The sequence below is a fragment of the Dipodomys spectabilis genome, unplaced genomic scaffold (assembly GCF_019054845.1).
Source record: "Dipodomys spectabilis isolate Male_0828 unplaced genomic scaffold, ASM1905484v1 ptg000234l, whole genome shotgun sequence".
In the NCBI taxonomy this organism is placed as follows: domain Eukaryota; kingdom Metazoa; phylum Chordata; class Mammalia; order Rodentia; family Heteromyidae; genus Dipodomys; species Dipodomys spectabilis.
In genome coordinates, this window is record NW_024870911.1 from 8,657,679 (window position 1) to 8,729,767 (window position 72,089).

General features: G+C 38.1%; 1 protein-coding gene across 4 annotated transcripts; it reads right to left on the reverse strand.

Annotated features, from left to right (window-relative positions):
• Positions 1 to 22,267: 22,267 nt before the first annotated feature.
• Positions 22,268 to 50,191, reverse strand: Cpsf6 (cleavage and polyadenylation specific factor 6). Of its 4 annotated transcripts, none has more exons than XM_042699146.1 (11): positions 50,047 to 50,182; positions 39,246 to 39,455; positions 37,700 to 37,803; positions 34,409 to 34,554; positions 33,372 to 33,545; positions 33,123 to 33,233; positions 32,186 to 32,690; positions 31,736 to 31,851; positions 31,119 to 31,272; positions 30,241 to 30,430; positions 22,268 to 22,885 (listed from the first exon to the last, which is right to left on the reverse strand). In XM_042699146.1, the coding sequence occupies exons 1-10, from the start codon at positions 50,104 to 50,106 to the stop codon at positions 30,244 to 30,246; spliced, it is 1,767 nt and encodes a 588-aa protein (XP_042555080.1). In that variant the 5' UTR covers positions 50,107 to 50,182; the 3' UTR covers positions 22,268 to 22,885; positions 30,241 to 30,243. The 4 variants fall into 4 exon arrangements, with proteins under 4 accessions (XP_042555080.1, XP_042555079.1, XP_042555082.1 ...); XM_042699145.1 differs by having other exon boundaries at positions 30,241 to 30,433; XM_042699148.1 differs by lacking the exon at positions 33,123 to 33,233 and having other exon boundaries at positions 50,047 to 50,191.
• Between the last annotated feature and the right edge of the window lie 21,898 nt (positions 50,192 to 72,089).

Consider the following 72,089-nt stretch of genomic DNA (forward strand, 5'->3'; position numbering starts at 1 on the left):
GGATGGAAATATTTCCCAGAGGAGAGGATGAAGCAGAGATTCTGGGCTTTATATTCAAGGCACAGATAAAAGGGTGAGGAGAGGATGTAGGGCAGTGGGAGAGTTTTGGCTAAAATCCACAAGGCACTGGGAGAGTTTTGGCTAAAATCCACAAGGCACTGGGATCTCTCTCAATACCAGCTAAAGGCAAACAAGCAGATGAAGTAAAAAGCTGTCTTCTCAGGCCCAAGCCAGCCTCCTAGCTTTCAGTTTGCCCCTTTCTGAGCAACTCCATGTCTGGCTGTCCCAGTGACCTTCTAGGCAAGGCCCAGGAGAATATGTAGATGTGGTCATTATCTGAGCCAGGAGAAAAGACATACATACCAGTACTTGGGCCCTCCAATAACATAGCCACTTTTGCCCAGTAGCCTGTAGTGGGACCCACCCAAGCTCACGGATTTTTGCATTCAGCTATTTAGTGCTTAAGTCCTACATGTAGTTAACCAAATAACAAAGCCACTCAAGTGAAAGACAGATTGACACATTCAGAGGACAGGAACACAGAGGAAACGGAAGCAACTGAAAATAAAATGTAAGCCCTAGTGAGAAAGAGAGATTAGAGAATGAGAGATTAGAGAAATATTATGTCCATGCAACAAGCAAAGGGTGCTATAATAAAAAAAATCAGAGTAGTGTTTTTTTTTTAAAAGGAACTACTGGTATTTATAAATAAGAACACATTAACAACATAATAAGTAGAAGAGGTAAAAGATGCCAGTATCTCTCTCCTAATGTTTTCTGGGCAATGGTACGAGTCCTCTCAGTTGCCATGTAGCTGCTGGGGAGACAGCCCTCATTGCCCTCCCTTGGGAGTGTACAAGCTCAGTAAAGAAGCCTCTTGCTTTTGAATGACCAGGTCAGTCTGAACAATGAACACTATTTGAACTTCTTATGGGTGACCATAACAGCTTGGGGTGCTGAGGTATCCCCAATTTACTGACTGTATAGTTTTTAATTTTTTTTTTTTGCCGGTCATGGGTCCTGAACTCTGGGCCTGGTGGCTGTTCCTCAGCTCTTCAGCTCAAGGCTAGCTCTCTACCACTGGAGCCACAGCACCACTTCTGGCGTTTTCTGTTTATGTGGTGCTGAGGAATCGAACCCAGGGCTTCATGCATGCTAAGCAATCACTCTACCACTAAGCCACCTTCCCAGCCCAGTTTTAAAAATTTTTGATTGTTATTATAAAAGTAATGTGCAGAGGGATTACAGTTCCGTAAGTCATGTAATGAGTTCATCTCTTTTTGGACAATGTCACCAGTTTTTCCCTTCATTCCTACCCACATGTTGTATAGTTCATTTTCCACATAATGTCTAGTGAGTACCACTGCTGCATTTGGTCACTTTTTGTCCCTCCATTTCTGTGTCCCACTTTACCCTTCCAGTGACACATAAATGAACAAACAAGACACAAAAGAAAACAACAACAACAAGGAAAAAATGTTTCTATTTTCTGCAGCTCATTTTGATAAATATTATTTATATGATCAGAGACACATAGACATTATCATTTTGTGTTTCTCCCCTAATTGTATTCTCCTTTGGTCTCACTGTATGTGGATGCCAAGAGTCTTATATAATGCACAGTATTTTTGAGACTCTTGGAATGTCCAGAATAGGGAATCCCATTTTAAAAGTTTAAATAAATAAAATATCACCACCAACAACAACAAAATCCAAAACATCATTACCTCTGCAGTCAAAGGAAAATAGAGCTGAGAGACTTTTTAGAGCTTAGGGTTTTTGATGTAGAAAAACAAAAGCAATGTGATATTTCTTGCATCCATTCATGGTTTGACACATTTGTACCTACTACATTGTTTAATCTAAACATATTAGATTGGAAAAAGACTGTCAATAGGGAAGCAAGATGATACCTGGGAATCTTTGTGATTCAACTATTTTCCTAAAAGCCGCCTTTGATTTCATGATTCAGATTCTCATACACTTAAAGGCATTCCAGGTACTTTGGTTTCCAGTGATTCAGACTATTATGGGACAGATCTGTCATTTTTTTGTTGCTGTTGCCAGTCCTGGGCTTTGAACTCAAGACCTGGGCACTGCCCCTGAGCTTCTTTTGCTCCAGGCTAGTGCTCTACCACTTGAGTCACAGCACCACTTCCTGCCTTTTCTGTGTATGTGGTACTGAGAAATCAAACCCAGGGCTTCATGCACGCTAGGCATGCACTCTACCACTAAGCCACATTCCCAATCCCAGATCGCTGTCTTTAAAATCTTGTTCGATTATAATTCTGCCACCAATGTTTTATGTTTTATTTCATTTTGTTATGTTTTTGAAATCTTGTTTTCTGTTACTATTAAACAGTTAAACTCTACTTGAGACAGTAAATGAGGAACATGAAAAACTGCATTTATATATATATATATATATATATATATGTGTGTGTGTATATATAAAAGACAACCCAACCTAAGAAATCTGTCAATGCAGGGAAAACAGAATGTGTTATTGGAAGCAGCTTTGGCATGCATGCAGTGGAAGGGTGCCAAGAGTCAATTGCCAGGGAAGCACGGCGGCTTCCCTGTAGCCCTTGAGGCCACGGTTCAAAACTGCACAGAAAGCTGCACCTGTGGGGTTTGGCCTAGGACTGCAGGAGACCCAGTCTTTTCTCCAGCAACACGGCAGCTGGAGAAGCAGCAGCAGGTAGGGGTGTTGGTGGGACAGCTCCTCCTGGCTCTCCAGGGATGACCCACTGCTGAGGGCTAAGGTAAAAGCATTCCTTCCTGCACCGGTGGAGCTGCCCTCAATACATGGGGCACCAGCGCAGTGGCTTCCTGCCCAGGTCAGAGTGGCCTCCAGAAGGGCACACCCTTCCTCAGTAGGGTGCAGGACCACAATCACAGAGCCAATTTGATGGTCCCTGAGGTGAATTGATTGCCAGCAAATGGCACATATGTGAGTTTGCCAAATCCAGACCAGAGAAGTTTTTTGTCCTTCCTTCAGGAGTCATGTTCTTTCTTCCTCCCTTCCTTTTTTCTTTCTCTCTCTCTTTCTCACCCTCTTCCTCCTCCTCTCCTCCCTTCCACTCCTCCTCGTGAAACTGGTAACACTGAGAAGAAAATGTTACTCAACAGACCAGAGCAGTAGGTAAAGAAATCATTTCTACCGGAGTTCCAGTTCTACATTGTAAGGTGGTCTCTGGCGAGAATCACAGGTTAGTGTGTTAGAATCACACTGTTTGATCACTCAGCCTGAGACACAAATATCTAAGAAAGAGCCTGCTATGTGTTTTCCCTGCAGCTACACAGGCTGTCCCTCGCTGTCCCTCAGCCCTCACTGCTTCTTTCCTTGTCTTGTGCCCTGCCCCATCCACTCTACCCACGGATCCAACTAATTCTCTAATTCTCACTCAGTGCCACTAGAATGAAATATTCTTTCTTATCTACTCTAATAGCATTTTCAAGTCAATGCTCCATTGTTTTTGTTATACTGGAATTTGATCAGTGAGCTACAGAGAAGCCGTATAGCAAAGCATGTTTACAGAAGCAAAACATTATGAGTTATGAGTTAACTAAAAGGGGCAGTTAGGGTTTGTTAGAATTAGTGGGGACAATCAGAGGTAGAGATTTACCAGAATCCAACAATCAGGGGTATAGGATAGGGATTTCTTGAAGTCTAACAATCCATGGCATATCTGCAGTTCTCAGAATGACCTATAACACATTTGTGAAATGTCTATGTTACCTATTAAGGTGTTGGGGCACGATGTCATTGCTTAGGCCCAGTATCCATGTTTCACTTTCACTTGGGACTAGGCTAGTCTCCTTCTCCCCAGTTTTGGCATATGGTAGTACATCTGCAAAGTAGTGAGGCCCATTTAAGCTATTAGAGAGGCTACCATGGCTGGATTGTAAATACGAGGAGAACAAAGCTTTGTAGAGGACGCCATCACATCTATAAACATGTGTCTTGCTTTAATCATCAACCTGCCAATTCCTGAATGGGAAAGTCAATGTTTAATCAACCCTGAATTCATTTATTTACCAAGCAAAACTAACCCCCCACTTTTCCCTCTATGGAAGCTGCAAGAAATTTAGAAAAACAGAGCAAGCATGTTGTAGAAGAAAGGCCCAGGGAGGAAGAAGAGAGAGATCTAAAGTTTTAAAATGTATCAGCCAGGCAGAAAGAAAGTAGAGGGGTGAAGGGCAGGTGGGCCATGTTGGAGCTAGAGGAAGCAATGTGAGTTGGAGTAGTGGGAGGGGCTATACCTGGAGAAATCACCAAAACGAGTCTTGAAGACGAGAACATTTCTGTACAGTTGGCGTTTTAAGGGGTATTTTTGAAAATTAAAGACATTTCTGTGGAAGACATATGGATTTTAAGCTCCTAAATTCCTCCTGGCACTCATGTTGAAGTATTTGTCTTTGCTATGTGCCATACTGCCATGCTCTTGGTGGTAAGTATTGGTCTGTAGAGTTTTTCTTAAAGCTGCTCTGCTAGGCCCATCACTGTGTTAGGACTACAGCTTGTGTAGGAATTAGGCATATCTAATTCTTGAAAGGCATATCTAATTCTTAGAGTTTATAGAAGTTTATAGAAGTTAAGCCTTGGTTACAGAAAATGGCCTTAATGTGGTGAGTTTTCTAGAAAGGGGAACAATGTTTGTGGAACTCTCAACACAAGTGATCTCAACACAAGTGAGAAAATTGCTGAAGATTCCAACTGAGAATGATGTATTGTACTTAGACAAAAAGGAGAGCTGGGTTAATGGGACAGACAAATGAGAGAGGTGGGTTAATGGGACAGCATTAGGGGAAAAGAGTATTTGCTGAGCCCAAGGCCAGAAACAAGAGGAGATGGTTAGAGCTAGGTGTGAAGGCTCACATCCATATCTACTTAAAAGTTACACATCCTTCATCCCATCTATGTCAGAAGCAGAAATTGGAGGATCATGATCCAGTTCACTGGTCTGTTTTTCAGTTTCCAGCATTCTAACAAAGACTCCCAATTAGACCTCCAAGTGTCTCAATAAAAGCTTCTGAATAAAAGCAGCCAGGAACTGGTAGCTCACAACTGTAATCCTAGCTATGGAGGAGGCTGAGATCTAGAGTACCAAGGTTGAAGCCAGTCTAGGCAGACAAGTCTTCAAGACTCCATATGGAATTAACCAGCAAAATGCTAGAGTGGAAGTGTAGCAATCTTAAATGGATGGGATTGCCAGTCATGATCAAGAAAGGCATGTGTGAGCACAAGACCCTGAATTCTGCCCTAAAACAACAACAACAAAGAACAGGATAAAGACATTGAAAGTAGTGCAGGGATGTTGGGTGAAAATAGCAGAGAAAATGAGTTTGGAGGCTGCAAGGTTAGACCTAGGTGCTTAATCCTAAAGACAATTGGCCTTGGAATGCAATCTTGAAAACAGTGGGGAACTATTCATGAACTACATAGTAACAGAATCAACATCTTTAAAGAACCACTTCAGATCAGATTCAGGGAGAGCATAGAGCATGTTGGCAAATAATTTAGGTGGCAAGAGACACCCAGGTATGGAGAACTGAGAGGGACTGGGAAATATGGAGGAGGTGGAATGATCCAGATCTGATTATTATCCAGACTATTTTGGAAATAAAGGAAAAGGCAAAATGATATATTATTAGCTTTGTTTATCAAATGCTTACAAAGTGCTACTCAAGAAGTATCATAATTCTTACAAAGATCTAATAGGTGAGTTTTTGTATTGTGAATGAATACTATACAGTCCATATGGGTAACAACTTGCAAAGAGAAATACACTAAGTAAGTGGTTAGCTGGGATTTAGAATCAGGTCAGTTCAGACCTCTTTTAAATCAACCAGATTAGTTTATAAAAGGGAAATAAGTTCTAATGAACTCAAGTCAAATCCCTTGACACACTACAATCTCCCTCCCCCCCAACTTTTCTGATCTTAATTTCTGATATATTTTGCAAACTCATTGCTATTTATTTTAAAGGCATGAGTTTTCTCCTAGAGCCTGATTTAATATCAGGAAATGCCGTTGAAAAAGAAAAAACCATGAAGGGTGTTATTAAGCAACTGTGGTTAGATAACTGATAAAGAAATCTGGAGGGCTTTTGATTTCTTTGTGAATGTTTTCTCAATGCCCTATTATTTCTGTTATCTTTAGGCTTTCACAACCCACACAGCTAGAACTTTGGCTGAATTTCACTTCCTCTTTGTACCTTATGATTAGATGCTTTTCTTCTCACTTGGTAAATTTACAAATGTCCCTTCTGAATTTACATAACAACTGTACAATTCAACAATTGAGAAACTATAATGAAATTGTTAAGTAATTTTTCTACTGTGGCGAAATTCAGCTTTGTTTGCAAAGAAATGGAAAGGTTCCCACTTTTATTTCCTGTTTTCAGAATTTCATTTCTGTATTAAGTATATCGTTGGGTCTAAGATACCATATACTCTTTTCATTTGTATTTATGTAACTTTGCTTTCACTAAGTTCTTTCATTGAACTAGAATCAGTAATTTCAACTTGTAAATGAGTTCTAACATCACAAAAATATTGGAGAAGAGGGAAGAAATTGTCCTAAAGGGCTGGGAAGGTGGCTCAGTGGTAGAGTGCTTCCCTTGCATGCATGAGGCCCTGGGTTTGATTCTTCAGCACCACATAAGCAGAAAAAGCCAGAAGTGGTGCTTTGGCTCAAGTGGTAGAGCGCTAGCCTTGAGCTGAAGAGCTGAGGGACAGCACCCAGGCTCAGAGTTTAGGCACCATGACTGACCCAAAAAGAAAACAAACAAACTTCCAGTGCTATTGATTAAGATGCCTTGCACTCATAAACTGACATGTTGAATTATAACCCCTTTGAACAACTACTTAAAGAAAATAAAATATAATAAAAAAAAGAAATTGTCCTAAATAGAACAGTGGGGTTATAGTTTTCAGCACCTTTTGGCAAACATTTTGTTTCAATTCTTAGCAAGCAACATGGCATGTTTTAACTTTGTTTTGTTGCTGCTACTATGTTTTATGGTACTAAGGATAGAACCCAGGGCCTCGGCATGCTAGACAACTTAAAGATTTAAGTTATTTTGTATAACTACATACTATCTTATTCTTCCTCCCTTTGTCTTCCCCAAATCTGGTTAATAGAAGACCTCTGTGAAGTGTCTCACAAAGTTGCTAACTTTGACTTTTCTAAGTTAGTAAAAGCAAAACAATCCATATGCCAACCAACATTTCTACAAAGGGAGTCACTATATTTTTAATCTGTTTTCATTCAATTTCCTGTTCTGAACTTCATAAAAGTGAGATCTTGAAGATCTTGAATATGTTTTCTTCATAATTAGCTCATCTTACTCAATATCATGTCTTTGGCATTCATCTATATTTTGCCCTCTGTAGCAACAGTCTACGTGTAACATTACTTTTTAGGCTGGATCACAATTTATCATTTGCTTTTGTTGGATTTTCTTTTAACAAGTATATATAATGTTGCTATGAATTTTTTGATAGACATATGCCCTTCTTGCAGGAAGAAGAGTTGGTCACAAAATAGGTTTCGTTCAGCAACAGTGAAATCTTCCAAAGTAGTTTTCACCAGCAATGACACCAGCTTCTGTGCCTCACACCTTGGCATTGCCAGCACTTTTATCCTCTTTGTAGGAAGTAGTATCTATTTGGTTTTTTGAGGAAAATATGATCGAGGTACAAATCAAATGCCATATAGTAAAAGCATGGTAAGTTTTGACATGTGTATTTTATATACCCATGAAATATTCACCAGTGTGACAAGCAACATGTCATCGTCTCTAAGCCATCTGTGCCCTGTAGTGCCTCCCATTTTCAATAAACTTATCTGACATCAGTATAAGACTATAAGTCAATATGCATTTTGGTCACATACCATATACTTTGTTGTCTAGCAGCCTCCTCCCCCTCCCCCCTCCACCTTCCTCCTCCTCTCCCCTCCTCCCCCCACCTCCTCCTCCTCTTTTCTTCTCTCATGGGACTTGAAATCAGGGCTTGTGCACTGTCTCTCAGCTTTTGTGCTTAAAGCTAGCACTCTATCACTTTGAGCCACAGTTTTTGGGGTGGGTAATTAGAGATTACAGTCTCACAGACTTTTCTGCCTGGGCTGGCTTTGAACTGTGATCCTCTATCTCAGTTTCCTGAGTACCTAGGATTACAGGAGTAAGCTACCAGCACCTAGCTTGTCTAGCTTTACCAAAGCATAATTAATTTGAAATTCATCCATTCACAGCATACAATAGCTCACTAGTTTTATTGCCATATAGCTGGGAAGATAAGTACACGTTGCTGCTCCCAGAAATTTTTATTGGTTAAGATGGAGTCTTGCCACCTTTTATACTCAGGTTGGCCTTGAACCTTAATCCTCCTGATAGTCACCTATGGAAGAGCTAGGCTTACAGGGATAGCCATCACATTCAGCTCTTTCTAGAAGTTGTTGAGGTTTAGGTTCCATGTTTAAGTCTGGAGCCCATGTTGAGTTTACTTTATATATATATATATATATATATATATATATATATACACACATACATACATACATACACATATATACATACATATATACATATGGTAATCTAGTACCATTCATAGATTCAAATTCATTTTTTGCAAATGGATAAACATATATACATTTATACGCATACACAATTTAAGCTCAAGCTCACTGAATAACCAGACAGAAAATGTCAGTCTAAATCAATAATAGTGCCAGTCACGGTGGCTCAAACCTGTAAGCTTAGTTACTCAGGAGGCAAAGATCAGGAGGATCATAATTCAAGGATCTTCTGTGTAAAAGCTGGTGATGCCCTATTTGAACCAACAAGTTGGATGTGGTGGTGTATTCCTGTAAACCCAGCTACTGGGAGGTATTGGTAGGAGGATCATAGTCAAAGTCTGGCCACAGGTAGAAGGCATCAGGCTCTATCTAAAAAAAATTACTAAATAACAAAAAGGGCTGGGACATGGCTCAAAGGGCTGGCAGCACTTATCTATCAAGACTGCACTCAGTAATCTGTATCTATATATATGCATATATCATACATGCATCATACATGCACACACATACAATTGAAGCTTACTAAAAATAGCAAAAAAATTAAACTATAATCTCAAAGCAAATAATAAATTTAATTTTTGGTAGTGACTGACACTTAGGACCAATTCCAGCTATATCTCTTCTTCTCTGTCAGATTACTGACATGGAACTAATTTAGTTTGATGTGAAATGAACAACACTTGCCTGTGCTGTGGTTTTAGCTACATTTGACTCACCACTGGCTTCAGTGTTAGGAGTGGGAAGAGGGCTTTCCTTTAGCAGATCATAGGATCTGAGAATGAACAAGATTCTAGAGATCGATCTCTACTTCAAGGTCCTTTCTCCTGTTTTCAGAAGTAGAGGAGAATCCAATGTTTAGGGCAATGAAATTGCAATATTTGAATTAAGAACCATTACTGAGAAAATATGGGCATATCATCTATGCTTTTAAAAACAAATACTTTGAAATAAATAATGCAAATGACAAAAAAAAAAAGTAGAGGAGAATCTATTCCTACTTTAGGGAGAAGCTGCAAGGCCAGTGGATTATTCTAGTTTTGCTTTCTGCTTGCCAGTGGAAGTCCCTTGCTGCCTGGCTGCCCATCTGCTGGCCTTTGGAGGGCAGCTCTTCAACTCTCCACAAAGGTTCAGAATGTCTTCAGAGATGTCTCAGCTCTCCTACTGAGAGTTTAAACTGTAGGTACTGTGAAGCGTGTTAGTTCATCTGTAACAGTAAAGCAAAAAGGGCCGGGGGCTGTTTTTGGACACTGGTGTGCTTCTGATGAAAATCTTTGTCCTCCCAGCTGGGTTTCCCACTTTAGTAAATACTTTGAACTCACCACAAGCTCCATATACCTAATAAGGGTATCTCTCTCAGCTTTTCTTTTCTCCTCCCAATTTTTTTCTTTTGGTCTATTACCACCAAGTAAACATCCTGCAGTCATGTGAAGATGTCTGCCCTCCTCCATTATCTGGGACTTTCCAGTGTCCAGAAATTGAAATATATGTTACTTATATTTTAAATGAGATATGCACAAATCCCCATTTTCCTGACCAGTTGTTTATATTCCATGAAGCTCAGTTTCCTCCTATATGAGGGTACTGAGGTCCCATCTGTGGACCACAAGGACTGTAGCACATTAATATTTTTGAGCAAGAGTGAATGAGCAGATGAAACATTCTCTGCTATTAAATAATCACTAGGTATCAGTGAAAATGGCGTCTTTCTTCCTCTCTCTCTCTAGGATGGATCCATCTTCTGTGGTTGCTACTGCAACCACAGAGATGGGTGGGGCCTCTTTCCTGCAAAGGGCTTCTTAATTTCTAATCTGGGGTGCTTTTCTTTCTAGGTTACCTGTGTCTTCAGCTCTCTTTATGATGGTGGTAACTTCCACCATCCCATCCTTGTCAACCTCATCTCAGTTCTTGGAAGTTTTCTCTCCGTACTTCTGAGTAATTCCCCACAGTACTCTTGAGCCACAGCTCCGCTTCTGACTTTTTGCTGGTTAACTGGAGAAAAGTCTCAGGAAAGTTTTGTCCGGGCTGGTCCCAAAGCATAATCCTCAGATCTCAACCTCCTAAGTATCTAGAATTTGAGGCATGAGCTACCAGTGCTTATCATTGTTGCACAACAATGTGTGTGTGTGTGTGTGTGTGTGAGAGAGAGAGAGAGAGAGCGCACAAGAGAGCGAGCGAGTGCACGTGCACACTGGTCCTGGGGTTGAAGTCAGGTCTGAGTGTCGTCTTTGAGCAGTTTTTGCTCAAGGCCAGTGCTCTACCACTTGAGCCATAGCTCCACTTCTGGTTTTTTGGTAATTAACTGGAGATAAGAATCTCATGGACTTTCCTGCCTAGGCAGGCTTCAAATCATGATCCTCAGATCTTAGTCTCCTGAGAATCTAGGTTTATGTGTGAGCCACCGTTGCCCAGTCATGTGGTCCTTTGTTAACAGGCCATAAACCACAGATGCTTTTCCTCTTTCCACCTCCAGTTCATGTTTCTCTCTAAACAATAAAAACAAGGTATTACAAAGTAACTAGAATTATTGCAGATCAATCCCTTACTTGGTGCTGAAAACTATTTAAGTATTTACATATAGGCTGTCCTTATTCTATGAATTTAACAGACATTTGAGAAAAATTTTCAGTATATAACATGCCATAGTATTTACATGTATTATCTGAATAAACAAATGATGTGTTTATTTAAGATGAATGAGATTTTAAAAAATTTAAACATTAAAAAAAATCTCATTTGACTTAATCTGGTCCAAGAACACAAAAATAAGAAAAAAAAACCTGGAAGATTTGACATCATAATTTACTATTTGTCATTTATTTTTGAAAGTTTTGAAGCAAAAAAAAAAAAAAAAAAACCCACCAAAAACAAAACAATATTGGAGCAGGGTACTCACCAGGGACTCATACTAGTAAACCAGGCTACTTGGGAGGCTAATAATGTGAGGACTGAGGTTCAAGACCAGCTAAGGAAGAAATTCACAAGATCTCTGCTAAGCACAGAGCTGGGCAGTGACATGTGCCTGTCAAACTAAGCTGCATGGGAGACTGAGATTGGGAGGATCACTGTCTCAGGCCAGTCACTGGGGTAGAAATCTACAGGACTTAGTCTCCATGAAAGGAAGCTGGATCTTGTGGTAGAGGCCTATAATCCCAGCAATAACGGGAAGGCTAAAGTAGGCAAGTCCTGGTTTGGGTGTGTGATGTGAATGAAACCCTATCCTAATCAACGAAAAATGAGTGCACCCCTCAGTACTGCCAAACAAAGGGGGGGGGGAATGCTATCATCTGTTGAGAGTGAAACTTAATGGTATAATTCATACTTGTGTAAGACACTGAGTCCAATGTCACCCCCCCCCCACCCCCCAATCTGCACAGTCTTAAAGAAGGGAGAGACAATGCAAAAATTAGAAAATTGAAAAACTGATCCACAAAATATGCGGGGTTTTTTGTGTGTGTTTTTTGCTCATGGGGCTTGAACTTTGGACCTGGGCACTGTCCCTCAGCTCTTCAGCTCAAGGCTAGCGGTCTACCACTAATCTACAGCGCCACTTCTGGTTTTCTGGTGGTTTATTGAAGATAAGTGTCTCACAGACTTTCCTGCCTACCTGGGCTGGCTTTGAACCTCCATCCTCAGATCTGAGCCTCCTTAGTAGCTAGGATTACAGGTGTGAGCCACTGGTGCCCGGCTGCCCAGTTAAATTTTGATAAAGAAAAATAAGTTGAGAAGCATATTCTTTCAAATATATGAGGTTGGAACAATTGGTTCTTCATGGGGGAACAAATCTCAACACACATACCTCATGTAACAATTATTCCTAAATGCATTTATATTTAAAGATAACACTATCTTTAAATCTAGAGTGAAAAGCTATAAACTTCTGCAAAAGTAGCCCAGAGTTCTTGTGTGTGTGTGTGTGTGTGTGTGTGTGTGTGTGTGCTGGTCCTGGGACTTAGAACTCAGCCTAGGCATTATCTCTGAGCCTCTTTGTGCTCAAGGCTAGCTCTCTATAACTTAAGCCACAGAACCACTTCTGGCCTTTTCTGAGTAGTTTATTGAAGATAAGAGTCTCATGGACTTTGTTGCTCAGGCAGGCTTTGGACCTTGATCCTCAGATCTTAGCTTCCTGAGGAACTAGGATTACAGGCATGTACCACTAGCACCTGGCTTTCAAGTTCTTATATTCAACATCAAAGCTCTATTTTATAAGAAACTAGACCTCATCAAAGTAAGTTATGCTCTGCTCCAACCCTCCAAAAGAAATACAGGATGAAAGGCAAACTACAGACTAAAAGAAATTATTTGCAAATCATTTCAGATATTTAAACATATCTAAAATATGCTACCTTTGCCCTGAATCAAACTTGATTCTCCCATCTTTGCTTACTGAATAGTTGGACTTACAAGCATGAACTACCATGCTTGGTTCACTTTTCTTTCTTTTTTTAAACTTTCCCTAACACCAGCCATTTCTCTAAAGAGTTCTAATTCCTTTTAGTGACTAAGACATCAAAATGCCATGATCTGGATACTAGGTATCATTTCCATCCAGTGGATAGAACTAGGAAATCAATCAATCCATCAATCAATGTCTATCTGCCAAAACCAGCCCATTCTAACCTTCTGCACCTTTAACTCTGAGAAACCTATCTTCTACTCTTCCTTTTCCTATTCAGTCTTTCCTCATATGTAAACCTGCCTCCCATCTATACTGATAATCACACAGGCATCTTCTCTTCCTGCTCAAGCTATGGCAGCCTACACCACAACAGTTTGCTGCACTCTCTCCTTATCCTTTAGCTCTGAAAGCTGGATTCCTCCCATGCATATGGGTGGTCTTCCTTTCCCAGGTGGCTTTGGCCATTCTTCCCTTCTTCTGACTTCACCACTAAGACGAATCCAACCACCTTCTTCATTCCACCTAGGCTGTAATTAACTCACAAGGCTATTCCCTTCAGAAATGACTGAGTGGATTCCGACCTTAACCCAACACCAATTTAACCCCTTCCACATGTACCGGTGAAGTTGTTTGGGCAACTTATGTATGGCTGCCCCCCTGTGGACAGTCCCAGCTCTCAGCTGTCTCCAGCACCACACTCCAGCCCATTTTCTGGACGGACCCTGACTCACTGTTAAACCTTTTCTCAGGAATTGAACCCAGGCATGCATGCAAGGAAAGCACTTTACCACTGAGCCACCTTCCCAGCCCAAGATCGCTATATTTTCTATTACTCTTCCAGAAATATTTGAAATAATTCATTTAACATTTTCCCTGTGGGAATTATGTGATCCCTTCAATAAGCAAAGGTCAACTCTTTTATTTGAGGTCCTTTAAAAATCCATATGGAGCTGGGTGCCAGTGGCTCATTGCTTGTAGTACTAGCTACTCAGGAGGCTCAGATCTGAGGACTGAGGTTCAAAGCCAGCACAGGCAGAAGTCTGTGAGACTCTACCTCCAATAAATCAGAAAGCCAGAAAGGCCTAGAGTTGAAGCCCCACAACCGACAAAAGATAAAAATAATAAATAAATCCATGGGTTTTTCTTCCCATTTCATGCAAAAAAAGCATGATTTTGATAGTGCCTTACATCTGTAGATCACATTCAATGATGTGAATGGCTTAATATGAAATCTTCTGAGCCATGAGCATCACTGTTTTTTCCTTATATCTGGTGTCCTACTACTGGAGCCACACCTCTTCTGGCTTTTTGTCTGTCCTGATTTTGAATTGTGATCCTTAGATCTCAGCCTCCCAAGTAGCAAGGACTATAGGGCATGAGCCACTGGAACCTGGTTAGCCAACGTTAAGATTCATTTATGTGGATGCATTTTCCACTCACATGCTGCTATATGGGTGATAAACCAAAATACTGTTTCATAAATGTTCTTAGAACTCTGTTCAGCAGTGTTCTCCATCGTACCCTATCCTGGCCATTATTTAGAATTAGTTAAACATTTGGCCCTCCATCTTGTAAATATAAAAATAGTATATAATTTTTCTCCCTCTCGTTACTGGGAATTGAGCCCAAGGCCTCATACTTGGTAGGCAAGGGATCTTTTTCTTTTTGATCTATCTTAAATTATGCCCTTAGCCCTTATTACGTTACCAATCTTCTACCAAGTTCCCACAGACCTAGTTATTTAATCTTGTTATTAATACCTGTTGGATATGTGTTTCAAGTACCTTCACCCAGTTTGGGGTTCTTTTATGAAAATTAGTTCTAATGTATTCAAACTTATCTTTACCTTTATAATTTTACTCTTATCTTTTAAGAAATATTTTTCCAATCTAGCCAGAAAGTTATCACTTACCTTTGAAGTTATCACTTTAAGTTATCACTTAAATTCATATTTAACCCAAATTGAACTGGTATTTATGCTGTAACATGTAATACATTCTATAGAATGAAGTACTTTTCTATCCCAATCCATAGCAATTCCCAATCACAAATGTGATTGTCTTATATAGTAGTTTCTAGTTTTTCTGGCTGTCTATTCTGGCACCAAATCTCAACTATGACTTATAGGTTATGGAATCTGGTGGGATGCCTTACATTTAGCATTTAGCTACACTGATTTTGTACTCGACATTGGGAAACTTTTAATTCTAATCTGTAGATTCTTTCACATCTCATCTGCACATAATGGCTAAGAATCAGTCTATCATCATATTGTCTAAACTGGGTCTTCTGACTCCAAGATATAGCAGATCATTGCTTTGTTACTAGAAATTTCTAAATGTTTCCTCACTGGTAAAGGGAGGAACACATTATTGATTATCCTGACTTGATTGTACTGCTGTTTTATAATGGAGTCTTAATTAGAAAAGAACATCTCAGATCTCTCTTGGTTCTTCTAGTTCTTGCTCTTTTATTGGTTAACTTGTGTCCTGAATAATTGTACTGAATGTTCTTAATCATAAACTGACTTACCTTTTGTTCTTTGCAAAGCCAACACTAGATGGCAGCACATCACTTTTTAAAAAAGGTGGGCTGGGAGAATAGCGCAGTGGTTACAGAATTTGTAATGCCCCAACATTTGCGAAAAGAACAAAAAACAAAACCACTATTTAAAAAAGATCAAAGCACGGCTAGCACTCTACCTCTTGAGCCATAGCTCCATTTCCAACTTTTTGGTGGTTAAAGTATTACGGTCTTTCTGCCCAGGCTGGCTTTGAACACAAATCCTCAGGTCTTAGCTTCCTGAGTAGTTAGGAATATAGGCATGAACCATTGGCACCTGACTTTTCTGTAACAAGTTTTAAGACTACTGTAAAAAACGCTGATTTTCTAAAAGCCAAATCTCCCAGAAAACCTATCTATACTAGTGTTTTGTTTTGTTTTTTTTTTTTTGGGGGGGGGGGTCTGGTCGTGGGGTCTGAACTCTGGGCCTGGGCGCTGTCCCTCAGCTCTTCAGCTCAAGGCTAGTGCTCTACCACTTGAACCATAGCACCACTTCCAGCTTTTTTTTTCTGCTTATGTGGTGCTGAGGAATCAAACCCAGGGCCTCAATGCATGCAAGGCAAGCGCTCTACCATTGAGCCACCTTCTCAGCCCCCTACCTATCTATAACAGGTAACTCTCCTCCAGCCACAAACAAGCTACCCAGTGCCCTACCATTTAGGTCATACCCCTAATCCTTGATAAACTGTTAATTGTGGAAAGCCAGTTACCACTTAATTTATATACTTACAGTTCAGATGAATAAAGCTAAAAACACTATGGCAGTAACCAAAAAGCTGGAATACGTTCTACTTACTATTCTGAGAAGACTTTGTGGAAATATAGTACTATATAATGTGCATTGTTTATGGTGATCAAGAAACTATTGAGGCATAAAAAATTCTTAAAGACGGGGCTGGGAAGGTGGCTCAGTGGTAGAGCACTTGCCTTGCATGCTCGAGGCCCTGGGTTCGATTCCTCAGCACCACATAAGAAAAAAGAAAAAAGCCGGAAGTGGCGCTGTGGCTCAAGTGGTAGAGCGCTAGCTTTGAGCTGAAGGACAGCGCCCAGGCCCAGAGTTCAGGCCCCACGACCAGACCCAAAAAAAAAAAAAAAAAAAAAACCAAAAATTCTTAAAGATTGTAACAGCAATCTCTTAAGTTTTCCTCATTCTACAGCTCAATCCATCTATCCTCTCTTGGGAGATAGGTGTTCACTCTCACACACAAAATGAACTCTAGCCTAAAGTTACCAAGCCTTGACCATCCTATATACCAGTTTTACTACTACTTCCAAACAGAAGCCACATCCATGCCATGTTCTGAATTTGAATTTAGTCACTTCAAAGAATATCTTGAAATTTCTCTAAGCCTACAATATTCCATATTTTTATTTATCATGAGAAGGGGCCTTTTTCTTTCCACTCAAAACTCAGTATCCGGGGCTGGGAAGGTGGCTCAGTGGTAGAGTGCTTGCCTTGCATGCCTGAGGCCCTGGGTTTGATTCCTCAGCACCACATAAGCAAAAAATAAAAAGCCGGAAGAGGCGTTGTGGTTCAAGTGGTAGAGTGTTAGCCTTGAGCTGAAGAGCTGAGGGACAGCGCCCAGGCCCAGAGTTCAGGCCCCACGACCGGACCCCCCCTCCCAAAAAAAAAAAAAAAAAAACCAAAACAAAACTCAGTATCCATCTCAGTTACCACTTTTTGCTTCCCAAACCAGGCTATAGAAGACTCAATCCAACAAATGGGGGAGGGGGGGAACTAATGAATGCAATCTTCTTTTAACAGGGAATTGGGAAGTGGCGCTATGGCTCAAGCAAGTAGAGCGCTCGCCTTGGGCTGAAGAGCTGAGCGATAGTGCCCAAGCCCAGAGTTCAAGCCCCACGACCAAAAAAAAAAGTCCCTTAACAGGGAATTGAATTAAACCCGAACTACAATAGTAACGGAAGCACTAAAAGGGACTCCAGTGATGGTAACTTATTCTCATATGGTCATTTGTAATAATTTAGACTTGTTACCATACACATACTCCAAAACTTATAGATGAGAAATCAAGGTCCTGAAATATCTAACGCACAATATTTATCAAGAACAAATCTACTATTATTTAAAGAGTACCCTAAATGTTTCCAAACTAACTACTAACTGGTAAAGTATTGTCACCTAGAAATATTTTTCTTTATTAGAAGTCTAATACTAGACAAATGTTTTCTTAATCTTAGATGTAAAGACAATCAGCCTATAAAGCATAAGTTTCATCTCCAATGAGGGCACTAAAACATCAATACAAAAGAAAATAACCTCTCTAGGAGACTGGCTTATGGACAGTACTATTTGTTATGATGTAGATTGTTATAACAGACTTATTTCAAAACCATATACAATACTTAATAAGAAACTAAACCAGACAAAAAGGACAAACTACAAAGTATTATCAAAACTTGTTTTATTTTCAATACAAGATAAATATCATGCTTGTTACTAGTGCAGTTTAAGGCCGACAATAGCCATATAGCAAACTGCTGAACAGTCACCTAAAATGCTAAAGGAAGAAAGGACAAAGTAAACATTAAACACAAAATTGCAATTACAAACATTTTCAATAAAATAGGAATAAGCTTTTCAAAAAAAAAGCTAATATGGAAGTCTGGTTCTGATGGACATCAAAAAGTTTTACCTATTTGAGCAAATATCCTCTTACCTTTTGCACAGAACTTATTATGAAGTCATCATAGTCAATAGCTAGAATTCTGACTTTCTTTGGTCTTTTGATATTAGACAAATTATTTACAAAGTGATTGGCAATTCATGGATATTTGTAGTATGACACATTTTGTTGTTGCTGTTAAGGGCTTTCCATTAAAAATTGTAAAACAACTCTATAAGGCTGTACTGGGTTGTAAACTACTTTGCTAATATACCACGGGATGCAGAATAAGAAGGAATAGACCTTTCTTAAGGCTAAAGTCATCAATGTTATAGATGTTTTCCTTAAAATATATTATGATTCACTCCAAAGGATTTTTTTTCCCATTAAATACCACCTGAGTACTACTTTTTTCAAAGTAAAAAAATAAGATGAATTTACCATCACATTTAAAAATAATTTAGCTTATAGAATGCTTAGAAGTGTCATGGAATAACAGTGCAACAAAGAATACACCTTCAAATTGAAATGCTTTGACTAAACGTAGGGTCTGCTCACCTATGGTGAAGTTTTAGGATACTCCCACTTGAAAAACTGTCCACAGATACCGTGCTTCAAGATTTGTGTGACTTCAATTAAATTCTACCTATATTTGAAAAGCTTCCCATTACAATGTTAATTAATGTTGCAAAAAGTGTTTAAAACTTTTGAAATCTGTCTGTCTGTAGCCAAGTGTTTACACATCCCATACAAAAACATAGCAGCTATATTCAGAGAATGTGAAAAACCTGAAAATTTAAATTGTTGGTTAAGACAAACCTAAATCAATCTAAACTGATTGAATATTTGAATATCCATAAAAATCCATATTGCTACTTTCTAATGCCAAGAAAATATAAGAACTTCCTCCCAGAAGCCTAGACATTTAACACATTTTTTCTATTTTGACTTAAGAGGAAACTTTAATCTTGAATCTTCATTTCTCTAAGTGAAAAATTATACATTAACACTAAGAATGCCATATATAAGGCCACATCTTGATAAATATGTAATTTTTGGTTGTTTTATTTAAAACATTAGTCTAAGGCTTCTAAGAGTCAAGTTGCTAAAAATACAGCAGTGTTTCCAACTGAAGGTTAATGTTGGAAAAACAAAACAACAACAACAAAAACCATAGTGTAAGACAGGAAAATAGAACACCCCACTACAAAAATCCCTCAATTAATTAGCACAAAAACAACAGATAAATGTGCATTTAAATACATACAACTGGGGGAAACATTTACAGAGGACTATGATGCAAATGAAGTAAATGAGTAAAATTTAAAAAGCAGTTATCAATAAAGCAGAATCTCAACACTATATTCCCAAGTAAGAAATAAAAACAAACTTCCTCTTAAAATAACTTAAGATGAAGCTTAAAACACAAAATTGAAACCACCTTATAAAATACAGAAAGGTAAATGACCATTCAGATAAGAAAACCAAAATGTTGAGAGCACTCCCAACAGAAAAGTCTGGTAGCATCTCATGTAAAACAGTATATATTTAGGTTATTGGCACATTTCAACATGTAAGAGAAAGAATCTTTACCCTTTCAACATTTTTTCCCTTTCACTATAAAACATTGTACAACAGTCATTAAAACCTGTTTTAGAACTGATTTTAAACTAGTAAAAACTAAAGCAACATTCTCCATAGGAGAACCAAATGAAAGTAATACTTAAGCTAGAAGTTATTCATGAACTCTAAATTGTAGTGAACTGCTTAAGAATATTCTAGGTAAATGAGCCATTATATGATATGGTCTAAGCTATGGTTAATAGTCACAAGTTTTCCAAATCTTTTTTATGAAAAAACTGACAAACACTACTGAATTTATGCTGAGATATTCATGCCATAACATATTTCCTTTAACCAAAAGCAGCATATTCAATTCAAAGTGCTGCTTCAGAAACAATCATTTGGGTGCTGAACCATCATTTATAATTTTACTAGTAGCTGAAAGGAATGTAGCTGCATCACATTAGTAAATGATATGATTGAAAATCAACTTATCCACTAGTTATTGTGAATTAGAAAGTAAAAAGGTATCTCTTTTTTGGTGTTTGTAAAAGTTTCTCTTTGGATTGTTTTTACACATAAAAGAAAAGTTTTCAAATAACATTAGCTCATAAACAGAAGGATTGCAACAAATAAAACAAGGTTTGCAATTTTTACCTTTTCTGCTATACATTCATATGTTATCAGGCAGAGGATTTCAAGAAATTACTCAGTTAATCCAAAAAGTTATCTTCTGACAATATTTAAAATAATGCACTAGCAGCAACCAATTCTAAGACACTCACACTGTCTGCAACCAAAGCCACGTAATGAAATTAGCCACACAGAATAGTGATATAAAAAAGGAGCAATCGTAAAGGGTCCTACTGATTAAAAAATAAAAAGGAAAAATGAAGGATTAAATTAGTACAAAATTCCCAGTTTCACTTCAAGTATAGTTAAGAATTTTTTAACTTCATTTTTAAATTGTTCAGAGATAATTTTATTCTCATGGACATTTTACTTACCTTTTAATCTTACTATTAACTAATTTCCCTTGTAATATATGTACGTCCAAACTTCTTCACATTAGGGCATTGTAATTAAAAACTATAAAAAAGCTAAGAAATGACAAAAAACTTACACCTATACAGAAAACAAGAAAATATATGTTGATACAACTTATATGTTATAAAAGCAATGTCATTTTCAACAAGATAAAATATTTTTTAAAAATTTCTAAGAGCAAACAGTTCTGGTAAACACCAATGATCTCATGCACAAATACTCCAATCATAAAATGTTTTCAAATAAAACTGGCGGTAGTACAGGTATTTGAAACATCTAATTTTATGGTTAGCTTGATAGCAGACAAGACAAAACTGAAGAATGGTAGGCAAATCTCTAGAGGGGTTCTATAGTTGCATATTACATTTATCTAGGGCTCCTAAGTACTTTAAGCACTGTCCTAAATTTTAGCCATCTTTAAAAAACCAATGTGTACAATCAGAATACCTCTAAGATAATCAAATCTTTACAAATGTACTGAAATAAAAGCCAGGCTTTGGGGACTTGTAGTACTAGCTACTCAGGAGGCTGAAATATGAGGATTGCATTTCAAAGCCAACCCAGGCAGAAGAGTCCATGAAACTCTCATTTCCAATTAACTAGTAAAAAGCTAAAGTGGAGCTGGGCCTCAAGTGGTAAAGCATCAGCCTTGAGCAGAAAAAGCTATGGGAAAGCACCCTGGCCTGAGTTCAAGCATCAGTACTGGAAAATCAAAACAAAAGTTAAAAGATTTATGTAGCCACTTCAGAATTACCTTTTTATAAAAATAGCTAATCAAATTTACATTCTACTTCTGCAAATTAACCCATGCTAACCAAGTGCTTTAAATGTAGTCCTTTTTGTAAGTCAGATTGGGGAGTAGGGGGGGGGGGGGGGAGGGGGGAGAGGACAAAAAACAAAACAAAAAACCCTTACTCTCACACAAATCAATAGGCTGCATGAATACAAACAGAGATCTTTGACTGTGGAGATGGTACTACTAAACCTCCCACTACTCACACTCCAGGAATAAACCCAATGAAAACATCGTATCTTTTGGAAATCTATACCAACTGAAAATAAAACTAAGGTTCTTTTCACTCACATTTATCTGCTGCATGGCTGTATTTACATGGCCTATGGGCTCAAATCTAAACCATAAGCATTATCAATAAAAAACAGCAAATCACTGAGCATCTAATCAGAATCACCAAAATCTCTCATTAATACTAGTAGTTCACAATTAAGTGTCTCAGTACATCTGTGTTGTGGTTACGCTGCACTACTGAAGCAAATACATGACCTTTTACTAAAGTGTTATAACTTCAAATTTGGGAACTCTAACAACACATTAACTGGGTTGCTATGTCTGTCAAATTGTAGTTTTTACAAGTTTACATACCATTCAGCAAAGTCACAAGCTAACTAGGTAAAAACAGCTAGAAAAGCAGAATATAGAAATATTAAATACCCATGTAATTACCTATTCTAATATCAAAATCAAGGGCTAGAGACACTTAATTAGTTATGTTTAATTCACTGAACGCAAGATTAGATCGATGCATATCCAAAAAATGCTATTGCAATGCTTTTTTAAAGGACAGTAAAAATGTTGTCATAGTAACATTATCTTTAGATATTGCTGAACACAAGACTTTCCCTGAGGTGTAAACATCAAATAACTTGAACAGCTTTACACATCAGCCCCATTAAACAGTTTATTACAACACTACATCTATTGTAATCAAAGTGGTGCTGTTTACAGACATTATCATATGAACATTTTTAACAACAAACAACTACTATAAAAACAAGCATATACTTGACTTTTTCCAATTGCTTGCACATTATAATGGCCAAATGTATATAACCAGTAATAAAGTTGCAAAAGCTATTAACTTTTTAAATCACACAGGTTTCCTTCAAATAAAACAGTTAAGCAACATAAAAAATAAAGTAGAGCTACTGGTTACCATTTATGCAGATTTGCTTTATTCAGATCTATTCCTGTTCAGTTTATCCATGAATCCTTACAGGTTCAGTTCAATCACAAGAAGCAAACTGCTGGACAAGCGTCACTTTTCTCCCATGAAGACTGTTTTGTCTTGGAAGGTGTTCCTCTTCCTTCAGCTGTAATGTGTTAAAATTTGTGATGTAGATTTTGCTATTCCCCATAATACACAGAAAAAAGCTGGCTTTACTATACATACACAAATCGTGCACCCACTTCACTGTTAATGTATTCTAACACAAAATAAGAATTAAATGAAACAGTAGCTGCCTATGTGGTGGAGAAATGCTCCCAATTTATATGACTCAAAATGAGACATTTTGATTTCATTCTTAAAGTTTGCCTTTGAAATTTAGTTAGGCTATCATAATGACATTCATTATTTTGCAGAATATATTTTAAAAAAGAAATTTAGTGACAAGCAGAAACACAAACTTGGCAGCTACTGTTTCTGTGATGATGGAGACAGCCATAAGTCATTTTCTAAATTATGCATACTGCAAAAATAAATTTTAAAATGCCCGGATGACTTTTAATGTAGATATTTTTCATTCACCTTAACTCAATTAACAATTAAATGTTGAACTGAACATAAAGTGCATTAAGATTTACAAATTAACTGTATTTATTTAACAGTATACAGAACTTCTGCAATTGTTTATTGATCAAATGATGCTCTTCAAGTTACAGAAGTTATAAATAACTCAGTATGGACATGTAAATAAATGACATCAACGTACAAATCTTTAGACATAATACAAATTTGAGACATTTACTTTACTTTTACTACTCCACCTATATCAAAATACTTAATGCAGCATAAAAACTAACCCAAACCAAGCTAAATGGAAATCTACACGATGAGTTTTATTGAAAACTCACATAAACAAAAGGGGAAAAACACAAACAAACAATAAAGTTGGTAAACTAAAATCTTCAAAATACACATATACACAAACTTCAGGTAGAGGTTAATAAATGTTTGATTTGGATTAGAGGACTGAAATACCAGATATTTAAAATATAAACTTGCAGAAAGCATTTTAATAGTAATTTCAGAGCTAATAATACTTTTTGCTCTTCAATTAAGAATAATTTTTTGCTACAGCTACAAATTTCCTTTTATATCTTTTTCCTTTAAGATAGGTGGGAAGCATTAGTACCCATTGCCTAGGAATAAAAATGTATATCTTAGACTACAATGGGAAAACCACATTTTAATCATGGTCTTTCTCTTGTAAAGAGTTTTTGTTTTGTGTGGTTTTTTTTTGGTCGATCATGGGGCTTGAACTCTAGGCCTGGGTGCTTTCCCTGAGCTCTTCAGCTCAAGGCTGGAACTCTACCATTTAAGCCACAGTGCCACTTCCGGTATTCTGGTAGTTAATTGGAGATAAGAGTCTCACAGACTTTCGTGCCCCAGCTGGCTTTGAAACCACGATCCTCAAATTTCAGCCTTCTTAAGTAGCTAGGATCATAGGCATGAGCCATCTGAGCCTGGCTTGTAAAGAGTTTCTATGTGCAACTATTTATTAAACATTTATGTTATGATTAATGTTTAGTGGAATTATTTAAGAGAAAAAATTGAAATGTCACCTTTTCAACTATTATGTTTCTGTTACTTGGGATGTGCTTTTGTCTGGTTTTGGTGCTGGTGCAGAAGACTGAATCCAGGACCTAATGCCATGGAAACCAAGCACACAAACCAAGCACACTACCAACGATCTACACTTTATAAACATTACCTGCAATGCAGGTAAAACATTAGACAAAATTAAAGCATTGTATTCCAATATGAAAACAGGATTAGTAAGAAATTCACAAATCGTATCTGCAAAAGAATGCTATTTTACTAAATTTTTTGTTTTGCTGAAAGGGATGCACAAAGAGTAGGTTATTAAGAGGGAAAACTTGAAATTATACTACACAAAAAAATTCATGGTAGCTGGGCGCTGGTGGCTCAGGCCTATAATCCTAGCTAAACCGTTGGAAGCCAGCCTGGGCAGGAAAGTCTGTGAGACGCTTATCTCCAATAAACTACTCAGAAAAAAGCCATAAGTGGCCCTGTGGCTTAAGGGGTAGAGCGCTTGCTTGCCTTGAGCACAAAGAGGCTCAGAAACAGTGCCCAAGCCCCAAATTCAAGCCCCAGGGCTGAGCAAAAAAGAAAAAAAAGAGCACATAATGCAAATATTATTACTCAATAGAAAATTTTGCTTTTTATATAGAAAACCCTGTTCATGAAGTTTCAATACATATCTACATGCAATTGATGCACTCTCCCATCTTTGGTTTGATTATATTTTATAAATAGGTCTTGACTATAAAATGATCTTAATTTTTACCATACAGGCTTAGGAGGGTTTATTTCTACATCTAAACAATTTACAATTGATCCACTTGGAAATACAAATTTTACAAAGCAAACTCTGAAGGCAATACAACCCATTTCCAATTACTGAATTCCATAATAGTCTCAAATGTCTAAGCAGATATCTACACAAATATATAAAAAGTTTAAAATGACAAATACATTCAGTGCTCGTTTTCAGAATAGCAAATCTGTAATGTCAAAGCCACATATATACTTGTTTGAGGAACCCATATAAATACTTGCTAAATTAAGATGACAAATGAAATCTACAGCTCTTAAAGCCTTAAAATGATCACTAAAGCAAAATTTCAATATTCAGAAAAATGTGCGCATTTTGCAATATGTGATCAAACATTAAAAACTCAAATCTAAGGAAGTTTGTTATCATTTGTCTTGAGTAAAAATGTAGATATATATATTTAAATATGTATCTGATAGGGCTTTCATAGTTTTGTAATATACATAGAATTAAAAGGATTTTTAGAGCTGTACTGATTTTAACTCAATGGAAGAAAATGTTCTTTCAGATGTGAAAATTTCTCCTCTTCCTACAAGAATGGCAATGAAGTGGGCCAGAGAAATGTCTACATGTTAAATTCTTAAAATTAAAATTTTCTTCTATCTAGAACATTATTATACAAAAATACTCATTTATTATTGATGTTTACAAAAAGTTACTTGTTACTTTACATTTCGTATTTTCATCTTTCTACCTCTGGACATCATATACTTACCTCATTTCAACTAAAACATTTAATTGCTCAATAAAACAATCACAATCCTTGCTATAGGCAATTAAATAAATAGAAATAAGCTCATTACAAAGAAAAATCAGCATTGCCCAAAAAAGCTTTACAAAAATGGCCATTTCAAAATAAGCTGTTCATTATTCAGAATTCACTGCCAGTTAAAACACTCTACTACTGGAGGGCAAATTCATAAATGTGGATAGCATAAATGGAACCCTTAATCCCTTACTGAGTAGGCTTTAAAAAAAGATAAAAAAAAAAAAAACGCTGAGTATTTGTTAGAACATTATTCAAAACAATCTAATTTACAACCTAAAACAATGGTAGTAAATTTCACACTGAGATGAAACTTAAGAGCAAGATGACTCACATTGGCATTAAGCTTTTTCAAAAAATAGGGACCATTAAGTCATTTATGAACAAAATTTATTCTTAAACCACAGTGAGCAAAACACACTATACATCCATTCAAGGGATCACCTCCAACTTTCTCTTGTCACTTTAAGAGACTTGTCAATCCCTCAAAAAATAAAGCTGTACTGTGAGACCAATTTTGCAAATACTACTAAAATCAAGAAAAAAGAGAACTGAAGATACGAAAAAGCTAGAATATTCAGATAACGCAGCATATGTAAGAAAACAAAGCAACACAGGGTTGGGAATATTAAGCAAATCTCAGATGATCTAAAAGTGGCAAAATAATTTTTAAATCTTATTACAGCCAATTATTCTTCCAGGCAGTCAAGAAAATTTAATTTTCACAAAAAAACCCTCAATCTAACACTAATTCCTAGGGATATGAACTATCTTAACATACAAGAACAAATTTTTTATTCTTTGGCTTTCTCTAAATTAACAGAACAGCTGAATAAGCAACACAAAACATCCCCTGTTTACTAATAACAAAGTCAGATCATGGTACTTATGATAATCATGTAGTCAAAGAAAAGTATAGTTATTAATCCAATTCCCCATACAATATTCACTTAAAAAAATAAGAAACACATAAAACCTCATAAATTAGGGCAAGAGAAAAAAACCTGAACAAAGAGCATTTAAGACAAGTAACTTGCTTTCATTACTCTTCAGTACACAAAAACTGAGGGGTTTTTTTTTTTTTTGGTCAGTCATGGGGCTTGAACTCTGGGCTTGGGCACTGTCCCCGAGCTCTTCAGCTCAAAGCAAGAGCTCTACCACTTGAGCCACAGCACCACTTCCAGTTTTCTGGTAGTTAATTGGAGATAAGAGTCTCAGGGACTCTCCTGCCCGGGCTGGCTTTGAACTGCGATCCTAGGATCTCAGCCTCCTGAGTAGCTAGGATTACAGGTGTGAGCCACCAGCACATGGGTAAAAACAGTTTTTAATAGACATCCAAACAAGTAGTACCACTTGTTCCAAGAGGGAAAGTAAAAGAAAATTAAACTCTGACAGTAAAATTATTTCTGTACTACGAAATAAACAATCTTAAATCACGTTTATTTTGCTCAGAGTGGTCTGAGAATAGAGGCCAAAATTACAGAATATAAAGCACAATGTATTTACATATCAAAATTTACAATCCTGAAATTTTTGCATTGGAATTGTCTTTTGGAGTTCAAATATTGAATACTTTTAGAAAAAACTAATACATTTTTAAAATGAGAATGTAATTAGCATCACCCAACATTTCAAATACAAAAAATTTAAATGGGACATTAACAGCTTATCAACATCAAGTTTCCAGTTAAGAAGTTGCCCTTTTACCCATTCATCATCACTTTAAAAATGTATTACATTATTAATTTGCATACAAACTTACTACTTATTGGCATTCACTACAGCTTTTAAGTCACCCTTATGCCACTTAAGATTTACATGAAAGCTCAAAAGGACTCATTTTTTAAAAAGGACTCATGCTTTAAAACTTCTAAAGAGGTCAACAACAAACCTCATGATGGTAATGAAATTTGCAATTTACTTTGTTTAAAGAAAGTTTTTTACTCGAATATATTCAATCCCAATCCCCATTCTCTTTTTCATGTCTACTTCCACAACAAACACTATTTCATATAGAGCAAAGGCACAATAGTCCAGTGTAACAGAATTTTTTGCACTGGAAAGTCTTAGGGAAAATTTTGCGTAGATGAAGGCACATAACAATATTACAATTCAATTTTGATTAATGTACAAACAAAAACATGGAAATTTTGGTGTAGTACATTGGTGGTTAAGAAGAATAAAAACAATAGTTTGCATGTTAGGAGTTTAGTTAATGTCTGAGTGTAATGAAACTCAAGTCATTAGGTATTTAGGTGTACTCATTACTGGGTAAATTCCAAGCATTTAAAATTAACAATGGATTTTTCAGAAGGAATGTACTTAGTTGACTGGGCTAGTTTACTAAAACTATAGTAAACAAAACAAAATAACTGTCATTAACTTTGGGTATAAGTTGATCTAGAAAACCCCTTATAAATACATGTGATTTTGGAGATCATGCCTTCAGTAAGAGGCTTGTTGATAATAAATTACAAAGTCTGAAAAATGTATATAACTTGTAAAACCAGTATCTTTCTATAAATGAACTAACAAACATTTTAAGTAATAACTTGGCCACAATCTACCTTAAACAATTGATGGACATGAATCTTTTCATAAGACAGGATCAGCTGAATTTGGAGTTAAAAGGCTACATTTTTAAATGTTTAAATTTACATAATACCACATCAACTTTTATATTCAAATGCTAACAATAATTTCAGTTATCTTGGTTCTTAAAAATGGAAGGTGTTTTGTCTCAGGAATGTTTTGAGAATCATTTAAATTTTGTAATAAAACACATGAACTCTTTCAACACTTTTGACAAATATTCAGAATACTGAATGTATCAAGATGCTGTGTATCCCAAAAGCAAGTAAAAGTAGTAAAACAGGCTTTCTTCCTTTAAAATGGTCTTAAATTATAACTAGCATAATAAATATAGATTCCATAAAAATAGGACTTAGATACTTGTTTACTGAAGCTTTAAAAAAATTATCTGATTTGCTCTGTGTCTGGTTAAAGTTAAAGGAATTGCTATTGTCACAAAATTGCATATACTTACACTTGAAAGTCAACAGCATGTTACTCAAGACAAGAGTAATTATTATAGTAGCATTTTCTAAAATATGGTTGGAGATTTATGTATGTTTGGAAATAGTACTGACTAAATTACTTAAGAAAATGGTTTCAGCCAAGCACCTGTGACTCTCGCTTACAATCCTAGCAATTCAGGGGTCTGAGACCCACATTCAAAGCCAGTAGAGTCCCAGAGACTCATCTTCAATTACCAGCAAAAAGCCAAAAGTAAAGCTGTGGCAAGTAGTAAAGTGCCAGCCTTAAGCAAAAACAACCAAGTAAGAGTGAGGCCTGGAGTTCAAGCCCTTGTATCAGCAAAATCAATGAAACATGTAATCCTTCCCATATACTTCTTAAAGCTCTTAATTTTTTTCCATTATAATTTAAATACTAAGAATTTTACTATGACTGTTTCCTGTGATTTATTAAAAACATTAATATAGACTTTTACCTAGAGGGATTTGTTTTATGCCTAATTTAAATGAAATTTGATATCAATATAGAAAAAACCTATTTACAATATCCCATCTTTGCATCACATACATAGCCTTATAATACTCCTCTCCATTGTTCACATGAATGCTGTTTACAAATACTAAAAAAAATTACATGTGATAATGAAGGATAAACAGACAACTCTTCCTATTTTATGAAAAATGTACATGAGAAATATTTTTTAAATACAGAAAAAAAGACAATGATTATGATTAATGAATGAAACATCAAAAGTTATTTTAAGGTATTTCTAACCTAGGATGTAGAGCATAACACAATTTAAAAGAGAAAAGCCTTTCCAATGCTGAAAAAAAAAAACACCTTTTGTATTTACTATTACACTGCTTTTCTTTAGAAGTTTGAGACAAAATTAGTTTAATAGAAACTAAATTTCTAACACCTAATATTTATATCTGAAATAATTCCCTGCATTTTGTATTTTAAAAATTTAAGTCACATGCAAATTATATTACAAGAATCCCAATTTTTAGTTATTTAAAAGTATACAATGAGTCCTCTTGAATATTTTTCTTCCTTTAAGACCATTAGCTCTCTGAAACCTGAAAGTGGTAACTCAGATAAAATTTCAAAATTTTTACCTGTGATGGCTTACCTGTCATTTGTTTCATGTAATTCCAGAAGATTAATTCAGAACAAGTTACTTGGACCACTTAAAAGTAGGTATGTACTGTATAAACAACAGCCTTAGAATTACTGTTAATAATATATATACACACTAAATTTAATAGGAACAAGGAATACTCACCTTCTAACGATGACGATACTCTCGCTCTCGGTCCCGTTCTCGGTCACGGTCTCGGTCACGGTCTCGGTGTCTCTCTCGTTCTCTGCTTCTCTCTCTATAATAATCATCATGGCGATCTCTACTACGGGATTTATGACGCCGACTCTTTTCTCGTGATCTACTATGGTCCCTTTCTCTTGATCGTTCACGTCTTCTAAAAGAAATTACTGGATTAATGCTTTCCCTAGATGGATTGTTCTAAAAAATACAGTTGCTCTACCCTTATTAGTTATTTCACTTTCCATGGGTTTAGTCACCCAACCACAATCCATAACTAGTAATGAAAAAATCCTAGAAATGAAAATACTCTGTCAGTTTTAAATTGCATGCCATTCTGACATAATGAAATCTTACATAATCTTGCTCCACCCTGTCTGATACAGTTTTCTGATACAATATTCTTTTGTCAGAGTATCTATATTGTATAGACTACCTGCTCTTGCTCAATTAACAGCTGTCTCAGTTGTAAGACTAGCTACAGTGGTATTGCAGTGCTCATGTTCAAGTAACCCTTATTAATTTTATTTCACTTTTTGTGCTAATACTGTGGCTTAAACTCAGGGACTAGGTGCTGTCCCTTAGCTTTCTGCTAAAGGCTGGTGCACTTGAGCCTCAGCCTCATTTCTAGCTTTTATACTAATTAACTGAAGATCAGAGTTTCATTGACTTTAGCCTGCTAAGTAGCTAGGATTATATGAGCCAGTGGTGTCTGGCAAATACCGGACATTTCATTTAGAGATTACAAACAAGTAGAAAGTCAAAATCCTATTTTAAATCCCATAGGTTTTTTGTTCACCAGTCATTATTTTTCTAATAGATATGAGACTGGAAAGTATTACCTTGATCCAGATCCATATGACTTGGATTCAATTCCATGAAGGCAATCTTGCAAAGAGCTGATAAGAACTTTGCAACGATCATCAGCAGATACTTTGGATTGTTTAATTAAAGAAATGGCTGTTACCAATGTCTCAATAGCACTCCCATAGTCACCTATAGAGGATAAGGTAAAGCAATTATTATATCCAATAAATTTTCTTTTCAAAAAGACCACCAAACAAATTGGAGATAAGAGTAATACAGCATTTTATCACTTATTTAACTAAATAGCTTACTTTAAAATAAGATAATGCCTTTTAGTGTTTCGAAATTTACGGAAGTTTTCCATGTTCAAAAAGCCTATACACTTTGGAAACTATTGAGAATGTATAAAATGAGCTGCCTTAGGTCCCTGAATCATTAAATGGCAAAGTTACTATTTAAATCTAAACCCAGTAATAGCAAAATTGGTGGTCTTTCCATTCCATTATAATACAGTTTCCTTCAATTTTTAAAACAAATGATAGATATTGATTTGGGAATATAAATGTTACAAATAAATTACCCATCTTTAAGACTACACTTAAGCTCTTGGGTCATCTTAATATAAATAAGAATACTGAAGATATATACAAACCAGCACTGGCATCAGAAACAGCTCTTGAAATAGCACTACTTGAGATTGCCCTATTTCTATTCATGATTTCTTCAAACTCAGCTTCACTCAATGGTGTTCTTGCAGTATCCATTTCCCTACAAAAGAAAAATAATCTTTAAATTGTTAATCACCATATTTTCTATAAGTTACTATAATAAAGCAATAATGTACTAGTAATATAGCATGAGTGTTAACTGAGACTAGAATTTTGTGACAAATGCTTGACAGTATAGTTTTCTAGACTGGTATACACTTTCCCCACAAAGAACAAGTTGAAGAAAAATTCTCTTCTATTTCAGCTGACATAAAGTAGTAAGCTAAAAACCTTATCTGGAGAGCAGAACTGATATTTACATTCTCTACAACAGTCAGATTTTTTAGTCACTGTTCATATCTTTTACTAATCAAGTAGTTTCATTGCTGACATACCTTCCAGGGGGCCCATAATCACCCCTGTCATATGGTGGAGGTCGACCATATGGATCTGTTGGCGGTGGACCTCGGCTATCTGATGTAGGCATGCCACTATTAGTTGGTGGAGGAAAAAATGCCGGATTCACATGTGGAGCTGGTGGTGGGGCACCTGGAGGTGGTCCCGGAAGATGCGGAGGGGGAGCAAGTGTAAGGGGTGGCCCAAGTGGACCAGGGGGGCGAGGTGGGAAAGGACCAGGAGGTGGAGGTGGTCCCTGCTGTGGAGGTGGAGGACCAGGAGGAGGGCCGTAGCCTGGAACTGGAGGTGGAGGCCCAGGAGGAAGTGGACCCAGCGGAGGCTGCCCGAAAGGTTGTCCAGGAAAAAGAACTGGTGGTGGAGGGCGATCTCCTCGATTAGGAGGCCCAGCTAGAGGAGGCGGCAGAACCTGACCAGGAGGTGGAGGACCTGGAGGGCCAGGAGGGCCTGGTGGACCTAAGGGTGGCCGTGGTGGAGTTTGTCCAGCTATGAAGAGAAAGAAGAGGGAAGGGAGAGAAGGGGAGAAAAGAGAGAAAAGCACTTTAGTAAGGTTATTTTAACTTTTATAGGCCAAGAACATACTTTTAAAGCGTAACTTATAGACCAAGATTCTTTTCTTTTAAGCTATTCTAACAACTACAAAAGGGAAGAATATTATTCAATTTAACTAGTTCACACTTTATACTTAAAAATTACTGAAACAAAAGCTTCAATAAAAATATTATAATGCTTATATTTTCCGTCTTTCAGCATATACACATTTCTTACAGTGAAATCACCCACCTTATAGTCTACTCTGATGCCAAGCTAGAAAGCGAAACAAGGGGAAATGGTCTTGAAAGGATTTTTTAAGAAGAAAATAAGACGAATATAAGTATTCTATATATAAGTCAAGCAAGTTTGGAGAAAAATAAAGACCTTTTAGGCCAAAAATGGGTATTTCCTCTATGCTGTGCCCCATATGCCATGGAATCCTAGTTTCCAGGAACAAAGGCCGAGTTCCTTTAACAAGATGCTTGATCAAATTTCCTGGATTCCAAAAATAGCATAACAAGGAGAGTAAGTCACATTAATAATGCATTACTTGGAAAAAAAAAAAAAGAGAGAAAAGGAAAAGAGAAATTAGGTAGACACGTTTTACCCATGGTAATTTAATAAAAGTTTTACCTGGAAAAGGTGGGGGTGGCCCTCCTGGTCCTGCTGGCCCAGGAAATCTGTCCCCACCAGGAACAGCCCCTGGAAAACGGCCCCGTCCTCTACCACCTTGTGGAAATGCTGCACGTGAACTGCCTCCTGGAGGACCAGCTTTACCTTCCCCAGACATTTGTCCTGATTGTGTAGCTGCAAACATCCAAATACTCATAAATAGCACTTATTAAAACAGTTTGCTGAAATGTAACCACTGCTACCAGAAACCATACAATTTCAACATTTATTTATACTATCATAGTAACCTGCAGATACTTAGACCTGTGCAAACTACTTAAAAGCTTTGGTTAGGGAAAATGTACGTCTATTTAAACCTTCGTTTGATGTCTTGAAGTATCCAGATTTTAATGTATTTCCACTGAGTAAGTTAATTCCAAAATACTAATATTCTACAGCAGCCAAGACCAAAATTAAAATTAATTTCAGTAGCATAGATCATTTAAATTTCACAATATAGTCTTTCAATTAAGTCTTAAGTATTCAAACATTAAAAGACAACTACTTGAATTTCAGTTAATTACATGCTTTAATTTTAACCCTTGAAATGTCAAAACTCATAAGTGTGTAATGACAAATCTTTTCTACATTCACTTTACCAAGTATTGAAAGGTCTTGGTGCCAAGAATAAAAGCCAATGAACAGTTTTCTGGTTATCAATGGCATCTCCCCCACGATAACACATATCCACAAAGTTTTCTTTTAATCTAAGGATTAGAATGTAGTTTGCTTCTTTCTCTATGATGGAAATGATAGAACAAGAATGGCAGTACTATAGAACTTGAACACTGCAGAATATATAGCATTAGGTATGTGATATCTAAACAAATATGGAATGGAAGGAGGTTTCCAGCCTAGTTATAACCAGAAATTAAATCAAATTCATCCAGTGAACTAGATAATGAAGACAATTTCCTTAGTATAACACTTTACAAATGGTATTAACACAATGGTTGAAATACACATCTTTTTAAAAAGGCCCCTGAGGGATTGCTTACTTTTCCTGGACTGCATTTCAAATTGACTCAGGAACTGTTTATTGCATGGAGTTACAACAGGATTCTGACCATGAAGTTCTCTTTTAGGTAACAGATCCATTAACTTTTTTGAAGATGCTTCAGACCCAACACCAACAAGGGCAAATCTAAAAGGGTTTTAAGGGGTGGAGGAAGAAAGTGAGGAGGGATTAATAGTTTTAGTTTTTTTAAAAAACACAATAAAACCTGCATTTACTTTTATCTTTAAACAAAAAAAAAACACCGCTAAGAATACTGCATAAAGCTATACAAAAGTTTGTGCTTTCAGGTCTATATTTATAACATGTAAACCATTACCAATCAATTCAATCAATTTCAGAAGATTTTCAATCATCCCAAAAAAGAAACTCTATACACTACATATTTGTCACACTACCACACTACTGTCACACTGCCATTACTTCCTATCCTTTTATCCCAGGAAACCACATATCCATTTTCTGCTCTATATACCTGTCTATTCTGGAATTTTACATAATATATAATCCATAACCAACTCTTTTCACTTAACAAAGTATTTTCAGAGTCCATCCATGTTGTAATAGGTATCATATGTATCACTTTACTTTTATGACTAATATTCAATTATAGACATATGGTATTAAAAACATTTATCAATTCACGGGACTATAAAAATCATAGATTTGGCTTTTTTCAACACCATTAGCCACCAGGGACATATAAATAAAAACCATGAGAACATATCTTTGTACACTCACCAGGATGGCTATAATTAAAAGAGAATAATAAGTGCTGGTGAGTAACATGGAGGAACTAGAACTCTTATGCATTGATAATGGCATGTAAAATGGTGTAGTCACCTTGGTAAAGAATCAGGCAACTCCTAAAATGTTGGATACTATGTAATCCAGCAAATTCACTCCTAAGTATATACAAGGCAGAATTAAAAGTACACATTAACACAAAACCAGAACACAAATACTTTTTTTTTTTTTTGGGTCTGGTCATGGGGCCTGAACTCTGGGCCTGGGCGCTGTCCCTCACCTCTTCAGCTCAAGGCTAGCGCTCTACCACTTGAGCCACAGCGCCACTTCCGGCTTTTTTTCTTTTTGCTTATATGGTGCTGGGGAATCGAACGCAGGGCCTCAGGCATGCAAGGCAAGCGCTCTACCACTGAGCCACCTTCCCAGCCCCACAAATACTCTTAAGAACTTATTTTTTCATGCTGGTCTTAGGGCTTGAACTCGCTTGAAGCTAATGCTCTACCACTTGAACCACAACTTCACTTCCAGCTTTTTTTTTTGTATTTAACTAGAGATAAGATTGTCACAAATATTCCTGCTTCAAACCATGATCCTCAGATCTCAGCCTCTCAAGTAGCTACATTGATAGGTGTGAGCCACTGGTGCCTAGCAAGAACTTGTTCATTAATAGTCAAAAGTAGAAACTGCCAGGCACTTATGGCTTTCCAATTAACTGCCCCCAAAAAGCCAGAGAAGTAGAGCAGTGGTAGGTGGTACAGTGCTAGCTTTGAGCAAAACAGTTCAGGGAGAATGCCCAGGCCCTGAGTCAAGCCCCAGGATAGGCACAAGAAAAAAGGAAAAAAAAGAAGAAACCACTCAAATGTTTATAAGCTAATAATGAAGTTTCTTTTACAATTCTGTATTCATATAAGGGGCTATTATTCAACTATATAAAAAAATCCTAATGCCTACCACAACACAGTTAAGCCTTATGAATGTTTTGCAAAGTGAAAAGAGCCTAACGCACAGCACTACATCTTACATGGTTTCAATTACATGAAAAATACATAGTAAACAAACTGAGAAAGTTTGTAAGTGGTTGGGTTCAAGAGATGATGAAATATCCTGAAACTAGACAGTTAAGATTGCTGCTCAATTTTTATACTAAAAAAAAAAAAAAATCACTGAATTACAAACTTTAAGTAGATCAATTTTCTAGTACAGGAATTATATCTCAATAAAGGATTTAAAAACTGAATGATTACCAATTTGTATAACTATTAAGGTATTCTACATTATTGGGGAGGGGGACTTTTAGAATCTCAAAACCCTTTTCTATTTTCAACGTAAGTCTTTACTAGATCCAATCAACACATTCTATTTGATCAAAGTAAGAATTATCTTGGGGAGGGAAACTTAGAAACTGGAACTGGCAGTATAGCTCGATAGTACAGTATATCCTTAGTCACGTCAGGGATTTGTGTATGATCCCTAGCACACACAAAAACAAAACACAAAAAAATGTAAAAAATCTCAATGCATGTAACAATTATTCATTAGTCATCATGTCCTATTATACTAGGTACTATAATAGGGTTGTAGTAGAACCAACAGCAAACAAAATAAAACCTCTGCTCTTGTGGTGCTTACAATCTAGTGGGAGATGAAGACAACGAACAAGCAAACAAGAACTAAACTATAAAAATCAGTATTCTTTATTATTCTGTATCTACTATTTCATCCTTTTGGGGCATAGTGCTGAAGTTTGAACTCAGGATCTCTATCATGTGAACTACTTACTCTCAAGCTCTTTATGCTTTAATAAGATCTCAAGGTTTTGCACACAGGGTCAGCTTTGACCCACAATCTTCCTGCATACACTTTCCCATAGCCTGATCCTAACTGTGCTATATCATATCTAGCCTGTTGGTTTAGATTTTTGCCTGGGCAGGAATCTAACTGTGATCCTCTTGATCTCTGCCCCCCAAGTAGAGGGGATCATAGGTGTGTGCTACTACATTCAGCTAGTAATTTTTTCTTTAAAAAATTAAGTTTCTGCTGAAATAGGCAAATGTAGAAACAACTAAGAAAGATTAAGACATACTTTAGGAAAACAGAAGTATATTCAGTAAAATATGATCACTGACAGATGTTCAGATTATGGCAGTTCATGTTCTTAACTTTGGGCCTCTGTATTTTATTATTATTATTATTCTCAGAATGATTGCATTCGTACGGCTTAGTAATTAAGAAAATAAAGCAAAACATCCAGGGTACTTACATTATTTTCTAGTTGCCCATCATCCCCAATCTGTTAATCACAGGGAAAATATTCACAACACTGTCATTTCAATCACAATTGGAGAAAATACAGGAAAATTATAAAGCCAGCCTAGTCAACCCATACCTCCATACTGGCCTTAGTGTGATAAATAACAAGGTAAACAAGTGGAAGAACGAACCAGTTATATGTGCTATTCATGTGAAGTTAGTATGAACCTTATAAGAAATAGCTACTAACTTGGAAAACATGAAACAAAATTCTTACCCCTTTGACTGGCCATTTGCTCGATTTTCAAAAAATTTTATCTCCAAGATATCATTTACTCCCAAGGAATGAACTGCTTCCGTTAAGTCTTCATCGGTTGTCCACTGTAAGATATTTTCCCCTTATTAACCATTAAAACATATCCAGGATTTCCTTTATTTTTGTTTTTAAAAATAAACGAGAAAATGCTCAGTGTGAATCTAAGAATGTTTTTTATCAGTCAGCCTCAGTTTTTTTCCTTCATTTTTTTAAAGCACTAAAGCACTTGAGAACTTCATTCTCAGTTTTTTGTTTGTGTTTTTGTGCTGGTCTTGAGGCTTGAACTCGGGACCTGGGCAAAGTCCCTGAGCCTGTTTGCTCAAAGCTAGTGTCCTACCACTTGAGCCACAATTTCCACTTCTGGCTTTTTTGGGGGCAGTTAATTGGAAGTCAGAGTCTCAAACTTTCCTGCCCCAGCTGGCTTTTAACTGTGATCCTTAGGTCTCAGCTTCTTGAGCAGCTGGGATTACAGGTGTGAGCCACTGGTAAGTTTTGAAAATTATAAAATTCATACCCATGAAGGTAAGATAGCTGTTGTTGTCTGGCTTTTTTTTTTTTAATTTCCAACAGTTTCTCATTTCTTCCAGCTTTAAACTGCTACAATTTTAAATTCTCAAACTGATCTCACTTACATTTCTTCCCTTTAAGGAAAAATAGCCCTCATATATAGGGCACAACTACTATATAAGTTATATCAACTATTTAGTCCTAATATATCCTAATTTTACATATACTACAGTAGGGGAATAAACAGCTTGCCCAAAGTGACAAGAAGGTGGAGTTAATATTCAAAATCTGGCTTAGTAATTACACTAATAACTATACTGTTATTATTTCCTATATTAAAAAGACTGCTCAGATTGAGTGACAGGAGATGGATTACTTATAGCAACTGATCTTTCAATGTTAGTAAGAAAAGTAGAAGTTTTAGTTTGCTTTTTTAAATATGTAACTTAAAACTGTCAAGTATATGTGATATACTACAGGACTGTCATATTTCAGGTTTAAGGGTGATGTAAAACTAATATAGTAGACATGCAGTTAATGACAGTTCTCAGCTAACCCCTGTCTCAAGAACATCCCAAATTAAAATACTAAATACATATAGCAGTTTCTGGACATTCAATTTCAAATTTAAAACAGAAATGAAATCTTGAATATGAACTAGAAAATGAGCAGTATTTTAAACCAGGAGTTTCCTTTCACACATCTGAATTCTAGTTTGAGACTCCATGAAAACATTTTCTTGGTAAAACTGAAACTCTTGCAAGTGAGAAAGAAGTAATGTAAAAACTATTATTGAAGACAATATGAAACATTAAAAATTCAAAACTAGAAAGGGAATTAATGGCCTCTTTAAAAGCATTCATTTTTACCTTTCTCTGTGCATAAGCTAACAACAAAACCATTGTAACTGCAAATTTTAAGTTCAGAACAGTAAACAAAAACGCTAATTACTAAAGAAGTTAAAAATCAGTTGCCAATGATTTAATTCATGTTAACTTACCCATGTTAGATTTCCAATATATAACGCAATTCTCTTTCCGGTATAAGTATAGACGACATTTGGAGCTGCTCCTTTGCCCACATCATCACCAACAGTTGGTGGGAGGGTATCCATGTAATCACGATCTTCTGGGGCATCTCCATTATTTGCCGATGGAGAGATGACATCATCATACAAATCTATCTGATCATGCCCACCGTATTCTGCTTCCTAAGATACAGAAACAGTACTCTAAATTACAAAAGTCAGAATATAACTGAACAGACTTGAATACAAATAAAATTTTACTTTAAAAATCTGATGGAAGAAATGAAAAAGGCCCAAAGATCTCCATGTAAGTCTTTCTTCACTTTATATATAACATATACATATTCTCAAATGGGAACTTAAAAACTTTCCTTGGATTCAAATATTTTTTAGTACAAGTAGTACTATATGAATGCAAGTATGTAAGTTTTAAAAGAGTTTATTTTTTAAGACTGTCACAAATGGGTGCTAGTGGCTAACACCTGTTACCCTAGCTACTCAGGAAGATTAGATCTGATATTCATGGTTCAGCACAGGCAGAAAATTCAGACACTTATCTCCAACTATTGAACAAAAAAAGCCAGAAGTGGAAGTGTGGCTCAAATGGTAGACAGCTTTAAGAGAAAAAGCCAAGAGAGAACATGAGGCACTGAGGGTCAAGGTCCAATATCTGCGCACATACACACACGAGACAAAAACAGAGCCGTTACAAGTCTTTAATGACCACAGAAAAACATCATTATTATCTTCTGTGGCATTCAGATCTTATTTGTCAACCCTGAGAAAGCTACTAGCTTAGAAATAGTAAGCTGAGCCACAGGAAAGAAAGGAAGAAATGTGGGTGTGGATATGATACACAATGTCATAATATTTAGGGAAAGAGCAACAATACAGCAAATATAGATTAAACTATGCAAATTACTATCTTGCAATAATTTTATTATGCTCAGGGAACAAAGTGCTAATGTTTACCTGACATCTCACATATCTAACCAAGTAAATTAGCAAGCAAAGAGATTTAAAAAATATGGATCAGTTAAATGTTGCCACTGTCACCAGCAGTCTTAAAGCCTTGCTAGTGGATGTCGCTTACATGCCTTAATACCAACTAAGGAAGAAAAATCCAAGTGAAGGTTTCAATTTGTAAATAAGCACAAAAGAAATGCAATGAAGCCGGGCGCCGGTGGCTCACGCCTGTAATCCTAGCTACTCAGGAGGCTGAGATCTGAGAATCGCGGTTCAAAGCCAGCCCGGGCAGAAAAGACCGTGAGACTCCTATCTCCAATAAACCACTAGAAAACCGGAAGTGGCGCTGTAGCTCAAGTGGTAGAGCGCTCGCCTTGAGCTGAAGAGCTGAGGGACAGCACCCAGGCCCAGATTTCAAGCCCCATGACCGACAAAAAAAAAAAAAGAAATGCAATGAAGGTATCAACATATACTCAATATCACTCAATTGTCTTTGGTAACAAATGCTCAGCCACAAGCTTTACTAAGCCTGTAGCAGAGGAAAGCTCCATTTTTATCTGCTTCCCTTCCCAAGCTTAAGCACTTAAATCAGTGTGAACTACTTTATCCTTATGAGAACTCACATGCTCTCCATGTGTAACTCTGTCATCAATAAATGGCATAAGGAAGAGCTAGGGGCTGGGAAGGTGGCTCAGTGGTAGAGCGCTTGCCTTGCATGCCTGAGGTCCTGGATTCGATTCCTCAGCACCACATAAGCAAATAGAAAAAAAAGCCGGAAGTGGCACTGTGGCTCAGGTAGTAGAGCGCTAGCCTTGAGCCGAAGAGCTGAGGGATAGTGCCCAGGCCCAGAGTTCAGGCCCCATGACCGGACCACCGCCCCCCCCCCCCCAAATAAGGAAGAGCTAATAGTTTTTTAAACATTTATAGGATGACCTTTCCAAGAGAAAGCATTTGTTATATGATGGTAAATCTATGTGTTCCCAAAGAGCCCAAACGAGAAGTTTTTAAAAGAAAAAAAAAAAAAACTAAATGGGGAAATATCATTTATACATGTAGCTAAAGAAACTTTTAATATCATCTTATGGTTATTTTGTGAATAACAAATGATCTACTTATTAATCACATTAACAGAATCTTTCCATATCAATTTTATTACAAGGCCGAATGTCTCTAATTAAGGAATTCATGTCTCCAATTAATGTCATTAATTAAGGAACCCAATGTATCAAGGTTAAGTTAAACAAAACTATCTTTAGCAACAGGTAAAAACTAAGATTCCAAGCCACCGAGTGCCATCAATTCTATTTTGTTGTATAATAGCAAAATAATCTCCAAGAAACAAGTTACAAAGTATGGTACTCAAATTGCAGTGACAGTAAGTTAAAAAAAAGGAGAGTAAATTTGGTTAGAAGTTTCAGTTTAGCCGAAGCGTCAAGTGATGCAATTCCAACTCCATACTCTTAAGGTACAACAGCTTCCCCAGTAAGGGGTTGGGACACTACAGTCTGTCTTGCAATGTGGGTCTGTACATAAGGTATTGCTATTCAACAGGTTATATGTTTGCATTTTCCTCAACAGAAATTAGAGTAAAAAAGAACACATGGGTTAGAGCTAGGAATGTGGTAGAGTGCTTGAGTGGTTGGTTCACATGCACGAAGCCCTGGGCTCAATTCCTCATACAAAGAAAAGGCTGGAAGTGGTGTTGTGGCTCAAGTGATTTGTAGAATGATAGCCTTGAGCAAAAACAGCTAAAGGACAGTGCCCAGGCCCAGAGTTCAAGCCCCATGACTAGCAAAAAAGAAAAAAAAAGAAAAAGAAAAAGAAAAAAGAAAAGAAAGTTCACATGGGTTAAATAATAAGACTAAAAGTAAGTACTTAAATTCATACTTTCACTTACACAGAAAGGTTGATATTTTTATTAGTTTTAAATGCATAAAAATATTTATATAAGGGCTGGGAAGGTGGCTCAGTGGTAGAGCGCTTGCCTTGCATGCATGAGGCCCTGGGTTCGATTCCTCAGCAATACATAAGCAGAAAATGACAGAAGTGGCACTGTGGCTCCAGTGGTAGAGTGCTAGCCTTGAGCTGAGGGACAGCACCCATGCCCAGAGTTCAGGCCCCAGGACTGGCAAAAAAAAATTATGTAAGTAGCATTAGTTGCAGCTACACTGACCTGGTGCATCACCATCACTATATTATTTTTTTTGCTCGTCTTGGGGCTTGAACTTAGAACCTGAGTGCTGTCCTTGGGCTTCTTTTCAAGGACAGAACTAGTGCCCTCTATCTACCATTTGAGCCACAGCTCTACTTCTGGCTTTTCTAGTAGGATATTGGAGATATGAATCCCACAAACTTTCCCACCTGGGTTACCTTCAAACTTCAATTCTCAGATCTCAGCCTCTTGAGTAGCTAGGATTACAGGCATGAGTCACCAGCACACCAGCTACAATCTATTTTTTTTGGTTGTTATTTCTTGTCGGTCCAGCAGCTTGAACTCAGGGCCCGGGCACTGTCCCAGACTCTTTTGTTCAAGGATAGCACTCTATCACTTTGAGCCACAGCACCACTTCCATACAATCACTATTTTTGCTAAGTTCACAAATTCTTAAGTTGGCACCAAACAATTTTCCACATCAATATGATCCTACCAACACTTAAATTAGCCATTTTTTTCCCTCGCAGTTAAACTGCCATACTGTTTAAGTATGATGCTAAATGAGATCTTAGAACTGTTCCCAAGGCCACAGCCTATATGTACTCGAAGCTCCATTTGAACTTGGGACTTGTTAGAAAAACATTGATGAAATCTGCCACCCTTAAATTGTAACTCAAATGAATACTCTTTCCTTCCCATACCTACTTCCACATTTCAGAAATAAAGAACACATTCAACTTTGTTCCTACTTTAATCAAATGAGAAATGTGGATATTCTGAAATTATGCAAGATGTCTATTATAGTTCACATACAAAGAAATTAAGTGGGGGAGGAGGGTAATGTGGCTAGCTGCTCAAGAGGCTGTAATCAGGAGGATCATGGTTCAAGGCCAGGCAGGGCATAAAGTTCAAAAGACCCCTTTCTCAACTAAGAGCTGGGCATAACCAGGTATAGTAGTGGTACCTGTCATTCCAGCTACAAGAAATGTAAAATAGAACTGCAGACATGGCCTAGGCAAAAAATGATATCCAACCCCAAAATAACCAGTGCCAAAAAGGGCTGATGGCATGGCTCAGTGGTAGAGAATCTACCTGACAAGTGGGAAATCATGAGTTCAAATGTAGTACAAAAGAAAAAAAAGCGAGCTCTGAAATAGAGACTTCTACTTTGTAAAAGAGAAAGTGTCAGATTCTATTACCTGTTAAAGATCTTTTCAAATATTTTCACATCTCCTAATTATTTTACATACCAAATGTTGCCTGGATTAACTGATTTTTCATAGGGGCTAGCTAGTTAATAAAGCTGTACATCCAACTTTGAGTAATAGCTCTTAGGTTTTTTGGACATTTTTTTTCATTCCCGATAATGCCTGTAATCCTAAGGAAGCTAAGAGAGGCTGAGATCTGAGGATCGTGGTTCAAAGCCAGCCCAGGCAAGAAAGCCGGAGAGCTTCTTAACTCCAATAAACCACCAGAAAACTGAAGTAGTGCTGTGGCTCAAGTGATAAGAGGGCTAGGGCTAGCTAGCCTTGAGCTGAAGAGCTGAGGTCTAGTGCCCAGGCCCAGAATTCAAGCCCTACGACCAACAGCAACAAAAAAAGTATGCACTGGAGGCACGGCTCAAAGAGTACCTGGCTGACAAGTTTGAGTCTGAGCTCAACCCACAGTACTGTGGCTCCCTCTCTCCCCTCAACATATTATATTATACTATATTATACATATATACATATACTCAGCCCAATGTGGTTGTACACACCTGCAATCTCAGTATTTAGGTGGCTCAAACAGGAAGGGCTCCAGTTCAAGTTCAAAGCAAGACCTATCTCAAGGAAACCAAGGTGGGTGAAGAGTCCTCAAGATTTTACACAAGACTGTTTTGTACATGAAATATGAATGAATGCCTGCTGCCAAGAGAAAGAACTTGCAAATAAGATGGAAAGTAAAATGACCAATATCTTAAGAACAATGTTTCTAAATCTTCATTAGCACCATCTCCCTCCCTCCAAGTTGTTAGGTATTCCCTAATCACCCGCTTAAAATTTTTTTAATTATCACTGATGTATATGCTGCATACCATTATTGGGATTACCTTGATAGAACTATCCCAATTAACTACCAAAAAAAAAAAAAAAGGAATTAGAGCTGTGTGGTTGAAGCAGTAAGGCACCAGTCTTAAGTGAAAAGTCAAGAGAGCTCAAGGCCTAAGTTTAAGCCCCAGTACCCCCCCCAAAATCCAACAGCAGCTGACTGTCAGTAGTAGTCATCCCATCCTAATTGAGAATACCAAAATCTGCAGATGCTCAAGTCTCTTACATAAAATTTGCATATAAACTACATAGATCTTATATTTTAAACAATCTCTGAATTACTTAAATATCTAATAAAACACTAGTGCTATGTAATCATGTTTAGAATAACAAGAATGTCTATACACATTTAACAGAGATGCAGTTTTTTCCAAATTATTTCAGATCTGACAGAATCCATGGATATGGATTTTTTTCAGAAAAACACTTTCTGAGTATGTTTTGAGTATATTTTAGAATGTTTGTAATCCATGAAAACTCAATGCTACAGAAGCCAACTTGCTATTTAAAAAATATGCCACATATACCAAAATGCACAATTCATAGGTGGCTAAATTAACTATGCTCATAAATGACAAACCTGCGTCAAGAAGAGTTCTAGTTTCTGTATGGACTTTTACCCATGTTTCTGAATCAACCTCTACCTACCTAATTTTGGACACGATACACTCACCTTAAAACCATGTTCTAATAAATAAAGTTTCACTGGTATATATCTAATAAACATATAGAGAATATGTATTCGCCATGACTAGCTAAACAATTGGCTAGAGGAAACAAACACATAGTAACTGAAAAGCAAAGTGTGACTCACGAAATTGATTTACAAGGACATGTAAGTGAATTGTTTTTCCCAGTCACTAAATATATACTTTTATTTTAAAATTGAATAGTCAAGGCAAGACGCTGGTGGCTCACACCTATAATCCTAGCTACTCAGGAGGCTTAGATCAGAGGACAGCAGTTTGAAGCCAGCCAAAGCAGAAAAGGCCATGAGACTCTTTTCTCCAATAAACTACTCAGAAAAGGCCAGAAGTGGTTCTCTGGCTCAAGGAGTAGCCCAGTCTTGAACAAAAAGAAGCTCATTGGAGTTAAAGCCCCAGGACTGGCACAAAAGGAAAAAACAGAAGAGTTGGGGGTTCAAATCACTAACTCAGTTCTGCAGTATCCTAGCAGACTGTAAACTAAATTCTATATTAAGAGCTCTGACTGTCTAAAAAATAAAATATACACTGCTTCAATGCACAAGATATAAATAGAGCAACACTAATCTCAAATCCAAAGCTTTGAAATGTCAATGCAATACTCAAAAGTTTTGGAGTTTGAAGCATTTCTGGTTTCAGATTTAGGGATGTTCCACTGCTAAGTCTATTCAAATGTTCCAAAATCTGAAAATCTCCCCAATCCCCCCCAACACCCGTCCCAGTATCTTTGTCTGAGGAATATGCAGCTTGTAGATATTCCTGAAAATAAGATTTTTTTGTTCCCCTTTCCCCAATCCCACGCATAAATGAAAATTCTATGGGTAAAGATACATATAGTGGCTTCCATAATACAGGACCTATCAAGTACATTTTAATTGTGTATGTGAATCTCACTGTCACCCAGTATAGTATACTTCAAGGGGAAGACCATCTCAATTTTATATTACCTGTGTATTTTGAACAACTGGATATTTTAAGTTATTTGACAACTGTACTTGAATACAAATCCAAATTCTAGAGTGAGACAGAACTACTTTCTGCTCAACTCCAAATTCAAGTAATGTGGAAGGTAATAAGTATTTCAAATTTTCCTTCCATTAAAGCAATGACCGAGTTTGGTGGCATCCTGAAATCTTTCAAAACTAAATAGCACCCATATGATCAATCAATTGTGTTTCTCTCCCCTTCATGTTCCATTCTTAAAACTCAGTTAGTAAAGATAACATAATAGTAACTTATACTCATCATACCCCAAATTAAACTATACTAAGAATTGCTAAATGTCTCTTTCTGAGACGTTTATTCTGTACTTTACCAAAATACAAAAGATTCATATAACCATTGTAAATATGAAAATGAGAGGAAGAAAAACATTGAGAAAGACCATGTCTTGTTCTTTTCTTTTTTATTGACATAATTGTACATATTGATGGGGTACAGTGTACAAATTCAATACATGTACAAAATGTGTAATGATCAAATCAGACAATTAGTATTTCCATTTTTTTTCATTTCTGTTTAGTCTTCAATTTCCTTCTAGTTCTCCATAAAATGTATACTAAGGTCATCATAAACTAATCACCATACTTTGAACACTAGAAATTATTCCTAACTGTAGCTTGACATTCACTAGCCAACCTTCCTCCCCTTCACACCCTCTACTAATGACTATTCTGTTCTCTTGAATTACACTATGGCATCACTTAAGTGCCATCACTTAAGTCTTTTAGGATATTTAGCACACACAAGTGAATATCTCTCCATCTAGCCACTGCCTGAAAACTTATGTTCTATATCAGGCAACTCTTTCTGATTTATTACTTGAATGAAACCTTGAAACAACTATGGTGTTTTTACCCCACGTGGAATTTTTACAATTCCCTCTGTTTTGGTTTACATTCTCAGTTCTCATGGCCTTTGGGAATCTTCCAGCTACAAGTCATCAGACCTAAAACCTGCTCTCAAAGGAAAGTCTTTCAGAAAATCTTGCCTGTCCAATATTTGTCTGCATCAACTATATTAAATATGTAGCTTTATTCTACTGTGGCTGCTACCATGTCTATTTGTTATTTTCTTGTTTATATATTTTTATAGTCACCGATGAATGATTTCTGAATGAAATCAAGATTGGGAAAAAATAAAATCACTTCAAATAGTAGAAAATGGAAAACACGTGACTACAAAGAATTTCCAAGCATACAAATTATAAAGACTGTAGCTCATACTGGAGAACAAAGTTTTGTAAACATTTACAGAATCTTAGAAGCCAAAGTAAGAAGACTAGCATTTAGTACTGAAAAAGTTATTTTACTTACACAGAAAGTTTACTGTAAGTAAAGCTAGTACAAATGAAGTCATAAGTTAATAGTCATCAGATTAAATCAGCCCAAAATAATTTTATGGTTACCTACAATTCTGGTTAAGATTTCAGAAGAATATTTAAATAACAGTAACATTTTTAAAATACAGGACAAACTTTAAAAATGACCAACAATCATTTGGTGGCCATTTTTTGTTCAAGGAATTAACAGAGCAAGCAGATTACAGAAGCCAATCATATGCAAAATAGTAACAAAGAAGGCCTCTTTAATCTTTCCATTCATCTATTCAAACACAGTTTACTCAGAAAAATGATAAAAACTACCAATTAGATATAATGCAGTCAGCACAAGTCAAGAAAAAGTTACATTAAAACAAACACAAAATAGTTCCTCATTGGGTTCACAAAATTTTAATCTCTCTTTACCTCCTGTTAGGCATAAGTTACTGGTACCCAGATAAGAAAGTATCACCCCATCTAGCTATGTGGATAGGCAAAAGACATTTCATGAAGAGGTTAAAAAAAATAAAAGTTTAACTCTTAAAAATATGCCAATTCTTTATTACTGTGTATAGAGAGGGGAACCAATGTATTCGTTTGTTAGAAAAACTATGGAGACTGTCTTTGAATACTTGTATTTTTTTCGAGGCTGGGAAGGTGGCTCAGTGGTAGAGCGCTTGCCTTGCATGCCTGAGGCCCTGGGTTCGATTCCTCAGCACCACATAAAGAAAAAAAAAAAAGAATATTGGAAGAATACTTGTACCTTTTTCTCAGTTAACCTCTCTGGGACAAGAGGTTACACTCACTTGATAAAGCAATTTCCTAGACCTTTGTCTACCGACGGTAAAACCACTGGAATCTGGTTAGCACTCCAGGAAATTTTTTAATTTGAAAACGACACAAGTCAGGCATAGATACTCAAAATACAAGCACAATTTTTTTTTAACAAACTGATTTTCAAACTTTACCCTTTATTGTAATGGATTGCATTTAAAACACATACAAGTTTTAAGTGAAATGATAATCTATTGGAAATCGGTTTTCTTTTTAAAAATTCAAACCAGAGGCACAGCTATTTTTCCTGGAAAACGACAACAGTAAGAATTTCTGAGTTCCAATATTTTGTCTTAAAACACCTTGGGTGTCTAAGTCACAAATAAAATTTTGTGAAGTGGGGGAGGGGTAAACCACATTAACCAATGGAATTTTACGAGGCTTCTCACATGGACCTGCAAAATACATTAAAAATGGATAAATGAAAGGTTTTAGGTGCATCGCAGTTAAGCACAATTTGATTTTCAAAACTGCGTTCCTCCATCAAATGTAAATGTAGTAAAGGATGTGAACAGAAGGTTAAAAGCTTCCACGTCTAACAGACAATCACGTTTATTTATTTTTTTGCAAGGATGCTCCATCACCTGACATCACAGCTCCGGGGCTGGTTCCAGGCCTCGGAGAAACCTTGCAAATCTAATTTTCAACGCAGAAAGCGAAGCGGGGGGGGGGGGGGGGGGGGGGGGGCCTGAGGAGTGAGCACTTTGCATTCAAAACTTGGGCCAAGTCTTTTTTTTTTTTTTTTGCAAACTATGCCCCTTAAGAATGGGGGTGTGGGGGTGGAGTTCTCGCTTCATTTTAGCCTCCGATCTGCCGCCGGCTGGGCTACCATCTTTTTGTTCTAACCAAGCACCGCGCTCTCACGTCTACCTCTGGGAAAAGGCCCGGGTATTTTCATCACACAAAGATGAACGAGGGCCGGAGCCTCAGAGGCACAGGAAACCCTCGAGGCCCGGACTAGGCTACTGACTAAAAAACAAAAACAAACAAACAAAAAAAAACCAAAAAGAAGAAAACGATCGGAGGTCCAAAAGTCAAAGGACTTGTTGCCGACGTCCCCCGCCCCGGCCTCCGGCACGCAGGGGAGAGGGCGGCGGGGGCGGACGGGGCGCCGGGCCCAAAGCGGTGGCAAACGCGACCCGAGGAAGCAGCCCTGGAGACTGGGCGCGCGGGATACAAAGGGCTGTGAACGCGGCCTTCCATGAGGCGGCCGTGCGCGGGCAAGGAGACAAGATGGAGCGACGGGAGGAATCGGAGCCCGAGCGGCAGGGGCCGGGGTGGGAGGCGGCGGCGGCGGGCGCGCGCCCGGCCGGGCTTGCCCCCCTCAAGCCCCGCTGGAGGCCGGGGGAGGGGACGCGGCGGCGCGTCCTCCCCCTCCGCGCACACGCGGCCTAGCGCGGCGGGAAGAGCCCGCCGGCCGCCGCCAACAATAGGACGTGAGACGGCGGGGAGGGAGGTGGAGGAGGCGGTGGAGGCTGCACGGCCGCCGGCACCCGCGCTCCAGGTCCCGCGGGCCTCCGCAGAGCGAGGGCCGAGGGGCCAGCGCCGCATGGGGGTGAGGGGGGGTCGGCAGCGCGGCCCAGCAGCGGGCGGCAAGGGCGCACGGTCTGCAGCCGCGCCGGCTCGCGGCCCCGTGGCGGACTCCGGTCAAGCGTCCAGGGCGGTAGCGCCGTCCGCGTCCGGCGGCGGGGCCTGAGCCCTCACGTACCTGGTTGAACTCTTCGCCTACATCCGCGTAAATGTCTATGTGGTCCACGCCGTCCGCCATCTTCTTCCCTCGGCCTCGGCCGCCGCCGCCGCCGCCGCCTCCTCCTGCAGGTCCGCCCGCCGCGGCAGCAGCAGCGGATCTAGCGGCGGGGGCGGGGCGTGCTGCGTCACTTCCGAGGCCCGAGGGGACGCAGGAGGGGGGCGGGAGCGGCCGGCGGCCCGGCGTCCGGGTTCTGCGGCGCTTGCGGCCCGGCGTGCCGGCGGAGCCGCGGCGCCGCCCACCGCGGGGAGAGGCCGTTTCTTTTGTGCGTCGGGGCGGGGCGGGATGGGGGTGGGGGGCCGGGTTTCCCTCCTCCTCCCGCTGCCCGCGAGTCCAGCACCTGGGGGGGGGGGGTGCCACTCGTTTCCGGGGGCTGGCCTCACGCTGCGGCCGCGCACCAGTATCTCTTTTTAAGCTACTGAATTTTCGATCTTTCCGACATTTTATTTTCATATCCGGGTGTCTGGAGGGGGGAGAAGGGGTTCTTCTTTTGGGAGGGAGGGGCTATAGGTTCCTGATCAAATACGAAGTGAACACTAAAGCATTCCATTAGCATCTCAAAACGCACCGCAGCAGCAGCCCCGCAGTTTTGTTTACATCCTAAAGCGACGTGCCCATTGGTGGGGATCTGATTTGCATGCTGTTTGTGCTTCCACCTCTCTCGGCGGTCCTGTCTGCTTCTTGTTCTCCCCTTGCTCTTATTCCTAACCCTTTTGCTCCCCTACGTGTGTTTCCTCTAACTGCATTAATTTTCTCTGGCATATAGTGCGGATGCTTCCAACTGCATCTTCCATCCTGAACCACAAGGTAGGGGTCACCTGAGCAGAGGCATGTTCTCTTGGGGCTAGTAAATGAGCCAGAAGGGAACTTCAAAGTGTCTTTAAGTACAAATATCCCCATTTTACAGATGAGAACAGTAAAGCCTCATAGAACGTAAGTGTTTAAAAGGGGCCACACAATTAATAAAAGGCCTTTTGCTGCCAACGTGTTATCCAAAGATAACTCTCCAAGTCATCATGAGCTGGTGGCTTATGCCTGGAATAACTATCTACTTTGTGGGTGGTGGTTCAAAACCAGCCCTGTCAGAGAAGCCTTTGAGACTACCTACAAAAAAGAAGCTGGATTGCGGCTGGGAATGTGGCTTAATGGTAGAGTGCTTGCCTAGCATGCATGAAGCACTGGATTCAGTTCCTCAGTACCACAGAAAAAGCCAGAAGTGGTGCTATGGCTCAATGGGTAGAATGCTAGCCTTGAGCAAAAAGAAGCTCAGGGACAATGCTAGATTGCTGATCCTGTCTCTTTTGGTATTAAATCATCTACTGAAATAGTAATTTTATGCTTTTGTAATTTTAGGTTCTAGAACTGTTTGATTTTTTCTTTCTTTCTTTGTCATGAAGCTTGAACTCAGGGCCTTATGTATATTTGATTCTTTAAAAAAAAATCTATGGGGCTGGGAAGGCAGCTCAGCATGAGACCTGGGTTCGATTCCTCAGCACCACACAAGCAGAAAAAGCCGGAAATGGTGCTGTGTCTCAAGTGGTAGAGCCCTAGCCTTGAGCTGAAGAGCTGAGGGACAGTGCCCAGGCCCAGAGTTCAGGCCCATGACCGACAAAAAAAAAAAAAAAAAATCTATTGGGCCAAGTGCAATTGACTTATTCCTGTAATCCTAGCTATTCATGAGGCTGAGCTCTGATGGTTCCAATTCAAAAATTCAAAGCCAGCTTGGGCAGGAAAGTCTTTTTAAGACTTTTATGTCCAATTAAGCACCATAAAGCTAGAAGGGAAGCTGTGGCTCAAGTAGTAGAACTCTAGCTTTGAGCAAAAAGTTCAGGGCCCAGGCCCTAGGTTCAAGCTCCAGAATTGACACACAGAAAAGTATGTATATGTGTGTGTGTGTGTTGTGTGTCCATAATATATGTAAACTTAGATATTATGACATTTTATATGAACATGCTTATAGTATTAACACAATAAAGTATGAAATTTAAAGAATATATATTTATTTTTTGCATTGTGGGCTTGGACTTTGGGTCTGGACACTGTCCCTGAGCTCTTCACCTCAAGGTGAGCACTCTACCACTTTAGCCACAGCATCACTTCTGGTTTTCAGGTAGTTAATAGGAGATCAGAGTCTCATAGACTTTCTGCCCAGGCTGGCTTTGAACCATGATCCTCAGATCTCAGCCTCTTGAGTAGCTAGGGTTACAGGCCTGAGCCACCGTGCCCAGCAAATAATTTTTTTTTTTTTTTGGTCGGTTGTGGGGCTTGAACTCTGGGCTTGGGCGCTGTCTCTCAGCTCTTCAGCTCAACGCAAGCACTCTACCACTTGAGCTACAGTGCCACTTACTAAAATAATTTTCAATGCCTTGCCAATCATAATATCCTCATACATCATTGGTTGATGCAAGTACATATTTCAAATGATCTGCTTCAAATATTTGAGCTTTTGGAGCCAACTTAAAAATCATATAAAATGATTTCATTGTAGTATTTCTGTACATACATAAAATATACTTTGCTCAAATTCATTCCTTCTGTTCCTCGTTACTGCCTCTCCTCATCCCGCTTTTAAAAACAATTTTAACAGGTTTCATATTCTATCTTCATACATGCATATAAACCACTTTGATGATATTTACCCACATTCACCTTCTCTTTTGCCCACCCCCCCTCCTAACAGTACCTTCTTTAGTTTTTATTTATTATGGAAAATTTTTTGGCTCTCAATTATGGAAGATGGCTTTGATCTGTATAGTAATTGACAATTATTTTCTTTCAAAGCTTGAAAAACATTCCATTTTATTCACTCCTTGCTTTTTTAGAGTTTCATTTGAGAAATGTGCTGTTATTCTGATGAGTTAGTCTTATAGGTGACTTGTCATTTCTCTCTAACAGCTTCTAATAGTCTTGTTCTGTATGTATACTATTTTAAGAATAATATGTGGAGAGGTTCTTTTCTGATCTTGCATGCTTAGAGTTCTAAACACCTCTTATATATGCATGACCATCTCTTTCTCAATTTGGGGAGTGTTCTGCTAATTATTTAATATATTTTTCTGTTTCTTTAGCTTGCACATCTCCTTTTTTTTACATTTTTTTATTTTTTTCATGGTTACCTCCTCCTTTAGTTTTCCCCTACCATCACTTTGCTCCCCGCATTCCCAACTCCTCCCGCCCCCCCCCCCCCATTGTAAAGCTGATTTGCAATATAGTGTCCTGTACATCTCGTCGTCACAATGGGTTAGCCTGTACCCTCATTTAAACGTTCTCTAATATCCCTTCCCCTCCCCAAATTACAAAAATATATATACAAGGTGCAGAACACCAGCTTCAAATCCAGTGAAAACAGGGTTATACCATGGGGGAAGAACATACAATAGAAACAAAAGAATCACATAGTGTATTGTAAGTACATTAAAAACACTAGCAAGAAAGAGAAGAAAAAAAAACCTTGTGTCCCTGTCTTGAGATACATTTTGCTTAACATTATCTCATATGGTGGTATGTACATAGCCTTTGACCTACTCTGCTTGTCCTAGACATGTACTAGTCACTGCAAACAAGGGAAACCATGGGACCTATGTTTCTTTGGGCCTGGCTTACTTCACTTAATATGATTTTTTCCAAGTCTTTTCATTTCTTAACAAAAGAGGCAATGTCATTTTTTCTGACAGAGGCATATAAGTCATATATATATAGATATATATATATATCACATTTTCTTGACCCATTCATCTACTGAGGGGCATCTGGGTTGGTTACATATCTTAGATATGGTAAATAATGCTGCGATAAACATGGTTGTGCTGGCAGCTTTGGTCTGACCTTATTTGTGATCCTTTGGGTAAATGCCCAAAAGTGGGATTGCTGGGTCATAGGGGAGCTCTATGTGGAGTCTTCTGAGGAACCTCCATACTGCTTTCCAGAGTGGTTGAACAAGTTTACATTCCCACCAACAATGCAGTAGGGTTCCCTTTTGGCCACATCCTCTCCAGCATCTGTTGTTATTAGATTTCTTGATTAGGGCCATTCTAGTTGGAGTGCGGTAGAATCTCAATGTTGTCTTGATTTGCATTTCTTTTATGGCTAGAGAGGTTGAGCATTTCTTTTTTTTTTTGGTCTGGTCGTGGGGCCTGAACTCGGTCTGGGTGCTGTCCCTCAGCTCTTCAGCTCAAGGCTAGCGCTCTACCACTTGAGCCACAGCACCACTTCCGGCTTTTTTGCTTATGTGGTGCTGAGGAATTGAACCAGGGCCTCATGCATGCAAGGCAAGCACTCTACCACTGAGCCACCTTCCCAGCCCAACATTTCTTCATGTGTCTATTGGCCATTCTTATTTCCTCTTCAGAGAAGTCTCTCTTTAAGTCTTGAGCCCATTTGTTAATCGGGCAGTTGTTTCTTTGAGAATTTGTTGTTGGGGGATTTAATTTTTTGAGTTCTGAGTATATTTTAGATATGAGACCCTTGTCCGTTGTATGGCTAGTGAAGATCTTCTCCCAGTCCGTGGGCTTTCTGTTGATCTTGCTAGCTATGTCCTTTGCCATGCAGAAGCTCTGCAGTTTCATGCAGTCCCATTTGTCCAACCTTTCTTTGATTTGCTGTGCTTCTAGGTCTCTATTAAGAACATTTTGGCCTGTGCCAAGAAGCCCTATTCCTTCCTTTAATGTTTTCATGGAGTCTTGCACATCTCCTTCTGTGCCAGCAATGGGTAATATCAGATCCTCAGACTGTATAAGGTCCATTAAATCAGTTGTGATGGCCCTACCAAGACAACTACAGGCAGGACTCAAAATTCAATAAGTCTAAGAGGTTTTCCTCTTTTTTAAAACCATACAGCACGTTTATAAGAATGGTTTTCATTGTGACATTGCCACACATGTACACAATGTGTTCTGATCAATATCTACCCCTCTATCACTCTCCCTTATCCATAACCTCATCCCTCCTAAATCAATTTCAACAGGTTTCATTGCTCTGTTTTCATGTATGCAAACAAACTACTTTAATCATATTTGTTTCATTCATACTTGTTTATCCAATACCTTCCTCCCCAAACAGAGATTGTTCTAAGAGCTTTTTATGTAACAACATAAGCATTGGTACCTGCTGTCATCACACACCAGATTGTCAAATTGTCTTTGACAGAACAAAGTTTCCTTAGCCCTACTCTATGGCAATGATTCATAGATTTGGTCTTTTAATGGTGTCCCCTGATACCTGGCATGTTTCATTTGTGCTTATTTTTCTTTCCCTTAATCTGAATGTTCTAATATATCTATTTTGTCTTCAAGCCCTGATACTATCTTCAATTTGGTCCAGTCTATAGGGAAGCTTTCCCTTAAAGAGAGTTTTTATTTGACTTACTGAACTTTTCATTTCCAGAATTTCAATTTGATTTTTTTCAGAATTTCTATATTTAAAAAAATTTCATTCAGCTCGTTGTATTTGTTTGCAATTTATTCAGCTGTCTATTTGAGTCCTGTTTCATTTTGTTAATCATTCATACAACCATATAATTGTATTCTTTTGGGATTTCATCCACTTCACTATTGTTAGTGTTTGTTTCTCTGGAGCTGTTGAGTTTGAGAGGAGTTATGTTGCTTTGGTGTGCATATTTCTTGTTTTTCACATTTCTTCTTCATTGGTATATGAGTGTCTGAAGTAAAGTCATCTAATAATAATCTTTCCATTGAAAGATTTAACATTCAGGCAGGACAATATAGTGTTAGGGCTGATGTGTAGTTTCTTACCATTGGACAGGGAGTGTGGCTCAGTAGCCAAGCAATCATCCAGTTTTCCTAGGACACATAGTTGAATTGCTTAGGGGTTTAAATTTTTTGACACATTGCCCCTTTGTACTGGTTAGCTTAGGTAAAGCTAGGAAATATCCATACATCTATGAATCTGGCCTCACATAATGCACTGTAAATGACGTGTATTATATGCTTATGTGAAGGAATCACATAGACTATTGCACCTTTGATACCTGAACTGTCTCATATAGTTTCCTCTGGTACATGACTTTTATTATATATCCTCTCATACAGAGTTGGAATGGAGTAGAAGCAGGTAGCCTTCTAGGTGTAAGTAGAAATTAAATGAGTGATACATTTGGGTTCAATAGAAAACATACTTATGCATAAGTTATTGTTGCACATCTTAATATAGGAATGGTTTCCAGAAATATTTTTACTGTCAAAAAGAAATCTGGGCACCAATGGCTTACATTGATAATCTTCACTACTCAGGAGGCTAAGATCTGAGGATTATGATTAGAAGCCAGCCTGGGCAGTAAAATCCATGAGAATCTTATCTTCAATTAACCACCAAAAAGTCAGAAGCAGAGCTATGGCTCAAGCAGTAGACTACTAGACCTTGAATGAATGAAAGAAAAAAAAAAAGCTAAGGACACTTCTCAAGCCCTGAGTTCAAGCCCCCGTACCAGCACACACAAAAAAAGGAAAGAAAAGCATAAGCTTGGGATTTTATTATGCATTAATGCTATACCCTTGAACTCAAGATGAAGTGTGGCATTTAGAAACCTGTAATCACAATGAGTCACACACCTGATTTACAAAAATAGAAGGATCTAAAGGCCACACTACAGTTTTCCACCACCTGATTGAAAACATGCTTGACAAATAAGTAATTCTCAGCATGATTTTGAAGTGTTTTCTTGGTCATGAGTGGTCTTATATTGTGCTTTATAAAAATCTTTGTGTATTTAATTGTTTTGAAAATTACTGAAGATGAAATTGAAATCTAAAGTTCAGTGAAAGTCTGGACATCAACAAATATAATGATATTAATATGAATAGAAATATTTTTATATCAGCAAACACTTTAGATAAGTGAGACTCAAATTGTTAATCATACTATATATTTTCCTCAACATATGCAGCAAGTGAAACATGTATAAGTGATGGCAGAATTTATTCATTCTATTATTCAAGAAATATTTTTAGTGCAACCTCTCTGTTGTAACCAGTATACAAGACAGTCTTAAGGAATACAAATATAAGTACATCCATCATGATGCAGCGGGAAGTGATAAAACAAGGCACAATGTGATCGTCTCAGTTTGAAATCCAACTCTGTTACTTTCTTGCTATGCAATTTGGGGGGCCTGAGGATTGTTTTATTTGGGGAATACAGTCTCACTATGTCTTCAGACTTGTCTTTAAGTCTTGGGAATCCTGCCACCATCTCTGGATAACTGCCATTTTGGACAAATGTTACTTAACTTCAATGAGATCTGTTTTTAAAATTGGAATAATACCTACCTCAAATTGAACATTAAATTTAGGATAAGAGGAATGGAAAGAGCAATTTATTGAGGATGTGTAATTTTCATCAGCCTCTGAGGTGCATGTTTCATAAATATCAGATCCAATTGCAAAGTATATGTACAGTGTGTGTGTGAGTGTGTGTGTGTTAGAAGGAATAATCATTCAGAGGACAGACATTGCTTGGAAATCCTACAAAGATGTGTTAGCCAGAACAATTGGGAAAAATAGAAGAGAGTTTAATGGAGTAACCACAGGATGCTGTGGCAAGGTTATAAGAAACTACTAAGAGATGATCATGAGAACTGCTTGTCAATTATCATTGCAAGCAATAGGGGGGAACCTAAACTGAAGGAAGAGAGAGAGAGAAAGAGAGACAGACAGACAGAGAGACAGAGACAGAGAGATTTGTAATTACAGGACAGAGAAGGTTTTTCAATAGAGGCACACACAGTAGAGACAGCTTAGAGAATAAATACCTGAAAATAAATACCTAAAAGTAGTTATCACTCCCCTCTTAACCTTACATCTCTCAGAAAGGTTTTCTATGAGACTTTCCATTGTCTTTCCATTGAATGCAAGTAGAAGTTAGAGAGGAAGAAGGACCAGATAGTCCATAAAAGTCAGTCATGGGGCAAAGAGAAGGGTGCAGAAATATGGAAAATGGAGATATACGAGGATGTTAGGGATGGGAAATACAGAATGAGTAAATGTCACCTTGTTCAATGTGTTTATTTGTGAGATCAAAGAACTTTAATCCATTATTTTGTAGACTGTGACTTTCAGAGAAGGGATCACTCCAGACTAAGCTTTATTTTATTTTTTATTTTTTTAAGCTTTATTTTAATACTTGCTCTGTTCTAAATTATATCTTAGGAGTAGAATAATGAAAGCATTTATTCAATTTGGCATAAAGCTTCAACATGGCCTATTTATTGATTATATTGTTTAATAATAATGAGCACTTGCACCAGTTTTGTTTGTTTTAATGTCCTTTACTTCACAGTCAACCTATGGTTTATCTTTGAGCCATGTGTGGTAGAGTATGCCTATAATGCTAGCACTGGAAAGGAGGAAGCAGGAGGATGGGAAGCACAAGGCCAGCCTGGGCTGCACAGTGAAAACTGGTCTCATTTTTTTTTTTTTTTTTTTTGGGTCGGTCATGGGCCTGAACTCTGGGCCTGAGCGCTGTCCCTCAGCTCTTCAGCTCAAGGCTAGCACTCTACCACTTGAGCCATAGCACCACTTCCGGCTTTTTTTTTTCTGGTTATGTGGTGCTAAGTAATCGAACTCAGGGCCTCATGCATGCAAGGCAAGCGCTCTACCACTGAGCCACCTTCCCAGCCCCTGAAAACTGGTCTCAAAAAAGAAAGATTCACCTCAAGAGTTATGTAAGCCATTACGGAGGATGAGTTCTGATCAGCAAGTTATTGCATCCCCTACTCTGTTACATTTTCATAGACTCGACAAAAATGAAGCTAATTTTGCCACTCGTTCCTCTTTGTGCATGTTGTTTTACTTCTTCCAGAATCCCTTAATCCCTAATTACATGGAACCAGGCCTGGGAAGCCCTAGGGTGAAGTTAAGAAGCCTGCATTAGATTCTAACAGTGTTAAGATTGGCTTTGGTAGCAGGCCTTCCTAAAGGAAAAAAAAAACACACAGAAGTGAGGAAGAAAAGGATGATCTAACCCCTTGTAGCACACTTATATTTCAAACTGCTTGGAGCTAGGGAACACATTTTACTTATTCATATATACATTTCCAAAGCATCAAGAAGAAGGCCTTAGTTGTATGAAGTGTGCAATGAATATTAGCTAAACTAGATTGTTAAGAAAAGTGGTTCTGGTCAATGCAACCTAGTGGGAATTCAACTGGTAGCATATAGGAATGTTTGCTTCTTAATAGCATGCATACAATTTTTATCCTCTGCCAGGCTGGTAGCTTACACCTGTAATTCTAGCTACTCAAAAGGCTGAGACCTGAGGACTGAGGTTCAAAGCCAGCGCAGGCAGGAAAGTCTGAGAGGCTCTTGACTCCAATTAACCAGAAAAAGTTAGAATGAGAGCTGGGGTTTAAGTGGTTTAGTGCTAACACTGAACACAAAAGCTCAGGGACTGAGCACAAGCCCAGAGTTCAAGCCTCAGGACTAGAAAAAAAATATCCTCCCCAGAACTGTTTTCTGCTTTTACTATAAACTTATTATGATTTATTACTTAATCAAATTATGAAATTATGTTGCTATATATAGTAAAATCCAGCATACTAAAGATGGTGCAAGACATAGAAACAGATTATTATAAGATTCTGCTCTGGAGTCAGACAAAACTTTCCGATAGTATTAGAAAAAGACACAGTTAAATATGCTATTTAGAAAAAGAAGATTAAAGGCAAAGAGAGAAAACATTCAGAGAGACATAGGTATAATAGCTTTTTCATTAGAGAAAACAGAAGTGGAATCATGTCCAGGCTTTCCAGATATTTTGATGAATATATATGTATAAATTGTTTTATAATGGCATCATAAGATGCGCCCCTTTTTCATCTGAGGATCTAATGTGTTTGCCTTTCTATAGAAATAAATATTGCTTTATATCACTTTAGTGAAAATATATTATTCACTCAGATTGACCTTATCTCTCAGTTCATATTTTAGACAAAAGTTTAAATAATACCATTACCATAAGTGATTTCTTATATTATTAAGATTTTTTTCTAAATATAAATTTAAATCATCTAATACCTTTTAATTTTATTTCTGTGCATAATTAACTTAGCTGTTGCACTACTGTTGAATGTTTAGGTACTCATAAATGCTACAATAATAAACAATTTTTTGGAATAGTTTTGTTGCTTTCAGTGGTGAGGGTCAAACTCAGGCTTTGCCTATGCTAGGCTACCCAAGTTATACTCTACCCCTTCTAATGAGTCTTGGATCCTCTTGCTTTCTGTCAAAATTATTCTAAATATAAGAGAGCTGCTGGCAATGCATTAGTTGAAAGTCTAGTAATTAACATTTAATATTTATTTAATTAGCATGCTTTCCCTTAGTAGTCAAGTTTATGATTTAATAATGTTGAATTTAATTGCTGATTGTAATCTTCCTAGCATAGCTGGTCTTCTTAGGGAGGCTATGCAGAAAGGATGCTTGTTTCTGTTTTGTAAAGCTTGAGTGGTTTGTTATAATTTTTAGTTGCTAGAGACCATACAGTGGTTTCTTTTGTCTTTCTCATATTGCATGTGGCAAATCTGTCCTTGATCATATAGTTCCTTAGTCAAAACATTTTCCTTCCCTCAATCTCCACTTCCTAGTCAGTCCTAAGAACCATCCAGGTGGTAAGAGGCCTGTGGCACCAGTGCAGGGGGGAAAAGGTATGTTATGTGATACTGAAATCTCTCAGGAATCAAGTGCATATGCTAAACACAGAGCTATATGGAAGGCTGAGCTCAGGGAGCTGGTGGAGAGAATCCTGGATCATCAGTGAAGACAAGGGACAGGGGCAGATATCAAGAGCATGCCACAAGTTGAAAAGTCAAGGATAGAAAAGTGGAACAAGGGGCTGGGAAGGTGGCTCAGTGGTAGAGCGCTTGCCTTGCATGCCTGAGGCCCTGGGTTTGATTCCTCAGCACCACATAAGCAAAAAAGAAAAAAAGCCAGAAGTGGCGCTGTGGCTCAAGAGGTAGAGCGCTAGCCTTGAGCTGAAGAGCTGAGGGACAGTGCCCAGGCCCAGAGTTCAGGCCCCACGACTGGACCCAAAAAAAGAAAAAGAAAAGAAAAGTGGATCAAAAAATCCATTTGGTTGCATCTGCAGCTGGGGCTTATCCACATACCTGACTGGAATCTGTAACTGCCAGATCTTTTGTGTTCTTGAATGACACATGAAGATATATTTGAAGAGGCAGAAACAGATGTCACCATCATGACTCTCTATCTCTCCAGTTTTTCTCCTTCTTTGGATCCAATAGTATCACAATTTCTCTAAATTAGCAAATAGGAAACTATATTAACAAGCTGCTGTTATTAACTGTTGACTTTTACTGCCTTATAGTTCTGGATGTAGGAAATTTGAAATAGATCTCAGTGGTGTAAAATTAAAGTTTTAACAGGGATGTGTTCCTTTCTGGTGGCGTTAGGGAAGAGACTTGTTCCCATAACTTTTCCATAAGAGGTCAGCCTATAGAATTAAAGAATGAATGTCTAGAGGAATCCTTTGACTGTGTGATTACTTGCACAAATGCCTCCAAGCCTGCACTATATAAGTCTCTTCTGAAAACTAAGCAGTTCCAAGTAGGACATGTTCCACAAAGCCTATTTCCTTTCCTTTGTAAGTGTAACTTAGAATGAGCAAGGATTTCCCAGATGACAAATTCTGAGGACATGGAGAGGAAGGAACAAGGATTCAGGGCAGATGTCTCTGGTTCTTCACTCACAGTCTGCTCCAGGAAAGGGGACTATCAAGTAGGATAATCTAGGAACTTATTTCACCATCAGGGCAGAACTCTCAAATTACTGCTCCACAGGATTTGAGGATTGCAATAAACCAGAGGCCACTATAGCCCTCCTACTATTTTCTTGGTGCTCATTAGCAGTAAACACATATTACTCTGTCAGCTTTCGTTCATGCTTTCTCTCATGGTTCACGGCTCCTGCAAGTATTGGTTAGTTTCTGGGGTAGTGATAGTGCTTCAAGATATGGGAAAATAGATGTGGAAGTTGTTTCTGTGGGGGAAAATATTGTGGGTGGAGAAATGCAGTGAATTGTATATAAAACCTTTTGTGTTATAGGGTGAGTTTACTGCTTTGTGGAGAAGTACAGCATGGAACTATTGTTGTAGTATTTACTTAATATACTCAGCAAGATAGACAAGAAAATGCCAAATTTCTATCTCTCTGAGCCATAGCCTTCCGAACTCTTGTGGTAGTCCTCTAAGATGGATATTTCTTGGACAAAGTATGTGGGGATTGGAAGGTAGATGGTATTAATGGTGTTAATGGAATATACCCTATTGGTGAGGGGTAACCTCAGCCTACAGGGTTGTGATGAAGTCATGATCATTGGAACATGGTTTAAATTTCTGTGCTAACAATCAGAACAGGATGTATGTCTACCAAAGGGCAATTATTGCTGGGCACTGATGACTCAAATTTAAAGTCGTAGCTACTCAAAAGGCCAAGATCTGGAAGATCTTGGTTTGAGGCCAACCTGGGCAGAAAGGTTCTCAAGACTCTGTCTCCAAAATAACCAGCAAAAAGCAAAGACTGGAGGCATAGCTCAAGTGTCTCAGCACTAGCAGAGCAAACAAACTGAGCAAGCACAAGGTCCACATGTTCAAACCCTAGTACCTCCAAAAAGGGGAAAAAAAGAATGACTGCTAGAGTTACTTCTAAGTAGTTTCCCTTTAGATTGAAGGAGAATTCTCTTTTTTCTTATTTTTCTACTTAAGAAAATGGCTGACTATATATGAGGAAAGGCATATACACTTTTCAACAAGTGATTTGACTGGGCAGTTAATTAAAATCAAGTTTTCTTTTTTTTTTTTGGGTCCGGTCGTGGGGCCTGAACTCTGGGCCTGGGTGCTGTCCCTCAGCTCTTCAGCTCAAGGCTAGCGCTCTACCACTTGAGCCACAGCGCCACTTCCGGCTTTTTTCTTATGTGGTGCTGAGGAATCGAACTCAGGGCCTCAAGCATGCAAGGCAAGTGCTCTACCACTAAGCCACCTTCCCAGCCCCAAAATCAAGTTTTCTTATTAAGTAAATGGAAGATCGCATATGAATACTTTAAAAAGTAGTGTACATTTTTGTAAATTGAGCTCATAGTACTACAGTTTGTTAGAACTCCATAGACAAAGACCTACAGAAGGACAGATTTAGTTGCATTTTTCTTCTATGTTCCTAGACTCCCAACTTTATTATTTTTTTTTCTGAAGAATTGTTGAAAATATATTTTATTTTATTTTTTTTTATTGTAAAAATGTTGTACAGAGGGGTTACATTTACATGAGTAATGAGTACATTTCATAGCATTGTTACCTCCTCCTTTATTTTCCCCCTACCATCACTTCCCTCCCCACCTCCCCTACTCCTCCCACCCTCCAGTCCCCCCCACCCCCACCCCGACATTGTAAAGTTCATTTTCACTATAGTGTCCTGTACATCTTGTTGTCACAATGGGTCAGCCTGCATCCCCATTTAACCATTCTGCAATATCCCTTCCCCTCCCCAAATTACAAAAATACATATACAAGGTACAGAGCACCAGCATCATGATTTTATATTCTTTTTTTTTCAAATTTTTTATTGTGATTAAGTGGTTACATAATTTCCCAAATTTCACAGTATTGTGGGATAGTGAAGCTTAGTTAAAGTCACAAACACATTCTAACTTTCATAGGACAAATTGTCTATCATGGTCTATAACATTTATGAGTTCTATGAGCTTTTCGATACAGTTATTTCTTCCACGTTGGGTGATATGTACATTTCTTTTGTTTTGCATAGCATCAGCTGTTCCCTCTTTCCCACTTGTTCCCTCCCTCCCATCGCTGCCATTAAGTTGCTTAGTTCATTTTGGTCAATGTCCAGGGCAGTTGATGGGTCCTGCTGTTGCATGTTTTTCCCTGATTTCCTCTAGTTCTGTGTCTTCCTCCTGGTTTCCCTCCGGTGTGCACATCTATACCATACATGTGATCAGCAGCATGGGGGTTATTTAGTAGTGATTTGACCAAATTAGTGGAAGTCCTTTGTTTCTTAATAGACCCCCAACTTTAGAGAAGCCAAAGGTCTTATTTAATTGAAAAACAGTTCTGAACATTTGTAAGTCAAATATCTTCTTGGAATCTAGCATCTAAGGTAATGAGATTAGTATCAACCTTTGCCAGGAATACTTGGGATGGAGGACAACTCAGTAGTAAGACCTTCTGGCAACAAGAGCCCCCTACTGGCAAAGACTAGCAAAGAAGGCTATCAGAGCATTCACAGAAGTACTGCCAGAAACAAAGATGTGGTCAGAACTGGATTACGATTGGCAATGCAGATTGTTTATTGTTACCTTTGGCAGGAGGCAAAGCTTAGAGAGTTCCAACATCAAGATCAGACGAACTTGGCATGCCCTGAAAGACAGATGTAACATTTTACTCAGCTGGTACAAATGAAGACTTGTAAGCAACTTAAGTAGGAGGCAGAGACTAAAGCTCTCAGGCAGATCACAAACCAGAGAGTTATACAAGTTGGGCTGGTAGAGGACAAATGAATTGGTCAGCATAGAAATGATAATGAATCCCTCCCCCACAGTATAACCCCTGCTTTCACTGTATTTGATGTCGGTATAATTTGTGGAGGGGAAGGGAAAAACAAATCGTTTAAATAGGGATACAGGTGGACCCATTGCAACAATGAGATGTACAAGTCATTATGTCAAAAACGAACTTTACAACTTTGGTGTGGGGGCGAGGGGGAGCAGAGAGGATTGGGTGGAGGGGGCAGGGAGAGGATGGGAAGGGATGGGAAGGGGAAACAAAGGAGGAAGCTACAATGCTTGATAAGAAATGTACTCATTATCTTGCCCATGTAATTGTAACCCCTCTGTACAGTATTTTCACAATAAAACACACACACACGAAATGATAATGAAATTCTGAGGGGGGCAAGTTTTGCCAATAATTTCTCTACAACTAGGCTGTGTGTGTGTGTGTGTGTGTGTTGTGTGTGTGTGTGTGTGTGTGTGTGTGTGTGTATACCGAAGTTTGAACTCATGGCCTGGGCATTGTCCCTTAGTGTTTTTGCTCAAGGCTTGCACTCTAACACACAGCTCCACTTCCAGATTTCTGCTAGTTAATTGGAGGTAAGAGTTTCATGGAGTTTTCTAAACTGACTGGCTTCAAATTGAGATCCTTATATCTCAGCTTCCTGAGATTACAGGTGTGAGTTACCAGTGTCCAGCTTAGAAGTAATTTTTGAGATGGAAGTCTGTGGCAGTTCCTGAGCAAGACCATTAGGTCATCTAATATATAGTAATCCCCTGTTTTAAATATGAAAAATATTAAGAGATAAGGCTTTGTGACAATTATGAGAACTCAAAGATGTCATTCTTTAAAATTACTACCTGCTGCTACTGAGACCCAAACTTATGGACCACCTTCTTTCAAGTAGGCTGTTATAGTACATGTCCATAATCCCAGAACTTGGGAGGCTGAGGCAGAAGGATCATGAATCAAGGCCATACATTGTGAGACACTAGCTCAAGAAAAAGTGATCTTTTCAGCTTTGAGTCTAATACAATGCCCGGCTTGCAGTAGATGCTTAATTCATATATTGTAGGAGGCCTATAATTTGGTGAGATTTAAGAAGGATTTGTCTATCTCTTCCTTTACAATTATTAATGTGTTTTCTTCCACAAGGGATCTGAAAAAGCTCATGTTAATACAGTCAAATAGAAAACATATAATAAATGAAGCTAGCGTTACAAGAGACATACATTAGGCAAAAGCAAATTAGTGGACAGGAATATAACATACAAGCAATAGGACAGTACCTTATTATCTAAGCTAAGCTTCAGAATTGGTTAGGTTGAGTTCTCTGCTAAAAGAAATGAAGGTCAATTATGATTCTCTGATTTATAAAGCAAAGGATTTTGGAAGCTTTATTGGAAATGAACCCTTAGATATCTGATACAGGGTTTTACATCAGGTACATTGAGGGAGTAGTAAACAATATCCTCAATGATATTTATACAGAAAATTCATCAGGACTTCCCCAAAGCTAGGTGCTATAGCATGAAACCTGTCACATGACCAGTACAGATAGCACAGCTCACTGAAAGCAATTTTATTATGTACCAAGGGGATACTGCTCAAGAAAGAACGATCTTCATTTTCTTTATTTCTTGGCAGCATTAGAGTTTGAACTCGGGGCCTTATGTTACTTGGCAAGCACTCTGTCATGTGAGCCATGTCTTCAGCCCTTTTTGCTTCCAGTCTATTTTTCAGATAAAGTATCACTTTTGCCTGGAGCTACCCTCAAACCACAGTCTTCTTACCTCCATCTCTGAGTAGCTAGGGTTACAGGTATGAGCCACTGCTCCCACTTCAAATTTTAACTAAATCAAAGAATGAATGTAGAAGATCCAGAGGAGTACATACCATTGCCTTTTGAGATCACTTCTTGAACCAGACCTTAAATAAGGATAGGGTACCGGTTACTGGTGTATATGTTCTCTATCAAGGCTGAAGGATGGCTCTTCCACTTTGTTGCTTGGTAGCATTCGTTATCACAATAGATTTTTTTTTTGCAAGCTTTTATTTACAGTGAGGCATATAACCAAAACCCTTTTCAGGATGAATACTAGCTCCCTATTCTCATTATCTATCCATTGATGCCTAGTTAACAATCAGCAAACCAGGTTGCTTAAAACAATGGTCATTATTATGACCTTTCACAGTTACTGAGGTTAATAGGGCTTGGAAAGATAGTTCTTGCTTAAGTTTTCTTATATAGTTATAGCCAGACAGTGGCTAGGGCTGGAATTACCTGGACTGAAGACAGGTGCTCACTCACATGTCTACTGCCAGGCTGAAAGATTCAGTCAGCTGTTGATTGAAATGAGGGGCTTCATGGGCACTTCTATGTATGTGTGGTCTCTACAAGTGGTCTCCTCAGCATTCTGGCTTCAGGATAGCTGGACTTCCTTCCTAAAAGGTGGCTCAGGATTCTTAAGACACATGTGTCAAGATAGATTGGAAGTCATATTACTTTTATGATATATCCTAGGAAGTCATGCACTATTCATTGAAACATGAACATGGGCTTTCCAGGTTCAAGGGAGAGGAGATAGAAGCTCTAGGCATTGATAGGGAAGTGACAGAGTTGGGAAGAGAGTATAGGATAAAAATATTGTTGTCATCATTTTTGTAATGTAAAATCTATATTATCTCCTTATTTTAAGATACCATGTGAGAGTGTACTGAGTTAAAAAAAAAAGGTTCCAAGCCTTGGGGGTAGGAGAAATAACATAGAATTTCAGTATTACAAGATGTATTGCAAAGCAGTATAACTTACTACTACACTGAATACAAGATAGCAAATTTAGGTTTATATACCACACATATGCACACACGCAAACACATGCATTTCAATCATAAAAAAAGAATGTAAAAGTGAAGGCTTTAGGCATTAGGCTCTGCAATGGAGTTGCTGGTTTATCAGATGATAGATCTGTAAGAATATAGACTTTTACTAAGATGATAAAATATGGCCTATATATGTATAATGCAAGTAGCTGGGAGTTAATACTGTAGTCAGTCAGGTAGTTAACCTTTAGTTATACATGTCCTGGACTACAGGCAGTGGAGGTATAAATTAAAGCAAAAAGGAAAACCATTTATTTATTTAAGATTTTTAAAGTTATGCCCAGTTAATCCCAAGATGATGAGGAACCTATTTTACTCTTCACTCTTTCCCATTAGGTAGCAGTAGAATATCTATTTTTACTTGAAGCTCTACCGAATCTTCTTTAAAATACTATCCTAGATATTGTCAAGTTGACTTTTTTTTTTTTGTTTTTTGTTTTTTGGTCAGTGGTGGGGCTTGAACTCTGGGCCTGGGCGCTGTCCCTCAGCTCTTCAGCTCAAGGCTAGCACTCTACCACTTGAGCCACAGAGCCACTTCTGGTTTTATAGTGGTTACTTGGAGATAAGAGTCTCATGGACTTTTCTGCCCGGGCTGGCTTTGAACGGCGATCCTCAGATCTCACCCTCCTGAGTACATAGGATTACAGGCGTGAGCCATTGGCACCCGGCCAATCTGACATATTTTAAGAATAAAATATGCCTAACATTTAAATGGAATGTTTAATAAAAAGATGGGCCTATATTTTAGAGGAAGTCATTCAGAACAAACTAAATAATGAACAGCAGAATGTTTGCTTTTCTTCTTTACATTGTGCCTTCTAACCAAATGAAACAAATAGGGAGATACACCAGGGGCCCCTCCACTGAACACCTTAGGAACCACAATTTCAGTATGGCCTTAGGATTTTAATTGCAGGAAGGGAGGTCTCCTAGTTGTCAACTGACATCTGTGTGGATTTGTGCTTTTGGCCCCAAATCTATCTTCATTATTGGTTACATCATAAAAACTCATTTCTCACAAAATGTCTATAAAATTGAACTTTTAGGGGGCTGGGAATGTGGCTTAGTGGTAGAGTGCTTGCCTTGCATGCATGAAGCCCTGGGTTCAATTCCTTAGTACCACATAAACAGAAAAAGCTGGAAGTGGTGCCATGGCTCAAGTGGCCTTGAGCAAAAGAGGCTCAGTGACAGTACCCATGCCCTGACTTCAAGCCACAGGACTGGCAGAAAAAAAAAAGAACTTTTAGGCAATAGCTCTATATTTAGAGGAAATCACCTGATGCTCCCATGTTCTTTTTTCATGTCACCATGTACCAATGCAATAACAACCTGATGAGCATTTGACTAGAATTCTCAGCTCCCAGGACTCCAACTCCACCAACCTTCCAGTTGGATATCCTGAGAGTGCTATTCAGGCCTTTCTCCCCAAGAGGGTCAATAGAAAATGTACTGGAATGCCCCACCCCATCTTCTATTCTTTGGTTCCTTTGAATGAGTATGGCGGATACTGTTCATCAGTTAATTGTTTTTCCAATAGTTCTTTGCCAAAAGAACTGTCAGCTATAAAAACCCCAAAACAGCGATCCTAAGTAGGTAGCTTGATTAATTATAGTGTATGCATATGCTGTATCATCACCATACAGATAAAATGATAGAAAATTACCATTACCGCCAAAGGTTTCCTTTTGCTTATTTTCAGCTTAATTCTCCATCCCCATAGTGGAAGTAATCATTAATATAACTTCTGCCATAGTTGATTAGTTCTTTCTATTCTTGACTTTGTAGAGGCAGAATCATACAACATTTATTCTCTTACTTAACCTACTGTCTATGAGATTCATCCATGTTGCTGCTTATACCAGTATATTGTTCTATTTTCTCACTGAGTAGTATTCCATTTTATGAATATAGCACAATTTACTCAACTGTCCTGTTCTTGTCTCTCCTAAAAACTGTTAGGTGCTTTATGAACATTATTTCATTCCTTTTATGCAAATGATCCATATAGGCTGGGTGAGGAAAGTTTTTCTTTTTTAACTTGCTCAAGGTCAGCGAGTAACAGAATGTCTGTCTACGAAGTCTGCAATCACATCACCATATTTTATGGCTAATGCCAATTAGTATGTCTGCAAAAACAGAAATTAAGCTTGTAAGATCCTTAAGGTAAAACCATTCTGGAGGATAACCTATATGGAGTAAAGTATCATGCACAAATATTATTATAGGCATATCTTATCAGTTTGGCAATTCTACCCAAGCCAGTCACTCTTGCTCTGACCCATGAAGACAGTAGGACATATAGAGTGCATTTGCAGGCAGAAAGGAAGTCTTGCTTAGAAACAATACCAACATCAAATCTGAATTGCTGTCAGCTTGTTAAAATATTGGCCTGAAGCCCAGAAGTGAATAAAATTGTCTTTCTCACATAATAAATCAATCAAAACCAACTTGAAATAAATCTATCAGATTCCTTGAAACATAAAAGAATACAAATTTTGTATTAATTTAGAAAGAATCAGGTAATGTAGTTAGACACTGGTTAGCCATTCAGTCTGAACCATGAGAAAATTGTGGTCCTCTGGATATGGAGATTCCCTAGGAGGAAAAATAGTTCATTTTCTTGTTGGCAGTACAATGTCCAGACTGACCTTTGTGCTGAGTTACATTACTAAACAGATGACATAATCTACAGTCCTCCCCTGAACGTTTGTTACAGAAACGCTCCCAGTTAAATGTGTCACTTTTTTGTGCTGGTCCTGGGGGTTGAACTAGGGCCTGGGTGGGTTCCCGATTCACCATTTGAACTACAGCTCCACTTCTGGCTCATTTAATAGTTAACTGTTGACAGAGTCTTATGGACTTTTCTATCTGGGCTGGCTTTGAACTGCAATCCTCAGATCTCAGCTGCCTGAGTAATTAGGCCTGCGTGACCCAGCTACATTTTTTACATAGGAATAAGTAACAAAAACTCTTATCTATTCAGTGATGGTGCTTTCATGGATCCTTAAAGAATATGAATAAATGACGGAAGGAATATGACTTAGACTGGATGTGGTACTACAGGCCAAAGATAGATGTCAGATGTACACAGTTGGAAAATAACTTTGTACATTGTTCTTTGACCTTAGGTTTTAGATAAATTTCAATAAATTCTAAGCTCAGAGAAGAACATACTGTGGGAGAGGAGACATAACTGCAAAGGAAAAAGGAAGATGAAATGAATGTACCAGAACTGGTACATTCTGGAACTTTTTCTACAAGTATTAATAGGTTCTTTTCTGAATGGGACTCTTCACTAACCCTAGGAACTTTTGGATTTAAGTAGAAACAGCTAATGACATCCTTAAAATGATTTATTTCATGTAGATGTTAAAAAACTTGTTTTTTAAAAAAGAAAAACACATCGAGGGTAGTATTGTACTGTAAGGTCAGTAAGTGACAGGTTTGGTGTCAGACTGTTTCTCTGTTTCAGTCTTACTAACGCTATATGACCATGGGCAAGCAACATAGTTAGCTCATGTGAAAAATTAAGTATTGTATGATAGTTAAATGCTCAATTTATAGTGTGGTTTTGTTTAGAATATGGCAAGCACTCAGTGAGTGCAAAGTTTTTTAAAGCATATTTTCGAGTAAATGCCTATCAATGTTAGCTGCCATCATTATTATGTTGGGCTATAACTCCAACAGATATCAGGTACTCCACTTTTTGACTTGCTAAGCCCTATGACTACCTGTATCTGCCAACCTAGGACTAACCACATTCTGACGTTTCTTCTCATCTAATAGGAATTTATAGCATTGATTTCGGCTTGAAGCCTGCTGTTGGGTAAGCATATGTGACATTAGGGTGAGTGGTCTACCACTGTTATATCACCAATCCTAATTTATAGCTATTGATGGGAACAATCAGTACAAAATGTAGAACACTAGGCTAAAAATAAAAGCAGATTCAATCCCCAGTCCCCTACCCTCCCCCCACAAATTTACAACTCAGTTTGATTTGAGTCCTTTCTTCCACTATAGGGGAGAGATAATCTCTAATTCCCTCGCCCCTTTAGTTCTTCTTTTGCTTTTTCCTCCCTCTCTCATATTTCCTCTTGGGTTCTTTGGCTGGATCTAGGAACCAAATTAGTGAAAGACCTGATTAACAAGAGAAAAGCATAGGCATTCTTATTAAATGTATAAACGTGGAAATCTTCACAAGAGACTGAAGCCTGGAGAGATGAACCAAAGCATGATACTTTAATACATTTTTTAAAATACAAAGAACAACAAATCTGTGAAGGAATGGCCAGACAGATGGATCTTTGGAGTAGGATAGTCTGGATAGGGATGTAACTAGGAAATACGCGTGGGGTTGCTAGGAGCTAGGGGAAGACAAGGGTTACCTCAGAGTTCATTTATTCAGGCTCGTTGTAGTCCCAATTATGGTCTCTAGTGATCCAGCCTATCTTCTAGCCTTCGGACATGAAAGACATCCTTCTCAAAAGTATCTTTATGGTTATAGAATAAGATAGGCCAGCTGGGCCATTCTGAAGTTAGATTATTTCAGCTTGAAATAATCATGATTCTGTGTCCTTAACTCCTTCACCAC

What these genes read in the sequence shown, in the direction of transcription:
- Cpsf6 (XM_042699145.1), bottom strand. Translation starts at nt 50,106, where the DNA reads ATGGCGGACGGCGTGGACCACATAGACATTTACGCGGATGTAGGCGAA. An exon ending in TAGGCGAAGAGTTCAACCAG is followed by an intron (nt 39,456 to 50,046) that starts GTACGTGAGGGC and finishes TCTGTATCTTAG; the next exon opens with GAAGCAGAATACGGTGGGCA. An exon ending in GCCACCCCCACCTTTTCCAG is followed by an intron (nt 33,234 to 33,371) that starts GTAAAACTTTTA and finishes TTTGGAATCCAG; the next exon opens with GAAATTTGATCAAGCATCTT.